General features: G+C 40.5%; 1 long non-coding RNA gene across 2 annotated transcripts; it reads left to right on the plus strand.

The window, feature by feature from the left end:
- Positions 1–2605: 2605 nt before the first annotated feature.
- LOC144322015 (uncharacterized) lies at positions 2606–49429 on the plus strand. 2 transcript variants are annotated; one of them, XR_013387577.1, is made up of 4 exons: positions 2606–2802; positions 43551–43619; positions 45622–46681; positions 48195–49429. It is a non-coding gene; the product is annotated as an uncharacterized LOC144322015 (long non-coding RNA). The 2 variants fall into 2 exon arrangements; XR_013387578.1 differs by having other exon boundaries at positions 45622–46600.
- Positions 49430–59728: the final 10299 nt, after the last annotated feature.

A 59728-nucleotide genomic window follows, 5' to 3' on the forward strand; every position in this document is an offset into this window, starting at 1 on the left:
ATTCCTCTACAATACCTTCGTGGTCTGTTCTCGTCTTGTGGTCACCACGTGTGAAAATTATAGCTTGGCTACAGCCACCAACCTGGTCTTGAGGATCACTGCGGTTTATTGAATTATTCACAAATACCTACTACCTTGTTTCTAGGCTGCACATTTTCTGCCCTCTATGAGGCAGTCAGCCCCAGCTCTTACTGAATCGGCCACAGAAATGTTTCGTTCGCAGTACTCCCGGACAGATCGAGCTTAGAGTTTGGTGAATCATCCTGAGCAGGTGGGGGCTGCTCCCTTTCTAGGATCATCCCTCCTCGTGACGTCGGAGCAGCATAAGGAGATGGAGAGAGACTGGTTGGGGGACCATCGGCACAGGCTAAATGGACAGAACTGCTGATACGATTGTTACCAATTCTGTCTACGCAGAGGGTTGCTCTAGTTCAGTGATGTCAATATTAACTATAAAACCACTATGACAATGAAACTATACTGAGGCTCAGACAAATTTGAGTAATGTTGCCTACAATCACTAATAGTTGATACATAGAGACTTGAACCTGGTTGGTAGCAGACCCTCCACGTGTATTATCTCATGTAATCTATACCACACTTTCAGGAGGTGGGGGCTGTCCTCTCATAGTTCTTCTAGAGACCCGAAGCCCAAACTTAAGGTGTCAGCAGCATCGTGCTCCCTTCAAGGGCTCTAAGGGAGAACCCTTCCCTGCCTTCGCCAGCTTCTGGTGGTTCCTGGTGTCCCTTAGCTTGTGACAGCATCGCTCCCATCTCCCCTTCAGTCTTCTTCCTTATGTGTCTATGTCCCTGTAAGGACACTCCCTTGGATTTAGGAGCCACCTTCATCCAGTACCATCTTGTCTGGATCCTCACTTTAACTATATCTGCAAAAATCCCATTTCCAAATAAGACTGCATCCTGAGATTCTGGATGAACAGGGATTTCTGAGGGACACTGCTCAACCCACTATAGTAGGTCCAGGAATGGTATGTGTAAGGCCACACAACTATGTGGGCCGATGATCTAACTACCAACGGTATTTATTTCATAGTAAGTCTTGTTTATAAGAACTTCAGAGACAAGTCTCAGCGGTTCCCAGAGTTAAATGGTAGGCTTTGCATGGGGTCTTAGGATTTGTAATAGCGGGTAGAAAGGGAAATACTTCGTGACAATGTGGCTCTGTGTGAGGGCACCCACCTCATAGGCACGGTGGTGTAGAGAGGCGAAGACCTACAGGGGCATTTTTGGTGGAGCAGCTAGAGTAGAATCAGATCTTAAGAAGCTCTGTGAGGAAGGGTTAATGTGTTAAGAGCACGTCGTCGCAAGGGACAACAAATAGTAAGAAGATGGAGTGAATGACAAAGATGACAATGATAAGATACTATGATGACAGCTTAATGATGGGACAATGAAGAGAGAGGCTCCCAAGAGTTTACAGGCTTAGCAAATATAGACAGAAACAGGAGACTTTAAGTGAATTAATGAAAACTACATTCTTGGATGTTTAGAGCGAGCAGGACATCAATAACAATCAGAAAGTTACTTTTTAGCCTGAGTTTCTTTAGTTGAGATACATCTCTAAAACTGGTCCAAGTTTCAGTCACAACTTGATCAGTATTATATCCGGATGACACAGACATTAGTGGAAAATTCAGGTCATTCTGTTGGAAGTTTTCTATCTTCTTTCCAAGTATTATCCAAATCTTGGGAAGAAGAGGCTTGGTTCAAATCTCAGGAGGTGAAGGGATCAAGGAAAGTTCAGGCGTGGGGGAAGAGGAGGGCATCCAACCAATCTAGCTAATGAGAAGCAAGCACCAGAAATCTGATAACATGAAAATCAGATTTACAATGGTGAATTAAGTCAAAAATTCAAAAGCAGTCTTTAGACTGTCTTGCGAAACGTTGTCTTTGACTTCCTTAGAAACTTCCTCCTGCCAAGCAGCCACAGCACTGGCATTACACACTGGGTAAACACGACATTTGAGGCGCCCATTTCTAAGTGAGTTAGGGAAATCTAACAAAAGGAATGTGTGGTGGTGCCGTTGCAATCAGAAAAAGAAGAGAATTCCTTGCCGAATGTTCGCAACCAATCAAGTTAGGTTAATGAACTTAGATTACCTAAGGAAGTCCCAGATTGTATTTATGAAGCCCTAAAGACGCTTTCCCCAAAAGTCCTCCCGAGAGACACCATAAGCATCCATCTCTTATTAATATGCTTCTTTCAAAGGAAGAGGATGAGGGCGTTGGGTATGTGAGGCTAAGAGGGGAAGTGTGTTTTTCCTCAAGACTGCATGCCATTTCAGCCATGGAGACAGCAGAATATCACATAAAAGTCTGATTTCATCTAAGCAGCAATATGCATGAGAATTTATTTCGTCCCTTTTTGCATTTTGTATTACAGCCCAACAGTTTGCTGGAGGCTTTAGAGAAACTTGAAACATGCTTTGTGTTTTGAGAACGGTGCTGAATTGTTTCCTTTGCAACAGATTTAACAAGTGAAATATGGAGGGTTTTTTTTTTTCCCCTCATTTTCAGACACAATCTTGGCAGAATGTTTAAAAGAAAGATAAACAAAGTGTCAGGGACACTTACCAAAGAACACTAATGTGGAGAGGCAAGGGGAGGTGGGGAACAGAGTGAAAGCATCGAGTCACAAGGATGGTGGCCACTGCTAGAGTGGCCAACGCCAAGATGTGACTTTTCTCCTTTGGGATGATGGACACTGTGCTCATTCCAAGTAGCCCTGACAAAGCAGAAGTGCAGAGGAAGCTGTCGTCCTTTTCTTCTCTGCCCCGTGGGGTAAGTCATAAAGTCCTTCTCGGTACCAGCGTCATCTATTTGCAGAGAGGTTAAGAGTCTGAGTGCGAGAATAAATGCTCAGCTTCCCAGATTACCTTGTTCCCTGGGAGGCTTTGTCAAAACCTAACAGAATTGGTATGGATGCTCCGAATCTGTCCGCTCTCAGCACCCACAGATGTTTTCCCTTGGCAGAGACAATAAGCATCGAGGATGAAACGTTACTATTTAATAATTAATACCATTCAAACTCTCCCTCCCTTCTGTTGAAAGTTGGTCCTTCGGCATAACTGCTGATGTGCTGACATTCTGGAACCCCCGACGTGCTGACTTCCATGCTATTGTAACATTATATTCAGGATAAAAGTGCTTTCATTTCCCAAGATGTACTAATTGTAGTTTTCACAAACCGGGCCATATGCTGGAATCTGTTCCTATACCTGTAGTTAGTTACATTTATGTAGAAAAATTGGGCAAATGATTTCTTTCAAAGAAATTACGAATGTGGATTCTCTCAACATTCCCCTGAACATTTTAATTGTGAAACCCCTATGTTTTTATCATCTGTATAGCATACTATCTGTAGCACACTGTCACAGAATTATATAAGACAAATGCCTGTTTCTGAATGTAGATACCTTCCATTTCCTTTAAATCGCACTACACGGGATGCCTGGGTGGCTCAGTGGTTGAGCATCTGCCTTTGGCTCAAGGCATGATCCCAGGGTCCTGGGATTGAGTCCTGCATTGGGCTCCCCATAGGGAGCCTGCTTCTCCCTCTGCCAATGTCTCTGCCTCTCTCTCTCTATGTCTCTCATGAATAAATAAGCAAAATCTTTTAAAAAAATAATAAATAAATCACACCACACATCTATAAAATATAGCCTTTGGGGAATCTGAGTGAGAGGTTTCCAGGTAGCCTTTGTATTACCCTCCCAACTCTTCTGTGACTCTGAAATTATGGTAACATGAAACATTTAAAAAAAAAATCTGAACCGTACTTGAACTCACTTGATACACTCTCTTCAAATAAGCTGAATCTTCTGTTTTATCTCCAAAAGCAGTAACGGAAGTAAATCCAACATCTGTATGCAGAAAACATTTAGATTAAAGGTTCTACCAAACTACCTATAGAAACATAAAGTAGCAGATATGTTTGTTGTGTGACTAACAAGGTCACAGGCTGTTCAGCAGCTGGAGCAAACTCGATTAAGACCGTGATAATCTTTTGAAAGACTGTAATTTATCTCCATTTGAAGGGCATTATCTTAGTTCTTCAGCTATCTTGGGGAGCAAGGTTAACAAATATTCAGTGATGAATTTTTGAAAGCTGTAGTCAGATCTTGTTCTCCTGCACCCTGCTAAAGGGCCGTCAAAAGGCAGTGAAATAAAAATTGTCAAATTTGTACACAGACTTACTTAGTGGCTGTTATCTGAGAAAGCGGTTTATGATTCATACAGTCACTACCTTTACTTAAGCAATTTCTCGTTTGGTTTAGATGGGAAGACAATCTGTTCCCATTGCTCACGTGGGAGAGATTACCACAAAAGGCTCTTGTTTACTTGAAATAAGAAGCTATGAGACACAAAATCCACCCAGAGGGGATCTGTACTTTTAAAAGAGTCTCATACTTTTGCTAAGGGTCAGCATTCTTGACTGTCTTCTTACTAAGCAGATTTGATTTCAATGTGGGGTTATGGGTCTATAAATAGCCGTGACTATTTCAAGTGGGTTTTGATACTAATTTTTAAGGAGGAATGATGGGACTTCTTCCATGTGCTAGGAGTTCTGCTTAGTAAGCAAGTTATTCTCACTGAATTTTCCCAACAGCCACATAAGACGCGCATTAGTTATATCCTACAGATGAGCACCTCTAAGTGTGGAAAGATGAACTAAGTATGCACCACCAATTCACAGTGTGAGTCACTGGGAAGTGAACTGGAAGTAGATTCACCCAAAGATTGTATCTTTCCATTACTACCTGTGCTGGCAACTCTGTCCAATGTCTTTGCATAATTTTTCCTGGTCATTTGCCCAAGTGACTGATTTTTTTTTTCCACTTTACACTGGGATCAGTTTTTTTTTTGAGGTGCAGTATGTCTATGAGATAGATATAGAGAAGACCAGAAAAATCTCAATAATATGTGCTAACATGGCTTTACTTGTTTTCAAGGAGGGTAAGTGGGAATGGGCAAGTGAAGGGGAGGAGAAACTGTAAAGTCATTCCGTGTCTCATATATTAAGGTTCCCAGAAGCTCTAACTTTCTAATATTATTTTATGAAACTTAACCTCTTGCCACTGGTATACTGGCGGTGCTGACCAGAGCAGTGGGGTAAAGGAGAAAGAGCAAGAGAAATCCAATTCAGTGTTTTGCCAAAAAAAAGTCTTGTGTGCGTATGCTTTGCTTTTCCATTTTTTTAAAGCAGTTTTTCAGTATTTTTAGGTCCTTAGTAGCTCCCACCTGATTATGCCAAATCCTCTCAGCATAGGAAATACCGGGAATTCCTGGCTTTGTTGATACCCGGGGTATAATTAAAAGAATGAAGCACGGCCCCACTGGCTTAAAAAAATATATAGTATATTTAGAGACTTACATTGCACAAATTTAATGTTTCTACCTGCAAAATAGTAAATGCAGATCATATTTTTGCTACTCATAAGATAATTGCAAGATTAAAGATATTTTCATTCACTGTAACACTATGCAAGCTTAAAGAAGTGTGATGATAGGAGTCACACATACTTGAATGCATTTGTAAAAATTCATCAAATGTACACTTAAAAAGAATGATTTTTTAAAATATAAACATTTTATCTCAATAAACCTGACTGAAAAAAAGGTAATCATCCTGTCAGTACATTCTTTTGACTATATATGACCTTATTTGAAGATGTCATTAAAATCTTATGTTTGAGTCCTTTCAAGAATGTTACACCAGGCAGGGTCTGGCTACAGAAAAGTGGTACTCATCTGGCTTTTTCAGAATAGAAACCCAGCGCCTAGCAGAGTATCAGGCACAGGCCAGGGAACGTTTGTTCCTGTTGATGGACGACATGAAGATCCTCAATGATCCACTGGGTCACCCCCTACATGACCCTGTTAGCTCTGTGTCGTTCTTGAACCAAAGACACCCAGTAAGTGTCACCACTTTTTAAGGTCCTAAAGATCTTTGTAGATATTGGTGGCAGTGGCCATGTATTGATCTAGATGGAATCTTCTGGGTATTTTAGATCCTCTTTCATCTAGAGAGCAGTCACTGAGATGCTCTTAAAGCACATCTCCTTGGGGGTAAAGGATTGGGACATAACTTTCACCAAACACGAGAACTTTTACATCTTGAACCTAGCATGGAAAAAATGAGGAGCAAAGTTGATCTACCTGGAAAAGTATATTTGTTCCATCATTATCCCTTCTGCTTAGATAGTGATGGATAATTACTTTTGGGATTCATTTTGCTTTACTTGCATAGACATAATTTAGAAGCTAATTATTTTTCCAATAAAGCTCAGATCTAGAAATAAGAAAATCTTACTATCCCTAAAGTCTTTGTTTTGACAAAGTGGTATATATATACATAAATCTCCGTTAGACTAGAGAAGTATTTATAGCAACTCCTTCCTAGTTATGAATTTTATTATATGAAATTCATTTGAGGAATAAGTTGAACAGAAGCAATAGAATATCACAAACATTGCGGATGTCTTTAGCTATTTATGTTTCGGTATGTAGATGTAACAATATTACAACAAAATCCTTGCATGGTAAACATAAATACATCTGGGTTAAGCTATATCATCACATTTCTCCAGGAAATTGGCTGAATTCTGTTTTCACCAGTCAATTAAGAGGAAGATGTACAATTATGTGGAAATGCTGCTTTCTTCTATGAAATTTAGCCAATGTTAGAAATACTTTCATAAATGTTAACTACCCACCAAATTTCTAAAATCCTCCAAAATCTTACCTCAATGACTTTGGTGCTTCTTCATCTCTGAAAAGTATGCCCTGCTCTTTTTATATATCACAGAGATCTGCTCTGAGTTTGCTCCTTTTTTTTTTTTTTTTTGTACTAGCCAGATGATGGGGTTGGCCCAAACCAGCTCATTCAACAGTAATTCCTCCAGTGGGAGAAATCTGCAGATCCACTACAGAGGCCGGGAGCTTTCCAACTGGTAGAACCGATGGTTTCTAAGAACTGATTGTTCAGTTTTCAGGATTTTGGTGAGCTGGCTATTAAACACAGCCATTCTTAAGAGTACATTAAAAAAGTATATTAAAAATAAGGTAACACACCACAACTTAGCACTTGCTAGTCATTTGCTACTACTTATCCTTTTCAGGCTATTTACGTTGATGATATCTGTAGGATGGAAATGGAAATAATGATTTGCTACTCCATGTCTTCCCAACTCCATGTTCAACAACATTGTATTGGTAGCCTGAAATTGGCTATTGTTGGAAATCAGCAAAGAACTCAGGGCTGCCTGCCCACTTACTCCCCCAAACACTCATCCTCTCTTGCCCCCAGGAGTTGTTAAGCATTCACCAGCACATTTAACAGCTTTCTATTTGAAGTTAATTGGACAACAAAACAAAACAAAACAAAAAAGATGGAAGCCTCGTGACTGTAACTGTTCCTATACATACCACAGATACTATCATTACACAACTATACTTACAGAAATTATCTACCCATCCCTTCATTCAATATTTACCCAGTGCTGTTATGCACAAAGCACTATGCTAAGCATCGTTGTAATTGGAGTAAATAGACACTACACAACTCAACAAAGAAATGTCGAGTAATGAAAAGGACATGTGCTTTGCATTCAAAAAGGATCTGGAGTCTGAACCCAGCTATGCAGGGTGACCCACCTTCCTGGTTCTCCTAGGATTGTACTAGTTTTAGCAATAAAACCCCTATATTTTAGGGAATCCTACTGCCCTGGACAAAGCCAAACAATTGGTCATGCTGCAACTGACACTTAATGACGCTGAAAACCTGGGCTGGTTACTTTGTTTATGAACCTCAGTTCATATATGAAAGGAGGGGAAGAAAACCAATTTTTCAGGGCTGATATAAAGATCAGTGTTATATGAAACCCTATATACGAGAGTGTACAGACACTTAGGACAAAGCTGCACATATGCAAAGTGCTTAGTGAATGAGGGTATTTATTATTCATAATAAAATACAGAATCAAATTGGTAAAGAACGCTTGTAGGAGTTGAGATGCAACTGTATATTCTAATAGGAAGTTTTAGAAAGATACCATAAAAGACGTAGCATTTGATTTTGACCCATTAGAATAGAAATGGCCTTTAACCCATTATCGAACTATATCTCACTTTCTGATGCCACTATATTGTTTTTCAGTTTTTGACACCCTGATTTTCAGACCCTTGCCAACCTTAGCGGGAAACCCAAGTTATGACTTTCACTTTCCCTCTGACTGGCACAGGCCTAGTCTTCTCGAATGGTTGCAGCTAGGCAAAATGAAGCAGGTATGTAAATTCTGGTCTCTGAAAACCTTCAATAAAATGATGTGTTCAGCTTGCTTATTAGTGGGATAAAATTAACTGGGAAAAAGGAAACCAAGATGTGATTTTCAGTGAGACTTAAAAGCTATGAAACTTCCTAAACATTAGGTGCTCACAAAATGCTATTCATAGTTCAAGTTCCTATTTCCACTTTAGTTCAGTTGCTTTCCAAAGCCTACAGAGCTGATGAAATACTCACAGGGGTCATTTAAAACCATAAATGGAACCTAAAAGCAACACTGTTGTTTGGAAACCCTTTGCACAGGGAAAGCTAGAATTTTGAATAGATATTAAGGTCAGACACATATGCAAACATTGACCTCACTGTTGAGGAAGTGGCTTCAGAAAAAGCCTTATATTGTTCACCTTCCTCTTCTTCAGGGGAAATTACTCTTACTATTCTTATTTTGTGTTTTAGGACTATATAATTGTGAAAACAGATGCCAAAGGATCACTTTTTTGGGGGGAGAAATGTGAGAAAATGAGTGGATACTGGGAGAAGACATTTGCTGACAAGGTTGCTGGTCTGGTGTCTTAGCCAGGCTCAAAGAGAACCTCCACTGATCTTGACCTTGTGGTAGCATGTCCTAATGCAGTCCCCTCCTACACTGAACCAGAGCTGTTCTACGTGGCCAAAAAAAGTATCATACAAATGATAGCATATGATTTCTGAACCTAGCTCATAAAAGATAAAATACAGTATGCCCAGTTAATTTTGAGTTTCACATCATCAACCAAAACCTTTTTAGTGTAAATACATACCAAATATTTCATGTACCATATTAACACCAAAAAATTATTTATGGCCTATTTGAAATTTAAGTTAACTGGGTGTCCTATATTTTTATTTGCTAAATCTGACAACCAGATGAAGAGCGCTTTGGCTTTCGCCTTTGTGGCTTTCACCACGTTGTGTAGACAGATGCTCAAGTGGCCTTGTGGAGAGTCCCATGTGAAGAAATGAGGTCTTCAATCACTGGCCAGTAACAGAATTTACCCCATGCTTATCATTTGCTTGATTATGTCCTTAGTGGCTACTGTAGACAGTGGATTCCATTTGAAGAGTCATATATGTTTTTACTTTTTATTGTGTCCAAGTGCCCAATACAGCCCAGTGCCAGGCACTTGAGCAGTTTTGGCTTTGTTAAATGGCATAAAACAGTGCTCTGAACATCACTTCTGACATCTATAAAATGGGATAAGAATGAAATCCACCGTATATCTATATAAAAATCCCATTTACAATTGCATCAAAAGGAATAAAATACTTAGGAATACATTTAATCAAGGAGGTGAAAGACAGCACTCTGAAAACCAAGACATTGGTGAAAGAAATTGAAAATGACACAAATAAATGTAAAGGTATAGTGCGATCATGGGAGGAAGAATTAGTATCGTTAAAATGTTCATATTACTCAAAACAATCTGCAGACTTAGTGCAATCCCTACCAAAATACCAACAGCATTCAGAACCACAAAAGACCTTGAAAAAAACATTGCAATCTTAAGAAAGAATAATAAAACTGGAGATTTCAAGCTCCCAAATTTCACACTATACTACAAGGCTACAATAATCAAAACAATATGGTATTTGCACAAAAACAAACACATAGATCAATGGAACAGAAGAGAGAGCCAGAAGTAACCCACGATTATATGGTCAATAAATCTATGACAAAAGAGGCAAAAATATGCAACTGGAAAAAGTCTTTTCAATAAATGGTTTTGAGAAAAGTGGATAGCCAGACTCAAAAGAATAAAATTGGACCACTTTCTTAAACTATATACACAAATAAACACAAAATGAATTAAAGAGCTAAATATAGAATGTGAAACCATAAAACTTCTAAAGGAAAACACAGGTAGTAAACTCTTTCACATCAGTATCAGCAAGTTTTGTAGATCTGTCTCCTTGGGCAAGGGCAACAAAAGGAAAAATAAGCAATTGTGATGACATCAAACTAAAAAGCTTTCACACTAAAGGAAACCATCAACAAAACACAAAGGCAACCTATTGAATGGCAGAGGTTATTTGCAAGTGATAAATCTAATAAGGGGTTAGTCTCCAAAATATAGAAGGAACTTACACAATTCCACACCAAAAAGCAAACAATCTGATTTAAAAATGGGCAGAGGACCTGAAAAGACATTTTCCAGAGAAGGCATACTGATGACCAACAAACACATGAAAAGATGCTCAGCATCACTCATCTTCAGGGAAATGTAAATGGAAACAACAATGAGCTATCACTCATACCTGTCAGAATGTCTAGTAAAAAACAGATGAGAAACAACAAGCATTGGCAAGAATGTGGAGGAAAAGGAGCCCTCACACACTCTTGGTGGGAATACAAAGGGGGCAGCCACTATGGAAAACAGTATGGAGCTTCCTCAAAAACTTAAAAATAGAAATATCATATGATCCAGCAATTCCACTTCTGGGCATTTATTCAAAGAAAACAAAAACACAAATATGAAAATATATATGCCCCCTTATGTTCATTGCAGCATTATTTACAATAGCCAAAATACAGCTGTGTATGCATACGGGCACGCACACACATGCTATACATACATACAGTGGAATATTACTTAGCTGTATAAAAAATGACATTTTGCCATTTGCAACAACACGGAAGGATTCAGACATGTTATGCTATGTGAAATAAGTCAAAGACAAGTAACTGTATCATTTTACTTATGTGAGGAATTTGAAAAAAATAAATACAAAAACCAGAAACGGACTCATAAATAGGGAAAACAAACTGGTGGTTGCCAGAGTAGTGGGAGTTGGGGTGGGGGTGAAATTGAGAAGGTTTTTTTTTTTCTTTTTGAGAAGGGTGTTTTAAGAGGTACAGACTTCCAGCTATAAAATACCTAAGTCATGCGTGTGCAAGCACAGTACAGGGAATAGACTCAATATTATTATAATAAACTTGTATGGTGACAGATGAAAACTACACTTAACTGTGGCGATCATTCTATAATGTATATAAATATCAAATCACTATGTTCTACACCTGAAACTAATATAATATCATGTGTCAACTATACTTAAAAATATATATATTGGGGATCCCTGGGTGGCTCAGTGGTTTGGCGCCTGCCTTTGGCCCAGGGCGTGACCCTGGAGCCCCGGGATCGAGTCCCACATCAGGCTCCCTGCATGGAGCCTGCTTCTCCCTCCTCCTGTGTCTCTGCCTCTCTCTCTCTCTCTCTCTCTGTGTATCATAAATAAATAAATCTTAAAAAAAAAATATATATATATATATTTAACACCCCCCTCCCCGATATCCTCCCTATAGCATTCCTGTGAAGATTAAACGAATTAATAGACTTAAAAATGTGTCAGGTGCACAAGAAGTGCTGAACACACACAGGAAGAGTGTTCCTTTATCTTAGTGATGAGCTTGCATTAGAATCACATGAAGGGCTGTTAAGATTCTGGTTATCGGCATACCTTGTTTTATTGCACTTTGCTTTACTGCTCTTTGCAGATAGGGCATTTTTTAGAAATTGAAGGTTTGTAGCAACCCTGCATTGACCAAGTCTTTCAGGGCCATTTTTCTTTTCTTTTCTTTCTTTCTTTCTTTTTCTTTCTTTCTTTCTTTCTTTCTTTCTTTCTTTCTTTCTTTCTTTCTTCCTTCCTTCCTTCCTTCCTTCCTTCCTTCCTTCCTTCCTTCCTTCCTTCCTTTCTTTCTTTCTTTCTTTCTTTCTTTCTTTCTTTCTTTCTTTCTTTCTTTCTTCTTTCTTTTTCTTCTTTCTTTCTTCTTTCTTTTTTTTTTTTTAAAGATTTATTTATTTATTAATGAGAAACACAGAGAGAGAGGCAGAGACAGGCAGAGGGAGAAGCAGGCTCCTTGCAGGGAGGCCCGATGTGAGACTCGATCCCAGGTCTCCAGGATCACACCCCGGGCAGAAGGTGACACTAAACCGCTGAGCCACCCGAGCTGCCCGAGGGCCATTTTTCTGATAGCGTTTGCTCACTTCATGTCTCTGTGTCACAGTAATTGGTCTGGCAATTCTCAAAATATACCAAACTTCCTCATTATAATTGTATTGTTAAGGCGAGCTGTGATCAATGAACTTCGATGTTACACTTGGATCTTGGGGTCCCATGAACCACACCTATATAAGGCCATGAACCTAATGGATAAATGTTGTGTGAGTTCTGACTGCTCCATAGACTGGCCATTCCCCCATCATGCTCCTTCTCCTTGGGCCCCCCTATTCTCTGAGATAAAACAGTATTGAAATTAGCCCAGTCACTAACCCTACAGTGGTCTCAAAATGTTCAAGTGAAAGCAAGAGTCACATATCTCTCACATTAAACAAAATTAGAAATGATTAAGCTTAGTGATGAAGGCCTGTCAAAAACCAAGACAGGCTGAAAGCTGGACTTCTTGTGCCAAACAGCCAATTGTGAATGCAAAGGAAATGTTCTTGAAGGACATTAAAAGCGCTACTCGTGAGTGATAGGAAAGCAAAATAGCCTTATTGCTGATATAAAGAAGTTTTAGTGGTCTAGATAGATCAAACAAGCCACAACATTTCCTCAAGCCAAAGTCTAATCCTGAGGAAGGCCCTATCTCTCTTCAAATCTGTGAAGGCTGAGAGAGGTGGGGGAGCTGCACAGGGAAGTCTGAAGCTGGCTGAAGTTGGCTCATGAGGTTCAAGGAAAGTAGTGATCTCTCTAACATAAAAATACAAGGTGAAGTAAATGCTGATGTAGAAGCTGCATCAAGTTACCCAGAAGATCTGGCTAAAATAATTCATGATAGTGGCTACACTACAACAGATTGTCAGTGTAGACAAAACAGCCTTCTAGTGGAAGAAGATGTCATCTAGGGCTTTCACAGCTGGAAAGGACAAATCAATGTCTGGCTTCAAAGCTTCAGAGAGTCAATGCCTGTTTTCAAACACTCTCTTGATAGGGGCTAATGCAGCTGGTGACTTTGAATTCATGTTAAGGCTCAATTACCATTCTGAAAATCCTAGGGCCCCTAAAAATTATGCAAAGTTAATGACCAGTGTATTTTGATTTAAAAAGTAAAAAGTTTAAAAATAAAAGTAAAGGTAAAAAAAATATATATATGCAAAATCTGCTCTGCCTGTAAAGGAAACAACAAACCCCGGATGACACTACTTTTTAAAAAAGATTTATTCATTTGAGAGAGAGTGGGGGGAAGGAGAATCTCAAGCAAACTGTCCACTGAGCACAGAGCCTGACACGGGGCTAGATCTCACAACCCTTGAGATCATGACCTGAGCTGAAATCAAAACTTGGATGCTCAACTAACAAAACCACTTAGGTCCCCACCATCCTTTTTAAAAAAGATTTGTTTAGCCAGCACATCTTTTGACAGCATGGTTACTGAATATTTTAAGCCCATTGTTGAGAACCAATGCTCAGAAAAGAAAGATTTCTTTAAAAATGTTACATCAATTAGAGAAAGGAAAAATATATATATAACCATTTCAATAGATGTAGAAAAAGCATTTGGCAAACTATAACATCCATTCATGATAAAAACTCCCCACAAAGTAGGTTTAGAGGGAATATACCACAACATAATAAAGGCCATGTATGAAAAACTCATTGCTAACTTCATGCTCAATAGTAAAAAACTGAGAGCTTTTCCTCTAAAAACAGGAATGAGACAGAAATGTCCACTCTCACCACTTTTATTCAACACAGTACTGGAAATCTTAGGAAATCTTAGCCACAGCAATCAGACAAAAAAAAAAAAAAAAAAAAAAAAAAGGAATGAAAGGCATCCATCCAAACTGATAAGGAAGAAGTAAAGCTTTCACTATTTGCAGATGACACTACATATAGAAAAGCCTAAAGACGCCATAAAAAAACTACTGTAACTGATAAATGAATTCAGTAAGGTCACATTATACCAAATCAATATTCAGAGATCGGTTGCATTTCTATACATTAATAATGAAGAACTGGAAAGAGAAATTAAGAAAAAAGTTCCATTCATAGTCACACCAAAAGTAACAAAATACCCAGGGATAGACTTAACTAAGGAGCTAAAAGACCTGTACTCCAAAAACTATAAAATAATGATGAAAAAATTGAAGATGACACAAATGGAAAGATATTCCATGCTCTTGGACTGGGAAAACAAATATTGCTAAAATGTCCATACTACCCAAAGAAATCTACATGTTAATGCAACTCATATTAAAATACCAACAGCATTTTCCACAGAACTAGAACAAATTATTCTAAAATTTGTAGGGAACCAGAAAAGACCTCAAATAGCCAAAGCAATCTTGAAAAAGAACATCACTAGAAGTATCATAATCCCAGATTTCAAGGTATATTATAAAGCTCTAGTAATCAAAACATTATAGTACTGGCACAAAAACACATAGATCAATGGGACAGAATGGAGAACCTAGAAATAAATCCATAATTCTTTAATCAATTAATGCTCAACAAAGAAGGCAAGAATGTGTAACGGAGAACGACAATCTCTTCAACAAATGGTGATGGGAAAACTGGACAGCTACATGCAGAAGGATGAAACTAGACCTTTCTCATACCACACACAAGAATAAACTCAAAATGGATTAAAGACCTAAATGTGAGACCTGAAATCATAAAAGTCCAAGAAGGGAGACAGGGCAGTAATTTGACATCAGCTATAGCAACATTTTTTTTTTTTTTACATATGACTCCTGAGGCAAGGGAAACAACAGCAAAAATAAACTATTGGGAGTACATTAAAATAAAAAGCTTTTGCACATTAAAAAAAAATCAATCACCAAAACTAAAAGACAACCTACGAAATGGGTGAAGATATTTCCAATGGCATATCCAATAAGGGGTTAGTATCCAAAATATATAAAGAACTCATACAACTCAAAACAAAAAAAACCCCAAATAATCCAATTAAGAAATGAGCAGAAGACATGACAGACATTTATCCAAAGAAGACATCCAGATGGAATGTGTAGAATTGTCAAATCACTATATTGTATACTTGAAACTATTTTAACACTGTTTGTTAATTATACTGGAATTAAAGATTTAAAACATGTTACTGCTCATTGACAATGCACCTGGTATCCAAGAGCTCTCATGGAGATGTACAGTGAGATTGATGTTGTTTTCATGCCTAATGACACCACATACATTCTGCCGCCCATGGTTCAAAGAGTCATTTCAACTTGCAAGTCTTATTATTGAAGAAAAACTTTTAATAAGGCTATACAGCTGCCATGGAGAGTGGTTCCTCTGATGGATCCAGGCAAGGTAAATGGAAATCTTCTGAAAAAGGATTCAGCATTCTAGAAGTCATTAAGAACCTTCACGATTGATGGGAAGAGGTGAAAATATCAACATTTACAGAAATTTGAAAGAAGGTGATTATAACCTTCATGGATGACTTTGAGAGGTCCTAGAGATCAGTGGAGAAGGTCACTGCAGATGTGGTACAAACAGCAAAAGAGCTAGAATTAGAAGTGGAGCCTAAAATGTGATTGAATTAGTCTAATCTCATGATAAAAGTTGAATGGATAAAAGTTGAATGCATTGCTTCTCATGGATGAACAGAGAAAGTGGTTTCTTGAAATGGAATCTACTCCTGGCAAAATGCTTTGAAGACTGTTGAAATGACAACAAAGGCCTTGGAATATAACATAAATTGAGTTGATAAAGAATAGCAGAGTTTGAGAGGACTGACTGCAGTTTCCAAAGTTCTGTGTGGGTAAAATGCTATCAAACAACATTGCATGCTTCAGAGAAATTGTTCACGAAAGGAAGAGTCTATTGATTTTGCAAACCTCAGTGTTGTCTTAAGACAACAATACATTTTTGTTATTTTAAGAAATTGTCACAGCCACCCAGCCCTCAGGAACTACCACCCCTATCAGTTAGCAGCCATCATCAACAAGGCGAGATCCTCCACCAGCAAACATGATGACTTGCTGAAAGCTTAGGCGATAGCCATTTTTAGCAACAAAGTTTTTTTTTTTTTTAAATTAAGGTATGCCTGCTGTTTTTTTTTAGACATAATGCTGTTATTATGCACTTAATATACTACACTACACTGTGAACACAACTTTTATAGGCATTGGGAAACCAAAAGATTCATTTGACTTGCTTTTTTAAAAGATTTTATTTATTCATGAGAGACACAGAGACACAGGCAGAGGGAGAAGCAGGCTCCATGCAGGGAGCTCAATGTGGGACTCCATCCTGGGACTCCAGGATCATGCTCTGAGCTGAAGGCAGAAGCTTAACGAGCCACCCAGGCATCCCAATTTGACTTGCTTTATTGTGATATTTGCTTTATTGGGTGGTCTGGCACCAAACTCACAGTATCTTTAAGATGTGCCTATAGTGAGCCCCACTTCCGTGAATTTCTAAATCAGTAGGTATGGGTGTGGCTAGATCATGCTTATGTTTCTAATTTTGCGGCTGAGCCACTGTTTGGGCTTAATGCTTTCAATGACTATGGCCATGCCGAGAAAGTGCCTTCTCACTTCTGTTTATAAATGACTTGTGTTAGCTGGGTATGGACCTCAGCCCAGGCAGAGCTGTCAAGAGTGTGAAGTCTGATTTCTCTTAACATAAGTAGGCACATAAGTCTCTGATTTATTTCTGGTTATAATCAATACCTCCAGACCAAGGGATGCTCTTAGCAGGCAGGAAGTCTGAAATAGCAGAAAGAAAGCAGCTTCTCTACTAAATGAGTTCTGCTCTCCTACTACTCGTTTTGCTGGTTTCTGGACTCTGGTCTCACTGTGCTTGGAAGCTAAGTCTGTATATTCAGCTGAATTCCACACTGTGCTCCAATGTGGGTAGGAAATTCATAGTAAATAGTAAATGTTGCTGTAGTACATCAGAAGTAAATATTTTTTGTTCTAATTGGCAGAGGTTTTAAACATGAAACAGTTTCTAAAAGTGTTCCCTGTCATCAACTCCCTTCCAAGACACAGTCTCAACCCCAAAACAGTATAGAGGAGGAAAGATTTTTCCTCTACTTTCTCAGATTCTTTTTATGGGGCCTGCAAATTAAAATGGCAAAGACAGGGATACCTGGGTGGCTCAGTGACTGAGCTTCTGCCTTTGGCTCAGGGTATGATCCTGGGGTCCTGTCCTGGGATCGAGTCCCGTATCAGGCTCCCCACAGAGAGCCTGCTCCTTCCTCTGCCTATGTCTCTTCCTCTCTCTTTGTGTCTCTCATGAATAAATACATAAATATTAAAAGATAATAATAAAAATAAAATGACAAAGACAAATTAGGGGCACCTGAGTGGCTCAGTCAGTTAAGTGACTGACTCGTGGTTTTGGCTCAGGTCGTGATCTCACAGGTACTGAGATCAAGCTCCAAGTCGGGCTCTGCACTTAGCCAGGAGCCTGCTTGAAGAGTCTCTCCCTTTGCCCTTCACTCCGCTCACAAGCATTTGTGCACACATTCTCTCTCTCTAAAATAAGTAAATAAATCTTAAAAAAAAGAGAGACAGATTAATAGGAGAAAAGTCATATATAAACTTTATGAACATTTTTACACAAATGAGGGCTTCCCAGAAAAGAGGTAAAAACCCAAAGACTTAGTTGGATCTTGTGGCCTATATACCATTTTAACAAAAAAGAATACATTGTGGAGAAATGACTACACAAAGGAGAGTGGGGGATGGTCTGGACTGAGGGGCACAAAATGTGGAAAGTGACTGGCAAATGAGCAGTAGGTAGGGGTTGTTCAGTAAGGTTGGTTATGTAGACTTCAAGTTGTCTCCTCTGATAAGAGAAAGTTTTCATTTAAATGTATTTTGAATAGCCATCGTTCAGTTATTAATGTGTTAGAACCTTCTCTAACATATCTGACCAACACCTCAAAATCTTGCTAATTTCACCCTCGGTAATTGACACATCCATCAGTCAATCGTTGAAACAGCATTTATGGAGCAATATCTCTGCACCATTGAATATGGACATACTGATTCTCTAAATAGCACCCACTTAACTTCAATTACTGTGGGCTTTAGCAAACACTTGTTATGACCCCTAATGTTAACATTTTGTGCTTCTAGGTTTTAAAAAAGCAAACCTAGTTTTTATTGTACCAAATAATGTAAACTTCACTCCATTTCTATCATTTCTTCAAGAAATGAGCATTATAAATGAAAATCTTTGTTCTTAGAAATTACTGTTTGAACAATTACAATCTTATATGTGGGACACCAAAAATGTATCTGATGAAAGTCAAGAAAAATCTAAATTATGATTTACTGCTTATGAAAATGACTTTTTTTATGGAATGAAGTTTAGTGATCTCCCAATGAATACCGTAATTTAAGCAAATTTTGCATTAAGAATGAATCATAGTAAGAATTTTCTATTGTAACATTGTAAGATTTTAATGGCCATTTGTTTTAAAGCAAGTCTCTGAAAAGAATTGGTCAAGTGCCAGAAGCTGTTTGTGATGACAAATTGTTCACAATGAATTGCTTTGAAAGAAAACACTACTTTTTTGTTTTCGAAACAAATTTGTGTAAGTACTAGACATATTCCAGGATCTGTAAATCATCTTCTCTGACCATAAACTTAAAAGGCCCAATTTTATCTCTTCTTGCTTGTGCCTTTCAGATCTTTCTAAACCTTCTACCTTTATTCTTTGTGGCCACAAAGAGTTGTCACATATTATCCTTGCTAGCAAAACATCACTCCACATGTCCTTATTATGCAAACATGCAATGCTTTGTTGATTGGCTTATGCTTTTTAGTTCTTCAAAATTGGTCATAAAAATGTGATTTTTACTTCTCTGAGATCCACAATGATTTACAAAGATAACCACTGTTAAAACTGTAATTGCCTGTATTTCAAGTACTGTTATTTATAGTATGATCACATAAAATCAATGAGAATACAAATTAATATTGTCCATTTTCACAAATGAATAAAATTGGATGCCGATTTTCAAATAACAAAATGTGTCTTCATTTGATTGAATAGTTCTACAGTTATATTTAGAGATTCAGAGCAAAGCAAAGAACTGTGGGAAGGAGAAATTATTTCCCTTCGAGGGCCTTAATTTTGCTCCTGATTTGCTTGCCTTAATCACGTTTGACCTATAAACTTGGACCACCTCCAAGGCCAGATCCAGGCTACATTGGATTTGATGATTATATAATTTGGAGGCCCCTCTTTAGGAAAAGAGTTTTAAAAAGTATTTTACCTATGCAAAATTTATAGAAATAGATGATCACATGAGCTCAATATTAGGGCTCCTTACCAAACTGCAGAAGGGGCCCATTCCGTGATGCAAGTTCTAAGCCTGAAGTTAAGGTCTGTTATCGTCACAGTAAATCTGTTTCTGCACTTATATGCACATCAAAACTGGAACATGAAGCGGCGATAACCCACCCATCAGAAGCACAGTGTGACTGATTCATCTATGGTTTACGGAAATCGATTTTATTAGTTAGTCATCTTATGTAGAAAAAGCACTGGAAAAAAAAAAAGAATATATGCATATTGACATACTGGTAAAAGGTCTTTGCTTAACACGTGGCAGAGCACTTTGTGGGATCACCACATGGCCAATTTGCTTCTACCAGGAGGACTATTGATGCAATCTAAACCGCTTGATGATTGACCACTATCAGAGTTATTACCAAAAAAATTAAAAAGCAGTTAATGTTAGTTTTGTCATAAAAAACTAATCTAAGATCTTCAAACTTATTGGTTGTATTACAGAGCAAACTATTTTTTTTTAAATATTTTATTTACTTATTCACGAGAGATACACAGAGAGAGAGGCAGAGAGAGGCAGAGGGAGAAGCAGGCTCCATGCAGGGAGCCCGACGTGGGACTCAACCCCGGGACCGTAGAATCATGCCCTGAGCCTAAGGCAGAAGCTCAACCACTGAGCCACCCAGGCGTCCCCACAGCAAACCATTTGAATACATATATGGACAGATAAGTAGTAACACAAGGTAGTCTATTCCAATGGCAAATACATAGCGGAGAAAAAACAATGGTACCATACCAGAGTTGGAAAAATCCTTAAATCCTATAGGACTTGGAGACTTTGCAGAAGTAGTGGAATCTTATTACAGCAAGAGTAAGGATATGTTTTAAGCAGCAGAAACTATTTTAATACAGATGGGAACCTCAATTTTGGGCATGATGAACAGAAAAAGCATTTTAGCAAAATAGGTTCCTATGAAGGGGACTCATGGATATCCATTTGAAGATCATACCACTCTAAGAAAAGGCCTTGAAAATCAAACTAAAAAAAAAAAAAAAAAGAAAGAAAGAAAGAAAGAAAAAAAAGAAAGTCAAACTAAAAATTCGAGTCTTAATGTTAATGGACCTCAAAGCTTAGTCTATGCCAACAGTTTCAGCCTTACCCCAGAACTGGTTATATAAATAAATTGTCAAAGCTCATCCCAGTCCAACCAGATCTGAAACTCTGGGTTGGGGCCCAGCGACATGTTGTAACAAGCCCTCTAGCTGTGTCTGATGCCTACTGAAGAACCAGTGCTCTGAATTGCAGTAAGCCACAGAAGATTTCCGAACAGAATGGAATGCTTAAAAAGTGATGTTTCTGGAAGATTAAGCTGGCAACTATGAGTTAGAGAGGTCGGATAGAGAACGAAGGCAGGAAAGTCTGTTTAATCGACCTAATGTCTCAATCAGCATATTATCTATCAATTATTATACCTGCTGCTGAATTCCAAAGCCGTTCTACGTTTAGGGTTCCAGCATCTTCATCACACAATGTATCACCATGTATCACAATGCACTGCAATGCAGTACATGGTACAACGTATTGGATTGTGGCTCTATACCTTAGTGAGCCTGCTTTAAGTTTTCTAACAATCAATTAAGTGCTTTCATTTTATTATAGTGACTGCTAATTTCATGACTTGTAGCTAGTAACTGGCAGGTGGAAACTTCATCTTTCGCACAAAGTACAATAAAAATTCGGCAACCTTATAAAGATGCATTGGAGAGATGGGGACCATTTTTTATGGAATGAACTTGGGTGTTTTAAGGGAGCTTTAAAAGAGACACTCCCTCCTAGACGTAATGACTTCAAATAAGTATGCATGAACTTGTACGACTACAGGTTATTTAAGAGAGAGGAAGAAGGGGGGCAGGAGGGAAGGAAGAGGAGAGACAGGATGGTTATTCTGAGCGGTGAATGTGAGGGAGTAGAGGAGGTATACAAAGGGGAGTGCAAAAAGAAAAGAAAAGCAGCAGGAAACTATAAAACAATGGGCCTCAAAAGTCCATCAAATCTGTCAGCGGAGGAGTCTCCGTGAATGGGCAGGGCTGGGAACCAGTGGGGCTCTAAGCACATGGTAATGAGTACCACCTAGGACAGCCCTGCTGTAAAGAACTTAAGGCTCTCGTGCCTCAGGGCAAAAAGAAAAAAAAAAAAAAGAAAAAAAGAAAAAAGACCGTAATACTGCTGGACAGCTGCCCTTTAAGTGTTTTCTTAAGTTTGAAATCTTGGCACTTTTTATATACCCATCCATAAAAAACCTGCTGTGTGAGAAACACGCAGAAAATATACTTATGGAACCCCATGTGCCAAGCGATATTGTTTACATAAGGCTTACACAATTTGAGAATAACGCAATTTGACAGAAGAGACAGGTTGATGAAGTGTCTGCGGTGTCTTTTTTTTTTTTTTTTTCCTCCGCGCATTAGACTTGAGTGGGTAGAGTAAGGCCATGGGAAAGCCAGGAGCTGGCCCTGATTTCTGGCTCCGGTGCTGACATCCTGTATGATTCGGGACAAGAGACACGGCTTCAACCCCGCGCTCATTAGGAGCAGGACCTGCGGGCAGAGGGGTGTGCGGGTTGGTACAGGGCTCGGGCCTTCTCATTTTTCATCAGATTAGCAGGCGATCCAGCAGACGACGTCTCGGCCACATGTGCCACTGCCAATCTGCCGGCGGATCAGGCTGTAAAGAGAGAGCTTCTCATGGAGACCAAACCTCGAATATTGTTCGTGCTGGAAAGGCAGGGGCAGCCGGCCAGGGGCGCAGGGGAAAGGCCTGGGAGAGCACGGTAAGTAAGGTTTGGAAATTGGTCAGACCCTGGCACAGGTGCCCCGAGGCTTTATGCCAACTGCAAGGGCCTGGAGCCACAGAAGAGGCCCAGAATCTCAACACATGTGTGGGCTCCATGCAAGATCACGGCAGGGGACGCCCCGCGGAGGCAGTCAGGGGCCAGGGGCCCTGTCTGGCAAGGAATAAGGATACCACTAACGTGCACCCAGAGCTCACCCTGCGCCGGGTGCTGATCGCGGCCCCTGGACGGCATTAAGAGAGACCCTCACAAAGCCGGCAAGGGGGTAGTACTGTTGTAAGGCCCGTTTTACAGATGAAGGCACTGAGGCACACAGAGGTTGGGGTGACATGGCTAGGCAGCAGCTCAAAGGCTGGGCACGCACGCAGGCTCTCCGCATGCTCGAATTTCACAGAAATGGAAAAAAAGTGGAGGTGGCATGACGCCTGTAGCTCAGAAACAAAGTACCCTGCATCTAGATTAATTTTCTGGCCTAGTCTGAGGCTTCCCTCCTATAGGCTTCCTGGGAGGGAGGGTGCTGACCAATGGCAGAGTGGAAAGGCTTCCCGCAGAGCAAGCTGCCCCCAGCCCGCACCCCAAGGAGCAGCTGTGCGGTGCCTTAGCCTCCTCTGATGCCTGGATGCTCGGCCAGCCCCCAGGACCCCGGGGATCTGCGGCCCCTGGGCCGGGACGGGAGACGGCTCGGTAGTATCACAAAACCACAGCTTTAACACAGACTCTTGTGTTTGCTTAACACAAAACAGAGTGGAACGTCTGCAATTATGTAACTCAGACGGACCAAACAGTCATCCCAACTGGGTAATTCAAGTCTTAGCCATGAACCACTAACCGTGGGGAAGAGGGAAGATGTTCAGGGCACGATTCAGAGGAAGACATTCGCTCTGGCACGCACGCAACCCTCAGTGAAATGTAATGGGAAAATCTCACTCGGATAACATACTTGTCGAGATTCTTTTGGTTCAACTGTATTTATGAAGAGCACATCAGTGGACGATTTTGAAAAATAACACCACAGTACCCTGCCAATTCTCACAACACTTAACAGCGATATTACAAGAAAATACATCTCTCTTTTCAGAAAGAATATGCCCTGGGAAAATTATGCCTTGGGCACTCATTTTTCTGTTGGAGTGTTTCTTTTGAAAAACGTCAGTTGCTTTTCAAATGAATGTCTTGTTAGTTTCCCCTTCCTCCAAGTGGGAAAAGAGATTTCAGAGCTTAAGAAGTAAACTTAAAAAAAAAAAAAAAAAAAAAGATTCCTCAAACTTTGGATCAGGCCCTGGAGCCTCATGAGTAATCAAGGACGCTTTGGAGAGCAGAAGTCCTGTGATGGTTAGAGCCATTAAATCATGGAATTATAAGTGGAATCACATAATTGGAGGTTTTTGTTTTACAGAGGAGGAAACTAGACCTCAGATGACTCTCAAAAGCTCACAGAGCTGGGAAGCCACCAAGATGAGCCCATTCTTTCTACCATCTTCTGTTCTTGCTCTGCTACCCGGTAGATTGAAAATTTTTTGCAAATAGTTCTGGTGGATTTTTTCCCTCTTGCACATGAAATAAACACTGGTATTCCAACTTACTGTTTAAAAATGCATGGGGAACAAAACAATTGAAAGTAAAGACTTGAAGAGATATTTGTAGAGCCTTGTTCAAACACCCAGAGCTGAAAGCAACCCCAGTGCCCATTGATGGGTAAAGGATAAAAGTATATATAGTATATTCATTCAATGGAATATTATACAGCCTTAAAAGGGAGAAAATCCTAACACATGCTATGACAGGAATGAACACTGAGGACGTTATGTTAGGTGAAATAAGCCAGTCACAAAAGGACAAATGCCGTATGATTCCACTTACGTGAGGTTCTTAGAGTGCTCAGGTTCATAGAGAGTAGCATGGTGCTTCTGAGGGCTGGGGAGGAAGGGAGGATGTGGAGTTACTGATCACTGGGTAGAGTGGCCACTGAGGAAGATGGAAAAGTTCTGGAGATGGATGGGGTGCTGGTTGCAAAGCAATATGTATGTATTAATGCCACTGAATTTTATACTTAGACCTGGTAAAGATGGTAAATTTTGCCTTATGCGTGTTTCACCACGATCCAATTCAAAATAATTTAAATAAAAACCAAAAACGTACATGAAAAAAAAAGTTATCTTTGTGTGAAAGGATCGACGAGTCCCTTACAACTGTGTCATTGTTTCATTGTTTGAAAAACTATGCTCTTTTCAACATAATGTCTTCTTGAAAGAGATGGGTTTTGCATATCAAACTTCCCTACAAATAAAATGGGGATACGTGTTCGATTCACTGAAGTAGTTTACATGGTAGATTTATCAAATCTATTTGGTAAAAGGGAAACAATTAGGAGTGCCTTTATTTTCGGTGGACAGACAGCAGAGAAGTTCAAGAATGGAAGGCACTGGTACCTTCTTCCCAGAGGAGCATGCGAGTGCTCTAATGGCATGTGTGCATTTTGGACAGATATGTTCAGCACCCTTTTGAACGAAGATTCCACGAATAACTTAGTATGTCCTGAGTTGTTCCACTGGCAAATACGTAATTAGAAATTCTACTAAGAAAGCTGGAGGCATAGTTCTAATTTTCGGATCTATGCTCTCCTGACAAGAAAACAATGCATTATTATACGCTGCTTTAATCTGGCAAAGTACAGCATGAAACCCACAGACTTAAGGATTTGACTGGTTTTTCTACCAAAACATGAAGGCAGTATATAACTGATTCTGAACACTTCAACCATTATGTCAATTTATTTTAAAAAACTGTATAATCTCTGTCCAGGCTTACTTCAGGGGTTGTTGTAAATATTAGCGAATTAGCATTTTCATTTTGAACAGGGACACGTTATACGAGAACAAAAGCATTGCCGTTGTTCTGTTGAGTGGAGATTTTCTGATGATTAATAATAATTAAAAAGAAAACCATTTTACTATGCCACCTTTTAAATTCCCCTTTTCACAATATGCTAACACAGGGTTAAGCTTCTCTGGGTCCTTTTTTTTCAGATGTTGAAAACTTACGACATATCTGAAAGGTGAATTTGGCATTAAAACAACATTTTCCTATTGTCAGCTCTGCAGAGTCAATATATCACAGTCCCAGAAGAGTAGGTAGTGTTCCTCTTTGCCTCTACCATCATTAACAAAACTGACAGCGAAGCGCTAATTCCAGAACTGTTCCCGTGTTATTGATGTATAAAGCAGAAAGGACTGAGCCTGATTGTCAGATGTCAAGCCGCGTTTCCATTACTGACAAATAAACACCTGCACGGTTTGACTTGTAAAGAAGGGCCCAACTAACTGATTAGACCACTGGAAGTCAGAAAAAATATATAAGAAAAACATAATGATGGCAACTTTTCAGTCTTTTTTTAATTTTTTTTTAAACCTTAACATAAAAAGGAGAAACAGCAGTTTAAATAAAAATGGAAAGGGTGCTTTAGGGACAAACAAAAAATGAAGCAAAGTTAAATATAGCAAGAATTCCATTTTAGTCTTTTGTCATCGTTTAAGAAAGAAACACAACGTTCCTCACAATTGGTACAATTACTAAAGGCCACTTGGCCATTTTGGGGTTTTGTCTTTTCTGGGTCTGTGGGTACTTCCATGCAGATCTAGCTGCCAATTCGTTGTTCTAGTTTCACAGTGAGACCAGCAAGTACCCCAATGGTATGGGATACTCCCAAACGGGGTCTGATGGCTACTATTGGTGGACTCAGAGATTTTTCCTTAAAAGGCTTTTAGAATTTCTCCATTATGGTCATCCTTTACCCTTCAGAGTGCTAGCAGGTAAGTGGTAATGCTGGTTGCTCATCCGATTTCAGTTTCCCCTGCTGCCTTCCTGATGGAACTCTGATTCTGTCTGGGGGAAAAATGTGCCCTGCTAAAACAACTTTCTCATTCCCCTCTCTTCCTCTTCCTCCCCTACCTGTTCGCCATCAATTTCTCCACCCACACCCCCTCACCCCACCCCTCCTCCTCCCCATGCCCTGCAGTGAGTCTAGGTGGCCATGGCATAGTTTGGGTCACTGACGTTTAAGTGGAAATTGCTGGGTAGAGCTTCCAGCAAACTCTTTAGAAAGGACAGTGACGTAGCTGGTGGCTGCCCTTTGCCTTCCCCTCCTGCTTGAAATAGGGCATGTGGTTGGAGTGTAGTAGCCATCCTGGCACCCCCATGAGATGAGCTGACCCTGAGCACATGCTGAGCATAATAGAAAAAAAAGCCTGAATCCCAATTAGCTGCCTGGAGTAGCAGCTCTGAACAGCTCTCTTCCAGACTTTGGTTACATTAAAATCACAAAAATCATGATAATCATACCCCAAATTTATTTGAGCTTTCTCTTTTCAGCTTCCTGTTACTTACAGACAAGTTTACTTCCTATTCACAGGAATATTTTAGAGCAGAAAATTCAAAAGCAAAATACACTAGAGTCTTTAATGAATGGCATTTCCCTAGGCTAACTTGCTTAATTATAAGGATGTTTAGTTAATATACAAATTATGAAGCTTGAAATAATTGGCTCTGATCAGCATCCTCATTATTATCATTAAAGAGATTTTTTATTCAGAACTCATTTGCATGGGGAAGCTTGCTCAGCTATTTACCTGGTGAATGGTTTTCTATATTGGAAGCCTCTCTCAGGCTTGGAAATCATTGAGGAGAGTCTGCAGGCTTCGGGATGATTATAGGAAGGGTAGAGTTTTAAAGATGAGTGACTTTCTCGGAGATGTCACAGCATGTTGAAGCTGTTTTCATGAAAGTTGTTACAAATGATCTCTAACGAAGACTAGTTATTTGTGAGATTTGATAAGATTGAATATCTTTATATATTAAGGCAAATTCAAGCTTGTCACATCATTATATGGTTTGTAATAATGTCATTTTCATCCCGATTCCCATACGCTTTCTGAGGGGGACAGAAAATGATGGAGTTCCACTGATCAAGCCAAGAATTTCTTCTCACTCTGGGCATGCCCACGGGTGTTTCACATTGTGAACATTGTCTGTTCTGTTTCTTGAAAGAGGGGGAAAGGAGTTGAGGGCTGCTTTATACACAAAGAACAAGACTCCCTAATGAATACCTTCAGGAGTGGTACCCGGGCAGCTGACAGAAGCTCTGTTCTTGGGATTTTCAGTGGGCCTGGTTGGGGGTGGCTTGTAACCCTTCAGGGACATATCTTTATCTCAAGGACGAAGGCTTGGAGCTTTCTATGTTTACCAGAAGTGGCGTGAAATAAAAAGTTGAGAAACACAGCCGAAGAGCCTTCATACAATATGTCTCTCTTGGCTTATGTCCAGTCCAAAGAGTTGGCAGCGGTGGCCTGAATCTTCGCTGAATTGAGAAATTTCGTGAGGCTGTATTCGGGCCCAGTGGGGAGTGAGTACAATGATTGTCTTCCTGGCCTTTGGGCATGGCACCCCTTGTCCCAGTGCCACCTCCTTACCTTCAGCTGACTAGGGCACTTATGTTGGAGTCATTTCCATTAGCTTGTGTAAACAACCTTGACCGATCCCTCTGCAATGTCAGTATATCTTAGGCGCCATATAAATCTGTGTTTCCTTCCCATCTGAATTAGCTGGGATTAGTTTCTACTACAAATACTGGTGAGCCCTCAAACAAGCAATGGCTTCAATAATATTCCATTCTCTTTTAAGTAAACCAGATCTGGAGGTATTGAGTCAAAGGCCCTCATAGTTCCTTCTAGTTTTCTGCCCCTTTTCCTGGGGGGGGGGGGGGGTGTCTACATTTTCATACTTTGTACCATAGGATGAAGAAAGACAGGAAAGAAGCTTACTCTCTATCTTGCAAGGAAACTTTTTGTACATACCACATAACATTTTGGTTTTATGTCACTGGCCAGAAGGTCCTCACATGGTCATCTCGAACCATAAGAGAGGCTGAAAAACAGAGACCTACCTCTGAGCTCTTGGGTGCACTCCTAGTGAGTCAGGATTCTGTCAATATATAAAGGGGTAAGGGGATCCCTGGGTGGCTCAGCAGTTTAGTGCCTGCCTTTGGCCCAGGGCACGATCCTGGAGTCCTGGGATCGAGTCCCACGTCGGGCTCCCGGCACGGAGCCTGCCTCTCCCTCTCCCTCTGCCGATGTCTCTGCCTCTATGTCTATCATAAATAAATAAAATCTTAAAAAAAAAAAAAATATATATATATATATATAAAGGGATAAACTACTGGGAAGTGCTAGCTGTTGCTGCTGCCATTTGCAAATCATTTTAATTGTGGGCACAGTTATCTATAAATGCACTGATTTCAACATATGGGCTGTAACCCTTGTCCCACTTAGCACCTGAAATGCTTTGTCCGCTTCCAGGGGATTTATGGAAGCCAGATGGCGGCCAGTTACCAGCCATAGGGGTGGAAGTTTTCTCTACTGCTTTTGTTGATCTTGATTCTATAGATGACAGGGCTCTCATTTATCTTTTTTTTTTTTTTTTTTTCTCCCAGGCCCCTTTCCATTTAGTGGAATTGCTTTGCAGATAGGATACATGCCTCCTCCTGTCATGGAGGATGCTTGTTTCTGAAGACTATCAGAGTGTTCTTCAAGCATAGATCCCTTTGTAGGGCACATTCCAGTAGCTCAATCATGACAAGGACTATAAAGCTTTGGTTTCTATCTGAAGAAGCAAAAGGCCATACCAGTGAAAAGTAGTATAAAGTTTCTAAAATCTGGTTGGATAAAGAAGGCCATCCTAGGGATTATTCGTGGCAATTATTAGGCAGAAGAGATGCTTTCATTTCAGGGAGAGTGATGACATCCTCTTGCTGCTGCCCCAAAGTGCCAGAATTCAAGAGCTTCTTCTTCTTCTTCTTCTTCTTCTTTTTTTTTTTTAAGGTTTGTTTGTTTGTTTGTTTGAGAGAGAGAGAGAGAGAGGGAGAGAGCGCGTGTGAGCGAGCACAAGCAGGGGGTGGAGAGAGAGAGAAGCAGACTCCCTGCTGAGCAGGGAGCCCGATATGGGTCTTTATCTCAAGACCCTAGGGATCATGACCTGAGCCAAAGGCAGATGCTTAACCAACTGAGCCACCCAGGTGCCCCTCAAGAGCATCTCCTTATGTGACTCTATGGAGGCCCATCAGTGAGAAGTTATAATTCTCTAAATAACTGGACTATTTCATTCCAGATTTCCTGAGTTCTCCTAAGAGTAGATTTTGGTATTTAAAATATTTATTAGTTACAGTTCTACTCCTAGACGGGATAGAATTTCAAGAATAGGTCAAGGTATGAAGAAGTGCTAATTCTGAGAATAATGGTACTATATGTACCCATCAAGAAAACAAAGAAAAAAATATTCTCTGATTCATTCAACTCTTGAGAGAATCCTAGTGGTGTAACTTACTTGTTTTGGATGTTTTGGATGGAAGAATACATGATTCAGTGGGATGGGACTTTAGGAGATCCTGCTATCTTAAGGGATTATGAGTCTTTTTATTTTATTGTTAAGTCCATGAGACTGAAGGGACTACATTGTCACAAGAGTAGAGATATGCTTTAACAACTGCTCGACAATTCCCATATGGCTCTCTTTAATTCACCTCAATTCAGTTCACTGCAATAAATCAATGGAATTCAATTTAATTAAACACTTATCAGTTCTATGGAGGGGGTACAAAAAGAGACCATTTTATTTAGGAAGCACACATACATGCACGTAAGATAAAAATATAAGACAGGCTATGTCTTAAAGCCAAGATGTTTGCAATAGGATATCATTTATTTGGATCACAGTATTGACTTCCAGTTGAATTTATCCCTAAAAGGAAGGAGAGTACTGAAAGACCATCAGGAAATGCCGCCTGATGGTAGATCTGGAAATATCACACTCCTTTGCAAAGGTGAAAATCTGAGTAAATAGTTATTTAGAAAGAAAAAAGTTAATACTCCATCAAAACTTTATGCACGCAGAATTTCATATACAAATTAATGTTGATGGTGGTTGTCGATAGGTTGGGGGATTTTAGTGCTTTTATCTTTTATATTTTCTGCATTGTTGGAATTATTTATAATAATGAACGTGTATTACTTATCTATTATAAAACTGTAAATGTAGCAGATGACATTTTTCAACATTGTTAAAGAAATCTGAGTATTAGTATTAGTATTAGTGGTAGGTCACAACCACCGCTTAATATTTTGTTGTTCATTCTTTTTAAAATTCTACCCAGAGCTCTAAAATAATTGAGAAAAGAAGTCCTATTAAAATAAATATAATGCAGGGTGCTTGGGTGGCTCAGTCAGTTGATCCTTCAACTCTTGATTTTAGCTCAGGTCATGATCTTGGAATCATGGGGATGAGCCCTGCATTGGGCTCCACACTTGGTGCACAGTCTGCTTGAGATTCTCTCTCTCCCTCTGCCTCTGCCACCCTCTCTCTCTCAAATAAATAAACACATCTTTTTAAAATAAGTATAAGCAAGTAATAAAATTTAATTTCCATTATTAGGTGGGGAAGAGGTATATATATTCACTGTGGCTTCTGGGCAGAATGTCCATGGGTTGCACCATGGCCTCGTTGCTTGGTTATCACCACTGAAATTGTGCAGCCTGGGTCTGGCTCGGTGTTTGGGGTTCTAGCAAAGTGCTGGACACTTTGTGTCTAGTGTTGGTGAATTTTTTTGACAAACTTGATAAGTTTGTAGGTCTTATTCATTTTAGTGGTAACTTCCAGCAGAGAGCATGACTTAAAAAAACAAACAAACAAACAAAAAAAAAAAAACCTCTCTATGCTAAAGTAAAACAGTAAGGAGAAAGGTTTATCAAAGCCCTACAGCAGAAAGACTCATCTAGGGCTTCCAAAGGCTCTTACTAAGGTTGATGAAGTAAAGTAACCCCAACTCTCACTCAAACCCAAATCATGGCTTTGCCACTTGCTAAGTGGTTCTCTTAGCTTCAGTGATCTGAAAAACAGGGTTGAAGATAGGTGTATCTACTTCAAGGAGGTGTTGTGGGAATTAATTGAGATAATGCATACAAAGAATCTTACATAATGCCTACTACAATGGATGTCAGCTAATAACAATGGTGGTGGTAATTATTTATACAATAATTTTGGAGGCCTTTTAAGGTCTCATTTATTTTTAATCCCTCTTGCTGAATCTACTGTAAATCTTCGCACAAAGTAGACCCCAAATTGAATGGGGTGAATTGATTGAAAAGTAAGAGAGGTGTTAATTAGATGGATGGATGTTTTCTTGATGAGTGCTAGCCGATACCTGGTTCTTGGGTGCTAAATGTCAAGGAGAGGCTCTCACAGAGAACAGAGCTAACTTAGGGCCGGATGCTAGTTACAATATGGCCTGCACCCTTCTCCCTCCAGTTAGGATGTGTGCTTCATGAAGCTGGTTGTATTTGTTTCTGAACCTGTTTAAGCAAGCTGTAATTGCTACTGTAATTATAAAATCTAATTAAAATTTATGTGAACCAATAAAATATGAAGTTGGAAAGAAACTTGTTATTCCAATGAAAACTAAGTTGAAAGCATTGAGAATATTTAGTAAAGATAAGGTGGTTGAGCAGGTGTAGTGGGGACAACTGTGAGTGTTGTAGGGAGGAGACCCTAGAAATCTAGAAATGGTTTGCATTTAGATTACTTCCTGGATGTGTTTAAGTTTCTCCTACACAAAAATAGATGAAGCATTCCAGGTGTGATTAAATAAGAAAGCCAGTGTTGGGGCACCTGGGTGGTTCAGTGATTGAGTGATTGAGCTGCTGCCTTTGGCTCAGGGTCCTGGGATCAAGTCCCACATCGGGCTCCCTGGAGGGAGCCTGCTTCTCCCACTGCCTATGTCTCTGCCTCTCTCTCTCTCTCTCTGTCTCCATGAATAAATAAAATCTTTTAAAAAAATAAAGCAAGAAAGCCAGTGATGAGGTCCCTGATCTCAGTTCTCTCTATTTTTTAAATGGCAAATAATGGGGCGGTTGGTGGTTCAGACATGTCCAACTCTTGATTTTGGCTCAGGTCATGGTCTCAAGGTCGTGAGATCCAGCTCTGGGTCAGGCTCTGCACTGAGTGTGGAGCCTGTTTGGGATTTTCTCTCTCTCCCACTTTCTCTGTCTCTCCCTACCTGCACTCTCTCTCTAAAAAAAAGGCACATGACTATTAAAGTATTTGAAATAGGGGCTGCCTGGATGGCTTAGCCAGTTAAGCATTAGCCTTCGGCTCAGTTCATGATCCCAGGGTCCTGGGATCGAACCCCACATCGGGTTCTCTGCTTAGTGCAGAGCCCGTTTCTCCCTCCTCCTCTGTCTGCAGTTTCCCCTGCCTGTGCTATCAAATAAGTAAATAAAATCTTAAAAATAAATATTTTCATGACCAAAAAATGTGTGTCTGTGCTAAACAATGACATTTTAAGCTTCACACCTGCCTGAGAATAGACAAGAATGATGGCATTAGGAGTATAGACTTTGCTGATTTGTGCTAAAACAACTTTACTTCTCTCCTAACCACCTCTCTCTAGCTGAATTTTGTAAGGGCAGATGTTTTCCATTGGATCTCATTGAGAAAATGCAGGACAATAGTCATGAGATTTCATAAGACTACGTTCCCCAGAGCATGACTGTTTGTGTGCCTCGCAGAGCTGTGGAGGCCGACTTCTCCCCCCTTTCTCTCTTCTTCTGTAGACCTGGGCTCTTTTGCATGCTGAGAACTCTTGTTCTGATGATGTTTTCATTCTTTTGTCCAAACCCTCATTCCACTCATCTGAGTTGGAGGCATCTGTGGTTCAAGAAAACATCCTAGAGCCACACTGTTGTCAATGGCTCAGCCCAACCAAGTTCTCTGCTGTGTCAGGATTTCCCACATGCTGTTCCCTTTCCTCGGCTTTTCCTCATGGTGTTAGCTAGTGAGCTCCCTGTTTTCATGAATTTGCACATTAGTGGGGAAAAATTTAATAAATAAACCACAGACCTCCAGGCAGGGCCGAGGGGCTGGAGACCAGCCTCAATCACCAGCGGCCAATGATTTAATCAACCATGACTTTGGAATAAAGCCTCCATAAAACCCCCAAAATGACAGGGTTCCGAGAGCTTCTGGCTTGGTGAATACATGGGGATTCAGGGCAAGTGGTGCGCTCAGAGAACAGAGAAGCTCCCCACACCTTGCTCTGTGTATCTCTTGCATTGGCTCTTCCTGACTTACAGCTTTTTATAATAAGCCTGTCATCCAGGGAGCAGTGGATTTCTCTGAGGTGTTGGAACTGGTCTAACAAATAAATTGAATCCAAGGAGGGGATGGTTGGAAGCTCTGATCCACAGCTGACAGATCAGAAACACAGGTGACAACCGAAACTTGTCACTGGCATCCTGTAGGACCGAGCCCTTAACATTCCAGGCTCTGCCGCTCTCTGCACGCAGATGGCGTCAAAATTGGAGTGAATTACAGGACACCCACCTGGGGTGGGGGAAAACCCATGCTCTAGAATTGGTGACCAGCATCATTAGCTGTTAATACAGATACTATGAAAGCTTTCATTTGTGGCGATTTTCTTTTCTTTTCTTTTCTTTTCTTTTCTTTTCTTTTCTTTTCTTTTCTTTTCCTCTTCTCTTCTCTTCTCTTCTCTTCTCTTCTCTTCTCTTCTCTTCTCTTCTCTTTTTCTTTTTCTTTTTTTACCTGGGGAGAACAAAACAAAATGTCACTCACAGTGCCATTTCCCATCATCGCCCGGCATGTCCCAAGTTTCTCTTATAAATTTTTTATGTGGGCAAGCTATAAAATTTGAGAAATGAAAGCAAGGACCCCTGCAACTGTTTGTTGATTGGTCTCACATGGTGTGTATTGCTGGGTCTCTGTGTGTCGCTAACCTCCATCAGCTATGTTTTCCTGAGGGTGGTTCAAGGCACAGTGCTGGTGATGTCACTCCTGCCACCTCTGCTGAGATCGGTGTGGTTCCAGTAAGTGATGCGTATGGTAGCAATTTGCATCATGCTGTGCGATCTGAAACTTCTCCAATGTGCACTTTTTACAGTAACTTAGATCCGAAGTCCTGCAGCCCCCATCCTTGTCTTAAGCCTCTCTCTTGCTGAAGTCTGATTACCTGGAGAAGAGGATGAACTTACTAATCAAAAATTCCCGAGTGGTCCTGGCACCAGGTCTTTATTTGGAAAGGGGTTCCAAATTTTGCTGGCTAATAAAGAGCACAGACGTAAAAACAAAAACTGTCACCGTTCACATCCACTATGTACACAAAGGTCTGATCGCCCGACACCCTGAATATTTATCAGAATTATAAGCAAAGGACAATGGCAACCAACTGGGGGCTCAGGCCTCTCTCTGTCAGTCTCAGTTCTGAAAAATTTCCAATGGCTTTCAAAAATTATGCCTTGATGAGTTTCAGGAATATGAGTTTGCGTGGTTTTCCCTTTTGAGACAGTCATCCCAGCATCGACATTTATAGACTGGAAGGCTTAACAAAGCGCTTGTTAGCAAACTTCTCAGTAATGATATCAACTGTGTGCTTTGACTAAAAATGGATGAAGCTGTGCTTTTGCTTTTAAAGGTCCGTGTGAAACCGGCCACACCAACTCATCTACTGTATGGAGTAGGATGTTTCTCAGTAGGAGCGTGAGAAACATTCCATGATAATTATGGTGGTGAAGATGACAAAGACTTCAGGGATACTGGTCAGGATTCAAATCATTAACTGGAGTTGGATGAAATTTCAGAATGTCGAAGACAAAAATTACTGAAATGGAATAAATGGAAGGCTCCCGGGTAATATTTGCCAAAACCAGAATATGCTGCCTTCTAGTTAATGATTTGAGTCCTGCCCAGCACCCCTGAGGTCATCAGCATTATCTTCATCATTGTGATTATTACTGAATTTCTCTCAAACTCACACAGAGAATGGCGGTCTAGTAGTAGGTGCTTTGGTGCATTCTATGGCTCTATATCCTGGCTTATTTAGAGCTTGTTAACGGTGTCATCTGGTTTTTAATTGGTCAGCTGTCAAACGCATGGAAAATACTGAATCATCTCCCTGAGCAAAATTGGTGCTTCTGAGCTTCAGACCTGAGTCTGCCGTGGGAATAAGACAGAGGCACGTGAAGCAGTGGGACTGGGACAAGTCAAAGGCCTCCCTCAATCCACTTAAAGTTCTTCATGTCATCAGGGTGACTCGCCTGTCACTGTCCATATGCTGCCCGAGGCAAAGGGTTAGAGCCGCTGATGGTGACATAGCCTACAGCAGCGGCTGCACCAATTACCTAGGAGTCACATTATATTTACAGTTTGGATGGATGGATGGACGGATGGATGGATGGATGGAAGAAGTTGCAGGTCAAACATCAGGTGTTTTGGTCAGACTTGGCAAATACAGAAATAAAAATATGACTATAACGGTTATTTAAATCTAAGCTACTATAATAATCTTCTGTCTATGCGCCCTTGAATATGTCCTTCTGTTTCTCAAGCTTTCTCCATAGAACAACTTCATGGGATTATATTCCACACAAGCCTTACCTTCCTCTAGATGCAGCAGGCTTCTGCGAGCCCTATCAGAGGTAGGGACAGAGGAGGAAGGAATGATAAAGGGAATTCAGGAAAGCGACTTAAGGACAATCTTAAAAAATGAATCCAAATAATGCGTAAGGGTAAAAGAGAGAAGAAAAAGAATGGAAAGTGTACTGAAAGCATCAACATGAAGAAAATGTAAAGAACAGAGAATGATAGCAGCAAAGGCTAGAGGAGGTCTTCAAGTATGTAGAAAGGAAAAGGGAGAAATAGTACATCAAAATGTAAGGCATTCTACCAAATGCCCGAGCTCTTCCATTCCCAGCTATTGTCCCAAGAGAACCAAATACATGTCCACACAAATGTTCACAGCAACATTATTCATAATAATGCAAACCTGGAAATAGCCCAAATAATCATCAACTGATGAATGGGTAAACAAAATGTGGTATATCCATACAATGGAATATTACTCAGTGGTAAGATGGAATAAGTATTAATATATACAACATGGATGAATCTTAAAAACATTGCACTAGGGACGCCTGGGTGGCTCAGTGGTTGAGCGTCTGCCTTTGGCTCAGGGCATGATCCTGGAGTCCTGGGATCGAGTCCCGCATCGGGCTCCCTGCATGAAGCCTCCCTCTGCCGGTGTCTCTGCCTTCCTCTCTGGGTCTCTCATGAATAAATAAGTTTAAAAAATCTTAAAACAAAACAAACAAACAAAAAAACCATTGCACTAAGTGAAAGAAGTTATTCGTATGTTTTATTTGTTGTATTTTGTACATATTATATTCATATGGAATGTCCAGAATAGCCAAGTCCAACACACAGAAAGGAGGTTGGTATTTAGAGCTGGGACAGAGAAGGTATAGGGAATGACTGTTTATGGGCATGGGATTTCTTTTTGGGGTGATGAAAATGTTCTAAAAGTAGACAGTGGGGGTGATTATACAACTCTCAAAATAATAGAAACCACTGAAACTTACACTTGAAAATATTGAACTTCATGGTAGGGGAATTATATCTCAATAAAGCTATTTAATAAAACCCCAGTGTACTATCTCTCTTCAATTTTCCCAGGTCTTCTGTAGGGATTGACCCTAATAGTAGATGAGTGGGAAGGAAAAGGGGAGCAAAAGAGGGGGTTGGGGGCTTAGAAGGATGAAGAAGAAACAGTGGAAGGAGGTAGAGAAGAAAAAGCAACAGAAGAAAGAAATTCTGTTAGGCTTGTTAAACTGCAAGGAGACAGACTCCAGTTAACTCAGCAACAGTCTCCACTGGGAAGGGAACACCTGCTGAGACCTTGAAAGGGCAGAGCCTTAGGCACAAAGCCAGCTCTTGCAAGCAGCCCTGCCGTCATGATGTTTCATGATGTTTCTACTTCCTGTGTATCTAATCCATTTTTTTCTCTAATATCTGCCTTTCTCTACCTTCTCATACCTTCAGCCTGTGTGTGACTGACGTACAATGGTTCTTCCCAACATGACTCTACCTCACCAAATCCTTAGTACAATCTTCGCCCTCTGCTTCTGTGGGTATATGATTTGGTCTCTGTTTCCTGATTCTCACGTTCCAAGAGAAGAACCCAATTTGTTCACCGCAAGTTTGCAAGCCAAAACCTGGAACATGGGATTACGGTCAACTAGCCAGTCTACCCTGACACCCCTTGGATCATGGGCCTATTTCTAAAAATATTAGCATTAGCTAGGAACAGAGCAGTGCACTTATCTGGTTCATAAAGGGCACAGTAGGTTGGAGGGAAGAGAGGGGGGGAAAGATGGGGCAATTTGGCAAAGGATATGGTGGATGGACAGTGGAAAACACTTCTAGCGCTGCAGGGAGAGAAGGAGTCCACGGGAGGCTGGAGATGGAAGCCTGTCAGTGTCCCCGCCAAATGATAACCATTCTTAAGAAATGTAAAGTTTTTGCTCCATCCACGACTCAGAGGAACAGTTATTAACTATGTTGGTGTATTGGTTTGGCCCTAACGTCTGTATTTTTGCCAGAAGAAAATTAGAAAGAGGATGCATTCAGTTCCTTTCCTCATTTTCTGAAGTTTCAAAATCTTCCTATAAACCCTCAAATAATTGAAAGACAATAACTAAAAAGACTTTAGAATGGACTCCAAGTAACTAATATTGAATATTTGCTAAATAATTTTTTTTTCTATTCTACTTCTTACCTCACGTGTCGTGGCCCAACACAATTATTGCATATAAAAACTACCACTTTGCAATTCTACTTCTACTTTGAGGTGTACACCCAGAGGAATTGAAAGTAGAGGCTCGAAGATGTACACATATCATATTCAGACAGAGACTCAGTGTTCATAAGAGCATTACTCACAATACCCAAAAGGTGGAAACAATCCAAATGTCCACCAACAGATGAATGGATAAAGAAATGTGGTATATACAGATGATTATTATATTAATAATAATATTTTGAGGCCTATTATTCAGCCTCAAAAAAGGAATGAAATTCTGATATATGCTGTAATATGGACAAATCTTGAAAATATTACACTAAATAAAAGAAGGCAAACACAAAAGAACAAATATTGTATGATTCTACTTATATGAAGATCTGGAAAGGCAAATTCATAGAGTAGAATAGAGACTACCAGGGGCTGGGGTATACCATAGATGGAGTGGCTTATAAACCGCAGAAACTTACTTTTTACAGTTCTGGAGGCTAGAAATCCAAGAGCAAGGTGCTAGCGTGCTCAAGGGAGGGCGCTCTTCTCTTCTAGGGCACAAATTTCTCCTAGTAACCTCACATGGCAGAAGGGGGCTATGGAGCTCTCTGGGGACACTTTTCTAAGGGTATAATCTCGTTCCTGAGGGTTCCACCCTCATGATCTCAGCATCTCCCACAGGCCTCACCTCCTAATACCATCACACTGGGAATTAGGATTTCAACATATGAATTTTTTTTTCAACATATGAATTTTTAAGGAACACAACATTCAGATCATAGCACGGGGGTGGTGGAGGAGAGAATGGGGGATCTTCTAATGGATAGAAACTTTCTGTTTAGGACGATGACAAAGTGCTGGATATGGAGAGTAGTGGTGGTCACACAATATTATGAATATCCTAGAGGCCCTGAATTGTACATTTGAAAATGGTAATTTTATGTTATGTGTATTGTGCCATTAAAAAAGAAAGAACAGGAAGGGCAACAAAAACTGTATTTTGCATGAGTGTTTCTTGGTGAAAATAATTTCATTTTTTTCATGAAATCATTCAAAAGTTCTAATTCTCACCAGATCTTCTTACAGAGACGTTGAGGTAGAAATAAGGGACAAGGTGCCCCCATCCCCACCAGTAATGACTCTGTTGCCTCATGAACATGGGGTGTAGCGACACAGAGACCTTTTTTTATCCACACACAATAATCCCCTTCAGTCTGGTCAAAAGATCAAGCCCTGCATGAAATCTTAGTCATTACGTTACTGTTAAAACATCAAAACCGCTGTGCATAGTAACATCTTTCTTTTGGGAAAAAAAAAAAAAAAAAAAAGAAGACTTGTTTCATAGCCCCTCACCCCCATTTTTGTTTTTATATACCATGATGCTGGGGAGGCTTATATGAAGTTGTTCAACACACGTTTTAAGTTATGAAAACAAGGAGCCACACGAATCAGGCGGAGGGTAGGGGTTTCGGGTCATCCCCCCATCCCTGGTTCTATGCCACCACTTTCCCTTGAAAGATGTGGTTTTCTTGTAATAGAAATGAAATATCACTCTCTTAGATCTGGTTTCGGGCTCCTAACTAAAGAGGCCCTTTGTGGACAAGGAATAGTAGTAGCTTGAAAACTTAAAGGTGGGGAGGATGTGATGTGGCTGTGATGGCGGGGAGGTGGTGATGCGATTCCGTGCAAGGTGTCTCCCCTGCCCTCCGCTGGGCTGATGCACCTGTGCTTTTAAAAACTTTTTAAAAATTTTTATTTATTTATGATAGTCACACAGAGAGAGAGAGAGAGGCAGAGACACAGGCAGAGGGAGAAGCAGGCCCCATGCACCGGGAGCCCGACGTGGGATTCGATCCCGGGACTCCAGGACCGCGCTCTGGGCCAAAGGCAGGCGCCAAACCGCTGCGCCACCCAGGGATCCCCGCACCTGTGCTCCTACAGCGGAGCCGGCGCATCTGGACCTTCCCTGCGCCCGGCCCGCCAGCACCACCTCATGCATCTGGGAGTGGTAGAGCTGAAGCACTTTATATTTGCTACGAATTTTCAGGATGGTTATTTTTATGATCTTTTTTGCACACGTTCCTGTGCTGTTGTTCACGTTCTTGTGGAAGCATCTACCGGGCAACGAGCCTCTGGGAGCTCTTCCCCGTTCCCAATCTCTCTCTCTCTCTCTCTCTCCCTTCCTTTCCACCCTGCCCAGGGCCAGATAGCACTTTCCTGCGGGGACCTTCTTAAAGTCCCCGCACAGCTCTAGCAAACGAGGGCTGCCGCAGCGTTTGGATGAGAACGTCTAGCGCGGGCTCCCACGGACCCAGGCGTTGCTGGCGGTTAATTGGCAGCCGGAAGGACGTGGTCTCCTGGCGGAGTGAGAGGGAGGGCGAGCCCTGTGGGTTGCATTTGGGCCGAGATAAAACAGGTTTTTATTCAGTACTCATGGAGAGAGCGTAATTAACCTTTTAGAAGTTTAAGGATGATCAAATTGTTATTCATTTTGCAAATGAGAAGAGAGAGCTTCCCTTCCTGCCAGCAAAATGCCAGTGCAGATTTCAAGGTCACTGGATGATCTCTTTGAGGGAAAAGAAAGCAATAAACACACACACACACACACACACACACCCAAACCCACAGATTGAGAAATGTCACCATGAAAACAGGCAGGAATGAAAAGGAACAAATGTTCTTTTCTATCAAGCTCCACAGTAAAAATCAGAGCTAATGTGTGCGGCACATTCACATGGGCCTATTGGATCCTAATGGTGCTGCCCTTGTCGGAGAAAACAGAATATACGACTCCAGCTGGTGACTCCTATGCTCTGGTAGGGCCTCATGATTTCTTAGAGGGTGGGGGAAGGGTTTTCTGAGGCCCAGGCATGCTTTAAAGAGGGCGTGCAGAACACTGCTACCACATGAGAACTCTGTGGGGTGAATAATGAACTCGAGTGCTTCAGGATTTTTTTAAGAAAGGATTTAGCCAAGTCTATGCATGAAAGGAAGTGGTTTTCACTAGGCATCATGCTTTAAAGATGACTGTGCTAGTTATGTGGATGACCTTATTTTGCAACTATGCGCTTTGCCACATCACAAACACCACTTTATCCACTTTGCTTAGGAAAAGGACACTGCGGCGATGCTCTTTTCTTAAAGACAAGACAAAACAACGACTCTGGAAATTGTGTGATGATTTCAAACATACAGAAAAATTGCAGATCACAAATAACAGTACGAAGTAGACCCTTGAAGCAGATTCACTAGTATTTAACATTTTTTGCCTCATTGGCTTTAATATTCTCTCCCCCTCATATGTTATATAGATATTTTTCTCTTTCTATTTATATATACATTATATATCTATTATATATACTATTTATATACTTACTCTGTTGCTTAATGAGCACATGGGATAAAGTCACGCATAATACATATATAGGCATATAATTATTATATGATTGATTTTCCTGAACCATTTGAGAGTAAGATGTAGACAGAGTGTCTCCTTACCCCTAAATATTTCATTGTGTATTTTCTAAGAAGAGGGATATTTACTCACATAACAATGGCACAATGATCAAAATGAGGAAGTTGAACATTGATACACCATTATCTAATCTACCGATCTTTATTCAAGTTTTTCTAATGGCCCCAAGGATGCCTTTACAGTCATTCCCACCCACTTTCCCCCTTCAGAATCCAATATTAGGATCTTGCATTTCACTTAGTTGTTTTTTTTAATTTAATTTTTTTTCACTTTGTTGTTATGACTCTTACTATCCTTTCATCTGGAATGTGTCCTTAACCTTTCATTGTCCTTCATGATATTGTTTTGAAGGGCATAGATCATTTATTTTGCTCCATATCTCTCAGTTTGGATTTATCTGATATTTCATTATCATTAGATTCAGGATATTCATTCAACCCTTTGAATTCATAATAAATTTATATATATATTTTTTTTTTTTTCAAGAGCACAAGGTAAGTGGTAAGGGGTATTGTGTCCTTTTCACATGATGCATTCATCCTGCCATTGGTGATACTAAAAGGGGTAAGTTGTGCTTGCCAGAGTTCTCCATTGTTAAGCTGTTCTTTTCCCCTTTATAATTAATTAGGAAATTGTGGGGAGAGTCTCTTTTTCCTTTGTTGGCTTTGCTCTAAGAAAAACAAGCTGCTGGAAGCTGTTCTCAGGTATTTTAAGAGGAGGCCAGATAAGATTTCTTAAATAGTTTAGAAAATACGTTGACTACATGTAATTGGATTTTATTTTTTCTTACTCTTTGGTGTACAGCCCTGCACAGAATCAATCAGGACTCTTTCCCTTCTACCACCGTATCTGAAACTCCAAGCTTATTATCCGTTGACAAAATAATCAAGAAACTACCCTCCTCTCCACACCACTTTTGTGAGGGGAATGTGACAGTTATGCAGAGGAAATCTTCAAGTGGAATAGGAATGAGGAAAGAGGGGGAAGCACATAAATGTTAAGTGCGTAATAATGTCTATTTACAAGGTCTTCCCAACATAAATTAGACGTGCACAAATTCTACTTGGCCCTTTCAACCTATAGGGGTCCTAAGTCATTCATTTCTCACTGTCAAAGTTACTCCTACTTCCTTCTATTGTTTTCCATTTCACTGGGAACAGTGGTATCTTCCTGCAGGAAACATGCTCCATTAGGCTGACACAAAGTTTATTATCAGTTTCCTCAAATTGTCTTAGTCATATTCATTGTCCGAGAACATTTCGAAAAGTAAATAGTCTCATGGAGATGCTGGAGGATGGAAAAAATAAAGTAAAGCCAGTTTCTACACATTTGCTAAAGGAGGACATGCCTGGGTGTGTGATTTATGTTGTCTGTAGATCAAACTCAGTGCTGAGGAGAAACAGAATTCCTGGCCCTGAGGCCTTGAAGTTCTCCAGCAGGTCCTCATGAAAAAACACACTTAAAAAAAAAAAAAAAAAAAAAAAGATTTTATTTATTTATTTATTTATTTATTTATTTATTTATTTATTAATTAACTTAAGAGAGAGATGGGGGTGGTGTGGGGGGTGAGGGAGGAAAGGGGAGGAGTGGAGAGGGGAGAGGGAGCATCTCCAGCAGATTCTGTGCTGAGCTCAGGCGCCCATCACAAGGTTGGAACCTACAACCCTGAGATCATGACCTGAGCCGAGACCAAGGGTTGGACATCCAACCGACTGAGCTATCCAGGTGCCCCAAAGCACACTTTATAATGAAGTAAAGAATGCCCCTGACAACACTATTTACAGGAAACCAGAAAGTAAGTTATAGGGCTGTTTCTTACGAGGACTCCCCATGTGGCTGGTTGCCTAATACCAAAGCACAGTGGGTAAAAAGAAATCACAGGGCTCGTGACTATGCTCTCTGTCATCTGGTTTATTTCAAGGTTAACTTGCAGAGTATCTAAAGCAGTATTTTCAAATGTCCTTTTTTATCTCCCTCAGCCATGTCCTCGGATCTGTCAGATGGGAATGATAAAGCTTTCTCATTGATGCCATTGAGGGTTGTATGAGGTAAGCCAATGGGAGCCACAAAATACAAAGCCAGTCAGTAAATGCTGGAGGGAGAAATTAACAAATGGAACTTGCTGCTATTATTTTTGTTTTTCAGGGGGGAAAAAGGAGGGTGGTGGTGGGACTGAATGAATAATCAAGGCTCCAAACAGAACAACATGTGCACAATAATTTAGCCGGAAAAATCTGTAAGCAGTTTTACCACTCCATGACCTGTGTCTTTGGAAATGACAAACTAGCAAATGTCTAGTTTTGTGTAAATTATCTTTCTAGTAAACCAGGAAAAGCAGGATATAAAACACACCCCTAGGTGACTTAGTAAGTTTGCTATTTAGGGTTCTTGGCTATAACCCAGTCATGTTCCAGCTCTGGTGCTGGAAAAGCACACTCTTTGAGTGCAGAACTGGAACAGCCCACATCAGCACCATCTGGGAACTTCTTAGATATGCAAACTCTCAGCCTTATCTTAGATCTACTGAATCAGAAACTAGGGGTGGGGCCCAGGAATTTGTTTTAACAAGGCCTGCAGATGATTCTGGTACTGGCTAAAGTTTCATCATTAAAAAACAAGGCTAATCACCTACCGAGGCCTCTCCCAGAATATGACCAACAAATAAATAAATAAAATCCTGTTTTTGTATGGAAGAATGCTTATTTTTCCTCCACTATGGAGAAGTAGGAGGCAAAGCATCCAGTTTATGGTTAGAGTGACATTAAGATATATTATCAGGTCAAAAAAATTATGATGAAGAGGGATCAGACTATATCTATCCCTTATTTATCCCAATGGAAAGTACTATACCTTTTGACTCTGCCTTAATATTGGCTTAGCCTAAAATTTAGGTTCAATCCTAGGACTCTTAAGATTATGACAGGAACTCAAGGCAGATGCTTAACTGACAGCCACCCAGGAGCTCCCCAACCCCACTTTTTAGGACTACACTAGTACATATAGGCAAGATAAGCTCTGAGCAGACCTTATTCTGGTTATTTATTTATTTATTTATTTATTTATTTGTTTATTTATGATGCTCAGTCTTGCCCTGAATCCTCAGGCTGCTAAGTACTATACATACTTCAGATTCCCACATTGAGTTAAGGGCTCTTGTGGAGTAGATATTAGAATGCAAACCAGAGAGAAGAAAAGAAAGAAAAAGTTGTGGTGAGGGTGAGTAAGGAAAGGGTAGTACTTTCAAATTTCATAATAGACAAACCATTCAGTCAACTTGAGGAAGAAGGACCTGGCTCTACCATTGCCCCCAGAACCCACATCCCCCTTGAGTCAGACTGCCAGGGTCAAGGATAAAAACGCAGATGGTGATGACCCTGTATACATAGGGGCCTCATCAGGTGCAGGCTTTAGAGACAAGATCTTTAATCATAGTCTCCTGCAACGTGGGAAAAAGTGGGGAACTCTCTAAATCTAATTGCCTTTCCATTTAGGCTAAATGTTCGATAGTAAATTTTAGAAAAAAACAGATTACTTTTAGCTCTAAATTTGGCTCATTTAGCTAAATGTCATATCCATTTCAAAAAAGAAGAATGAATGAGTTGATATCTTCAAACTTGCAGTAGGCTTTTAGGTTTTCCATTTTTAAAAACTTATTTAGTTTTTACAATATGAAAATTATAGACAGAGTGACATTTAAACCTTTGCTTTTCATAGCATTTCACACTTACACCATTTTAAAAGACAGCTATTAACATTTACAAAAATCTTTCAGAAACCAAATGTTCTAACATGCAGAATTCCAATTATACTGTGTAAGAGGGTTATCAACCATTCTTCTACAAGAATACTTTGAAGTGTCTGGTATTAAACCAAGAGCTAAAATGTCAGTTGCACATAGACAATAAATTAGGGTTTATAAAATCTTGTAAGATTTATTTAATATTACAATTTTGACCTTTAGGCTGTCCTCACCATAGCTTACTTAACTTTCTCTCTCTCTCTCTCTCTCTCTCTCTCTCCCTCTCTCTCCCTCTTTCCCTCTCATCCCAGGAATTTTACTTGAATGTTAAACAAAGGTTGTGTTGCAAGTTATGTGAAGTTATGTGACTCATTCATGCTCTGGATGAATGCTTCCCACGCCTCCCCAGCTCCTCCTGTTTGGGGTTTGGAATCCTGAGAGGCAATGCCCACTTCTTTACACAGCACACAAGTGGGGCTACTGCTGGAATGCTCATCCTCTGTGTGGAATGCTAATGGGGGGCAGCCTGTTCCAGGAGCAGGAAGGCTGTCTAGCTCTTGTAGGACTGACATTTGAAGACAAGCCTGAGGATATAGGACCTCTCTCAGAATTCTCAACTGCTTAGCCAGAGAGATAAAAGACAGTGGTATTTACATTTATTGTGCTAACGATTTTGGGATGAGATGCACCAGAATTTGCAAAAAAGAGCGATCAAAAGAAATTCTGATCATTACCATTGAGTTGAGGAAGAGTCAGGAAATTTCCAATCAAGGATGGACTCCAGCCCAGGGTCCATGCCTTTCACATCTTACAGAAGGCTCCTACAAGCAAATCATGCTCATTATTGGGCACTGTTCCCAGAACCATGGCCAATGTGGAAGGGAGAGAGGAGATGTCAGAACACAGAAGTGACTAGTTCACCATCTTGGTCTGGCCTCGCTCTTGGCAGAACTGAGAATTTTCTTTTCCCCCTGCATGTCTGAAAGGAGCTAGAGAGAACCACAGTTTTTCGGAAGGCTGTTTTTCACCCACTAAATAGGTCTTAAGAATATCAGCAAACACGTTGAGAGCATTTCTACAGACCAGACTTCATCCTAACCTCTTTACATATTCACGCCTCATAAGGACTCCAGGATTTACTGATGAGGAACCAAGACACAGGAGGTTGAAGCAATTTGCTCAGGGTCGAACAGCGCGGGGCCGGTGGAGTCGTAATTTGCACACAGGCAGTCTGCCTCAAGCCTTGCTTTATGGACGGCCAGGTTCCTTCTGAGAAACCCCCTATTCAAGGTGGGTTAAAAAAAACGACACCAGCCTATTAATGCTCTCACATTTTTTACCAACAATCTGCGAAGTTACAAATGACCCGAGGTAAGGTCATATACTTGAGCCTTTATAGAATTCATTCTGTCACCTGCTTTTGAAAGCAGCTTTGTGCTGAAGCCAAGAGCAACAAGCTCAATCTAATAGCGAGGAATTGCTTAAGTAAGTGGTTCTCTGCAGCCAACTGCCAAGTCAGAAGCCTGTGAGCAACCTGCAGCTGATGCATTAATGACACTCCTCATTTGCAGCAGATAGGACTTTTTTTTCCTATATTTTTGTTAAACAACATATGTGACATATTGTGTGAGCACATTTCTGGATGTTAGCTTCCGAGATCTATCTGTGTAAAAAATAGATCAGTATTCGTGAACCCAGAGAAGGGTATCACCCACTGCTAGCCTACATTTTATGATTGTAGGACAAATCAAATTCCATTTCAGTGAAAGAGATTCAAAGACTTCTCACTTGCAGCTGATGGGCCACTTATTTTAAGCAATATTCCATCTAGCAAAATTCTAATGTAGCCATGGAATTGGGTCATTTCCTTGGAGTCCACTGAAAGGTTGGCACTATACACATAATCACCTACCATCCATTCATATTGATTCTGATCTACTTAGGATTCTATTAACTATGCAGTGATTTTAACCCCTTACATATTTCTCTCAGATCATCTATGTACTTAGGACACTGGGTGACAAATACTCTATGTATGAATGAATTAACTTTGTATGAAATAAATATTTTCCTGTTTCCATGCCTTAAAAACAAACACCTAGGTTTGCCTGGCTGGCTCAGTCATCAGAGCATGTGATTCTTGGTTTCAAGGTCACGAGTTCAAGCCCCACATTGGGGGTAAAGCTTACTTAATAAAAACCAAAAAAACCCACAACAGGGGCACCTGGATGGCTCAGTGGGTTGAGCGTCTGCCTTTGGCTCAGGTCATGATCTGTGTCCTGGGATTGAGCCCCATATCTGGCTTCCTGCTCGGCGACAGGTCTTCTCTCTCTCTCTCTCAAACAAATAAAATCTAAAATAACAATGAAAACCAAATACCTACTTCTTTTTGATAACTGCTAATAAAATGGCAGTAATTGTGGTTCTTTTTCTGTCACTTGATATTATGTTGCCTTTTCTGAAATAAGCAAAATGCTATTTTCAGGAATAGGCCAAAAATAACGGGAAAAGAGAAGTGAGCTCACAGTGGGAACTCTTAGGGTCCTTTGGAAGGCAGTGATCACACCAGGCCTTTGTTATTTAATTTGGACTTCACTTTCAAAACACTGGCCTTTGCACTTGGCAAGAGGCCCTCTTTCAGGTAAATTCTATCATTTTCTAGACTTTTACCTCTAGCGCTAAATACAAATGTAGGATGACAGGAATAAATGTCATTTATCTATAGGCAGAGTTTATTTCATGAAGCCATTGACAAAGAAAGAAATGAAAGCTGCTAGTATTTTTCTTTTCTTTTTTTTTTTTAAAGATTGAAATCTGAGTCTTGGGCATAAATACTAACACAAGTTAATGATTTCATTTACTTATTTATTTCACATTTATTTAGGCAATCATGGAGGAAACCAGGGAGCCATTTCAACAAGTTCGAGGGAGAATTTTTTGCTAAGGTTACATTTCTAGATCAGAAATGTGCAAACGGTGGCCAGACTGGCCTCTTTCATGGTGATGAAGGAAGAAAGCCAGCTGAAACTCCATTCTAGGCAGAATTTATGGGTCTGTTCACAAGAATTCTTTTGCATCACCATCACTTGTCTACAAGGTACAGAGATGCAACAGTGCTCCGAGACAAAGACTAGAATCAGAATCTGGGAAGGTGGGATCGAATCAATGCATTTCCCCTGGAAGCACAGTGTTCCCCTCACTTAGCCTTATGTCCCTATGGAAAACCAGAAAGGGAATCAGAAACGGACCTCTCTGTTTGCCGGCCATCTGAGCAATTGCAAAACTCTAGTTCAGTTCCTCATTACCGCATTACTTGTCACCTGTGTAGGTGCAGAAGCTTCCTTGCCTGCTCTCTCTTCCTCCAGACTCCTCTTCCTCCAGTTCCTGCGACATGCTGCTGACAGTTTGATCTTCTTTGGGCACTTCTGTGATCGTCACAGTCCCCTGAAAAACTGTAAGTGGTTCCCTGCTGCCTGCAGATAATATTGGAAAGTTCTAACCTGGTCCCCCAGGATTTAACCCTGTATCTGTGAAGGGTTCCACGTGGCAAGTTACAGAAACCGACTCTGGTTGATTTAAGCAAAAAAGGGAATTTCGAAAAAAGGATATTGGGCAGCTCACAAAATTGCTGGGAGGGCTGGAGAACCAGGCTCAGAAGCTTCTGCTGCCAGAACACATTTTCAAAATCCTGCCGAAGAACTGGTTGGATGAGGACACCACAGCTGCTGCCACCAAACACTAGAAGAGGTAGTTCCCATCCCTGACACTCCTACCTTCTCCTGCAGCCACCATTCCAATGTGTCCAAAACACAAAATTCTGTGTCATCAGTGATAGTCTGAATTTTTTTTTTTTGTCCTGTCCCTGCTTCTTACAAGTTCCCTATTCAAAAATCCAGTGGGTGAGTGCCTCTGTCTGGTGGACCTTAGGTCATTTGCCCATGCCCTGGCCGCACGATAGCATGGGAAAGAGCAGCTGGAAGATGGGTCATCTTTAACGGTAGGTGGCATCTGCCTCCTTCCATGACTCAAAAATGGTGAATTCCAGCAAAGAAACAGGGAATTCCTCCAAGGAAAATCTGGGTGGTTCAGATGCTGGGTAAATGGTTAATATTCACTACACACGTTCACTCTTGTCTTGCTGATCTATGTCCCGCAACTCACACTCCTAGATCCTACACTCCAAAAACCCCAACAAATTGTCCAATTACTGTTTCATTTAGCAACATCTAATGATACCTATATGCTCAACACTGTGCTGGGTAATGCAAATAAAGAAATGACGGATACATCCAGGAGATTAATCCATGCAGGGGCACATACAGGTAAGAAGGCAATTAGGATCTGGTGCTGCGAGACAGGTAAACTCAAGATGCTTTGGGACCGCCCATGAAGGGCACTCATTCTGGATGGAAGAAATCATCACCTGGTTGGAGTGGCCATTTCTTCCCATCTGTCCAGACGAGTGGGAACAGGTCGTGCTGCTTGTGCCTTTCTACCTTTTCCCATCATCCATGAAACCATGCTGCTGACTCTTCTCTCCCCCCAGCACTACCCAGGTGCTGCTACTGGCAAGTTTACTGGAATCCCCAGCTGGTCCATCTTAGCTTAAACTACCTTCCGAATTTGCCACTAGCATGCTCCTGCAGGATGGAAGGGACTCAGCTCTACTGCTTTCTTGTGACTCTGGAGAGGTGATGGTTTTCCTACTCATCATCTCCTACACTGTCTATCCCTCTACTCTTCTACTGCTCAGTTGTAGTTCAGCTTGTTTCCAGAGAAGCTGCCCTCCTCAGCAGCCTGATCACGGAAACTTTGCTTAGGCAGCCTGGAGAGGAGCATTGACCTGCCCCCAGCCTTTAAAATGACTTGTGACGTTCCATCTTTCTGCTTGCTTGCTGACACGTCGGTATTTTTGCCTACCTTTGGATAAGTGGATGACTTTCGGCAATCCCAGTTAAGATAGTCTTAATGCTCCCTTCATCCAGGAGCTGCTGTGATTTTAACGAATTTTTTCTAGACACCATAAAAAGTGGGGCGTGATATTTCAGTTCTCAGAGCATGGTTTCGGAACACCTAAACTATATATAGTGTCATGGGCCAGCTTGACAGTTGGATGCTGGCCTGGAAATACTAGCTTCCTGCTGACAGCACTGTCTTCCTGCATTTTTTTTTCACCACTCCTAACTTTGCTATTAGTGAGAGATCCAAAAATACATTGATGGGCTGTTTAAACTGTGTTATCATGAAATTCGTGTTACATGGCCTGTAAACAGTGCCATCCCACACTATCCTTCTGTGGCCACGTCCCTTCTAGACTGTGGGTCTCCAGAGGGCAGGGGTTCAGATTCATTTTGGTGAGACTCTGAATCTCCATCACACTGCCCTGAACTCCAGAAACAGATGTCAAATACGTGAATAATTGAATAAATGGTCTTCTTACTAATGAAGAAGTTGGCAGCCTACGTTTCACAGGATGATCTGACCTACTTAATGTTTTCAAACAACCTGCAGTGTCTCCACAACCTGTAATTGGTCTGACTTACATCCAAGAGCCAGAGTGGATGCCAGTTCTGGGCCGTGGCCCAGGGCTTTGCTGGCTGATTGGCTTTCTGAGCAGGTGAGGAGTGATACGCGCTGGTGATGAGCAAAGGGACTGGAGAGAGCACATTGTATTCTATTCTTTCCCTTTTCTTGCTTTCATGAAACTAGATGACTTGTGAAGATTAAGTTTAAAAAAAAGGAAGTGACTTCACAGCCACTTGTCCTTGAAACTCTGTTCTTTTTGAATAGATCTTTACAAAGATGTCCTTTCTCTATTTGCCAACCACCTAAATATTAAATATTTAAAGTCTTTCCCATACTCACATGCATAGAGCAAGTTCATTAGACATCATAAGACCTCTGCTTGAACTATTCTGGAGATAGATACTAAGATCTGTTGAGTCAGCCTTTGCACCATTGACCCAGGCATCTGGCCCTTCTTTCCCATCCCACTGTTTCCATCCCCGCTGGGGTTTATGAGATCTTATCCAGACCTGCAGTATCCTGTTATCCCTTTGTTCTACCCTTTATCCAATGCATGAGTTTGGATGTCACTAAGTATATTTGGGAAGGTGTCAAGTTCCGTTTATCTCTTCTGAGGCTCCGCGGCTCAAAAATTCTTCTGTAGCCCCTGAGAGATGTGCAGGGCCTCATCTGCACAACTGTAATGAGAGTTGCACCTGTTAGACTTGAAAATGGCCTCGAATGATCCATACCTCCTGATGTCCACAGCCACTTGCATTGTAGGAGGGTTGGGCTCTGGGACCCCGAGTAAGCAGAAGTGAGGGCGGTCATTTCCAAGATCAGGAAATGCAGTGTAGCTTCTGTTCTGGTCTTTCTGTCTCTCATATCCCCTGGGGGGCGGGGGAGGAAGGGGAAGCCAGCTGCCATGGAGAGGCCCATGTGGAAGTGAACTGAAGCCTCTGGCTGACAGCCACATGAGTTTAGAAATGGAACTTCCAGCCCGAGACTGGAAGCCTCAGGAGACTACAACCCAGGCTCACAGATACCCTGAATGCAGCCTCCTGGGGCCTCCGATGAGGCCTGAGTTGTCCAGCCAAACTACACCAGGATGTCCAATTCACAGACACTCTGAAATAATAATTAGTTTTGCCTGAGGCTGCTAAATTTGGGGGATAATCTGTCATGCAACAAAAGATGAATTCAATACTCCTGATGTTCTCTCCCATAACCCTTTTGTCGTCTCCCTTATGTCCTTATGCATATTTTAAGTTCCAGCCAGTGTGAACTGGTCTTCTTTCCCTAGACAGGACCAGAGGTCAGGGACTTTTATGTCCACACATTTTCTTCAAGATGCTCTTTCATCCAAAACATCCTTTTCCTGACATCTCCATGGGCCAATGTCCGCTTCTTTTTAAGACCCAGCTCATGATTAGCTCCTCCTTGATGTCTGATGGCTTCTACTGAACGGACAGAAGTCCCTCCTTCAGAAAACCCAGAAATCACTTTTGCTCCTCTTATGTCATTCAGCTTTTGGTATCTGGTATGCATCCATCTGAATGTTTCTCTGGCTGTGTGAGCTGATTTGTCCAGAGTAGGGAAAGAATAAATACTGTCGGGGCCCCCGGGTGGCTCAGTGGCTGAGTGTCTACCTTTACCTCAGGTCCCAGGATCGAGTCCTGCATTGGGGTCCCTGTGGGGAGCCTGCTTCTCCCTCTACCTGTGTCTCTGCCTCTCTGTGGGTCTCTCATGAATAAATAAAATCTTAAAAAAAAAAAAAAAGAATAAATATCTGTCAAATGAGGAAATTACCCTTCAAAACCTGAGAAAACAAACTTGGTTGGCAGGCTGGCTGGCTTTAGTCACTGTCACTTAAACAGTGTCTTCCTGCCTTGCAGGATACCTGAGACACATGAGTTCTGCCATAATGACCAGGTTGACTTTTTCACTTATTCCAGAAAGACATGAGGCTTTCAAAGAGATGAGGCTTTCAAGGCAACACTGTTTCCTGGACAGGAATGGTTTCCACCCTTCTCTCATTTCCATGGACACCCTATATGAACAAGAGTTCTTGGACTTCCATATGTCTAAACATTTCTGCAGACATGCCTGGAAACCCAGAGCTTTGATACTAAGCTTTTGACTTACTATACCTGGGTTTTTTCTTTTCTTTTCTTTTTTAAGATTTTATTTATTCCTTCATGAGAGACACACAGAGAGAGAGGCAGAGACACAGGCAGAGGGAGAAGCAGGGTCCTCGCAGGGAGCCTGATGTGGGACTCGATCCCGGGACTCCAGGATCACGCTCTGAGCCAAAGGCAGACACTCAACCGCTGAGCCACCCAGGTGTCCCATGAGCCACCCAGGCGTCCCCACTTTGTTTTTTTCAAACAATTTGAAAATCTAAATTAATGTCCTCATGGGGACGCCTGGGTAGCTCAGCAGTTGAGCGTGTGTCTTTGGCTCAGATGGATCCTGGGATCAGGGTATCGAGTCCCACATCAGACTCCCTGCGAGGAGCCTGCTTCTCCCTCTGCCTGCATCCCTGTGTCTTCTTTCTCTTCTTTCTCTGTGTCTCTCATGAATAAATAACATCTTAAAAAAAAAAAGTCCTCATGAACTAACCATCATTCCACCAACTTCCTTAAATCATTTGTTAATAAGGAGGCAGCTGATGCTTGAAAATGATGATACAAATGAGCAGATGAATTTGCTTTACTGCTGGCTCTGGTACCATATTCTATGTGGAAACAATCACACCCAAATCTTTGTCTCCTTGGCGATGAAATTAAGCTACATTTTTAATTTTGTGGCTCTGAGGGGGCTAGGGAAACTATGAAAGCCAATGGGAAACTAGTTCTGGAAAAGGAAATGTAAAAAAGAATACAGGTGGACGAAAGTGAAGAGATTTCCACTATGTTTATATCTGATAGCCAAGGCTCAAAGGGCAACCTGCTCTTGTGTGGGAAATCTTGGGACTCAGACTTTTTGAGAAGTGTGTGAAAAACAACTCCAGGGAACTTGAGGAATTAAGTTTGGGAAAATGGATGGAGAATGGCATGCACAATCCTCCAATTAATATGTAAGGGAGAGAATGGGATTTTCTGGTAGAAATTAAAAAATTTTCCAATTGGTATGTCACTTCACTAAATCAAGAATCTTAAGCTTAAAAAAACAAGGAGGCTTCAGAGAATGAGAAGATAAGCTAGAGACTGGGAGAAATTATTTGCCAAAGACATATTCAATAAAGCACTGTTGATGCAGAACATACAAAGAACTCTTAAAACTCAAAAACAAGAAAATGAAAAACCCAATTAAAAATGAGCAAAAAAGCTGAAGAAACATTTCATCAAAGAAGATATACAGATGGCAAATAAGCATATGAAAGGATGCTCGAAATTAGGAAATTGCAAATTATAACAATAATGGGATATGACAACACACCTACGAGAATGGCCAAAATCCAAAATGCTGACAACATGAAACACTGAGGGGAATATGGAGCAGCAGGAACTCTCTTTCATTACTAGTGAAAAAGCAAAACGGCACAGCCACTGTGGAAGGCAGTGTCCTGGTCAGTTCAGGCTACTAGAACAAAGTACCATAGACTAGGTGGTTATAGACACCAGATATACACCAGTTTTGGAGACTATAGGAGTCCAAGATCAGGGTACCAGTGTAGTCAAGTTCTGGTGAGAACTCTTTTCTGGGGTTCATTTTTTTTTTTTTTTAAATTTTTATTTATTTATGATAGTCACACACACACACACAGAGAGAGAGAGAGAGAGAGAGGCAGAGACATAGGCAGAGGGAGAAGCAGGCTCCATGCACCGGGAGCCCGACATGGGATTCGATCCTGGGTCTCCAGGATCACGCCCTGGGCCAAAGGCAGGCGCTAAACCACTGCGCCACCCAGGGATCCCTTTTCTGGGGTTCAGACTGTCAACTTCTCATTGTATCATCACATGGCAAGAGAAGAGAGGGGAAACAAGCTTTCTCTCACAAGGTTCTTATAAGGCCACTAATCCTATCCTGGAGAGTTCCACTCACATGCCTTCATCTTATCCCCATTACCTCCCAAAGCTCTCCCAACACCATCACACTGGGGAAGGGGGTGGGGGTAGAATATCCATATATGAATTTTGGGAGGGCACCAACATTCAGTCCATAACAGAGAATTTAGTATTTCCTTACAACATTAAACAGATTGTTACCACACAATACATTAATAATGCTGATGGGATTCAGAACATACTACCTCAAAATACGGCACTTTGGCCTAGTGAATATTTCAGGCTAAAGGAATTTGAAAAATGACATGTGCAGGAAGGACCTTATGACCTTCCCCTGAAATAGATCATAAAACCCTCATGTAAGAGATGCCACACAGATAGGAATCTAAATGAACAGGCCTTGGCTTACTACAAGCCCTAGTTCACTACACTCACCTCATAGTCTTTGCCCTATCCTATCTTTCTACAACTTCACACTCTTCATCAAAACTAGCATAAAAAACTCAGATTGAACTATTTTTTTTGGGGGGGGGGTGTCTTCAATTCCTTAGGAAGTCTCCTGTGCCCCACAAAATCTTTTATTAAAGACATTTGTATACTTTTCACTTGTTAATCTTAGTATATTTAATTTTCAGGCCCAGCCAGGGACTCTAAGAGGGTTAAGGAAAATTCTTCCTCCCCTACAGCACTCTTTAGTATTTATTTTTATTTATCTTTTTTAAAGCACTCTTTAGTATTTACTCAAATTAAGTGAAAATTTATGTCCACACACAAACCTGTACATAGATGTTCACAACAGCTTTACTTGAAATTGTTAAAGCTTGGAAACAACCAAGATATCCTTCAGTAGGAGAATGGATTAACAAACTTTGGTATATCCAGACTTTGCTGGAATATTACTCAGTGCTTAAAAGCAAATGAGCTGGGATACCACTGAGCTCGGGGCTCAGTCAGTTAAGTATCTGCCTTTGGCTCAGGTCATGGTTCCAGGGTCCTGGGATCGAGCCCCATCCCTGCTCAGCAGGGAGTCTACTTCTCTCTCTCTACTCCTTACTTCACTCTCGTGCTCCCTCTTACTCTGTCTCTTCAAATAAATAAATCCTTATAAAAAAGAAAAAAAAAAAAAGGAAATGAGCTATCAAGCCAAGAAAAGACAAGAAATAAACCTATCTGAAAAGGCTACACACTGAATGATTCGAACCATATGACATTCTGGAAAAGGTAAAACCATGCAGACAGGAAAAGATCAGTGATTGTCAGAGATTGGGGTGGGGAGGGAGACATGAATAGGCAGGGCACAGAGGACTTTGAAGGCAGTGAAACTATTATGATATTGATGGTGGATATATGTCAATACATTTGTCAAAACCCATGGAATGTACAAAACCAAAAAGGAAATATTAAGTAAACTATGGACTTCCAGGGCTAATGATGTGTCAATGTAGGTTAATTGAATGTAACAAATGTACCACTGTGGTTAAGGATATCAACAGTGGAGGAAGTTGTATATTTGGGGAGACAGGCAGTAGATGGAACTCTCTATACATTCCACTCACTTTTGCTATAAACCTAAAAGTGCTTCAAAAAATAGTCCATTAAAAAAAAAAAAGGGACCAGAGGTACATGGGTTGGTTAAGCATTGGCCTTGGGCTCAGGTGGTGATCCTAAGACCCTGGGATCAAGCCCTGAGTTGGGCTCTCTGTTCAGCGGGGAGCCTGCTTCTTCCTCTCTGTCTCTCCCCTATGCTCATGCTGTCTCTCTCTTAAATAAATAAATAAATAAATAAATAAATAAATAAATAAATAAATAAAATCTTTAAAAAAAGAGAGAGAGGCCAATAACTCAGCAGAAAATGGCATAAAGAACTTGACTTATCATGAAGTTGAAAGATAGCTGAATTTTAAAAAGTAAGCTAACTTAATCTCTAAAATTTGTTATTTAAATTTATAATGTAACCTGGAACACTGAAATATATTCTTATGTGTTTTATTTTTTTTACATGGCCTGATTTCTATTACATAGTCATTTTCTATCAAGTTGTATGACAACTGAATTTTTGTAAATATTCACTTTATAGTACATTTGTAAAATACCACAATATTTCCAAAGCATTTTTTATTTGCATTATTAAACATCCTTTAATATCTCATGTAACACTTGAATATATGCCCATAAAAGGTCAACAAGAACAAGATACTAACTTATTAAAGGTGGTGATCTTTGTTGACGGGAGAGGGAGGCTTTGTTATTTCGTTTTATACTTTCCATATTGTTTTAGTTTAAAAAATTACATCATGTTTGGAATTTGTAAGACACGAATTGCTTATTTTAAATAATTTAAATGCTCTAATATGACATATTATTTTTGAGTCTGATAGTAACAGAATCTCTTTGGGACAGAATTTTAAGTGTGGTGTACCTATGTTGGTTTAATTTGATTAGTCACTTTGATTATGACATAATTTGTGTTTTGGCTGTAATTTTTCATTTCAGTTTGATCTTTTCCTCCATCCTTCTACCCCTCTCCAACCAAGCATCTCAGTTAATGACTTGACATTTTGGAGAGTTCAGGTCAAAAAACCCAGGAGTCATCCTTGATTTTCTTTCCTCCTATGTCCCAAATCACATCTGCCCAACCTCTAAAATCTATCTTTCTATTAAAATGTATCTAAGGTCTTTTTACCATCTCTGCTACTACCACTTTGGTCCGAGTCACCATTATTTTTGCCTAAATTACTGAAATAGCTTCTAAATTGGCCTCCTTGTTTCTTCTCTTGCCCGCCAATAACCTATTCTTAACACAGCAGATGGCATGATCCTTTTAAACAGAAATCCTACCCTGTCAGTTCCTTGTTCTGACCCCTCTAATGGTTTTCCATCTCACCTAAAATAAAATACAAGTGCCTTACAATGTTCTATGTACCATACAGAGCCCTTCAGTTCAGCTCGTTAGAAAGGCCTCAAGTGGCCTTCCTCTGTAAGTTAGTAGCTCACTATGGCCTTCCCCCATTACTCTTTAACCTCCTATTTTGCTTTATAGCTCATATTTGCTGACATATTCTTACCCCTACTAGATGGTAAGCACCATGAAGGCATGGATTTTTATCTGTATAGCTCACTATTTTCAAAATTAGCTTTGCTGAGATATAAGTCCTATATTACATAATTCACCCAGTTAAAGGACACCATTCAATGGGTTTTAGCATTGTCATAGGCTTGTGCAACCATCACCACAATCAGTTTTAGAACACTGTCAATGCCCCCAAAAGAAATCCGACCTCTCCTAGCCATCACTCCCCATTCTTCCTTTCTTCTCTGGCCCTATGCAACCACTATTCTACTTTATGTCTCTATAGATTTGCCTATTCTGGACATATCATATAAATAGAATCATGTAAGATGTGGTGCTTTGTTGGGGCCCCTGGGAGACTCGGCTGGTTAAACATCCAACTCTTGGTTTTGGCTCATGCGATCATGAACCCCATGTCAGGCTCTGCACTAGGCAAGAAGCCTGCTTAAGATCCTATCTTCTCCCCCTACCTTTCCCCTGCTCAAGCTCTCTCTCTCTAAAAATTCTTGTCACTCTAATCAGTGAAAATGATAAATCATGTGGTTTTGATTTGTGTTTTCCTAATGATTCATCACATCAAGCATCTTTTCATGTGCTTATTGACCACTTGTATTTCTTCTTTGGAGAAATGTCTATTCTGATCCTGTGCTCCTTTTAACTGGTTGTCTTTTTATTAATGAATTGTAACAGTTCTTTATGTATTCTAGATATAAGCCCCTTATCAGAGCAGCCCCAGTGGCTCAGGGGTTAAGCACCGCCTTTAGCCCAGGACGTGATCCTGGAGACCCAGGATTGAGTCCCATGTCTGGCTCCCTGCATGGAGCCTGCTTCTCCCTCTGCCTATGTCTCTGCCTCTCTCTCTCTCTTTCTCTCTCTGTGTCTCTCATGAATAAATAAAAAAATATTTTTAAAGAGCTCCTTATCAGTCATACAATTTGCAAATATATTCTCCTATCCTGTGAATTGCCTTTACATGTTTTTGATGTCATTTGAAGCACGAAATTTTTATTTTTGATGATGCCTGGATTATCTATTTTTTCTTCTGTTGCTTGTGCTTTTGACGTCATAGCTAAGAAATCATTGACTAATTCAAGGTCGTGAAGATTTGCATCTGTGTTTTCTATTCAGAGTTTCATAGTTTAGCCTTTACATTGGATCTTTAACCTATTTTGAGTTAATTTTTATATATGGTGTGAAATATGAGGTATGGGTTCAAATTCATTCTTTTGTATGTGGATATCTAGTTGTCCTGGCACCATTTTTTTGAAAAGACTATTATTTTCCATTGAATTATTTTGGCACCTTGTTGAAAATCAATTGACTGTAATTTTGAGGATTTATTTCTATATTTCAGTTCTGTTTCATTGCTCTATATGCCTATCCTTGTGCTAGTATCACACTGTCTTGATAGATGCACATTTGTAGTTAGATTTTGATGTTAAGAAATGTGAGTCCTCCAATAGTTTTCTTTTTCAAGATTTTTTTACTATTCTAAGTCCCTTGAGGATCCATATGAATGTTATGATCAATTTGTCAATTTCTGCAAAAAGCCAGCTAGGATTTTGATAGGATGTATAATTTTATAATCACCGTTTTTTACAGGTGCTCAATAAATAGTTGTTGAATGAATGAATTTTACTTTGTAGTGATGGAATAACTGTTTTCCATCTACAATTACTCAGATTTGAGAATTTTTAAAAAAAGATTTATTCATTTATTTTATGGAGAGAGAGAGCACACACGGATTGTGAAGGGGTAGAAGAAGAGGGAGAGAGTCCCAAGCAGACTGCATGCTGCATGGAGCCCAATGCTGGGCTTGATCTCACGACCTGA

This window comes from Canis aureus, chromosome 10 (assembly GCF_053574225.1).
Source record: "Canis aureus isolate CA01 chromosome 10, VMU_Caureus_v.1.0, whole genome shotgun sequence".
NCBI classification, from domain to species: Eukaryota; Metazoa; Chordata; class Mammalia; order Carnivora; family Canidae; genus Canis; species Canis aureus.